The 72,089-nt window shown below is 41.0% G+C and overlaps 3 protein-coding genes across 6 annotated transcripts; all 3 read left to right on the top strand.

Annotated features, from left to right (window-relative positions):
- Positions 1–13,757: 13,757 nt before the first annotated feature.
- Positions 13,758–19,043, top strand: LOC139811055 (uncharacterized). The gene is made up of 2 exons (XM_071775125.1): positions 13,758–15,012; positions 15,259–19,043. The coding sequence occupies exons 1-2, from the start codon at positions 13,758–13,760 to the stop codon at positions 19,041–19,043; spliced, it is 5,040 nt and encodes a 1,679-aa protein (XP_071631226.1).
- Positions 19,044–32,528: 13,485 nt separating this feature from the next.
- LOC139812371 (uncharacterized) lies at positions 32,529–52,630 on the top strand. Of its 4 annotated transcripts, XM_071777152.1 has the most exons (5): positions 32,531–33,059; positions 37,346–41,012; positions 41,906–42,071; positions 42,309–42,437; positions 42,529–52,630. In XM_071777152.1, exon 5 carries the CDS (start codon positions 50,440–50,442, stop codon positions 51,856–51,858), a length of 1,419 nt encoding a protein of 472 aa, XP_071633253.1. In that variant the 5' UTR covers positions 32,531–33,059; positions 37,346–41,012; positions 41,906–42,071; positions 42,309–42,437; positions 42,529–50,439; the 3' UTR covers positions 51,859–52,630. The 4 variants fall into 4 exon arrangements, with proteins under 4 accessions (XP_071633270.1, XP_071633253.1, XP_071633245.1 ...); XM_071777144.1 differs by having other exon boundaries at positions 42,309–52,630; XM_071777160.1 differs by having other exon boundaries at positions 32,541–33,059; positions 33,129–41,012; positions 42,309–52,630.
- Positions 52,631–52,721: 91 nt separating this feature from the next.
- On the top strand, positions 52,722–64,093 carry LOC139812407 (uncharacterized). The gene has a single exon (XM_071777203.1). The coding sequence runs from the start codon at positions 55,098–55,100 to the stop codon at positions 55,740–55,742; it is 645 nt and encodes a 214-aa protein (XP_071633304.1). The 5' UTR covers positions 52,722–55,097; the 3' UTR covers positions 55,743–64,093.
- Positions 64,094–72,089: the final 7,996 nt, after the last annotated feature.

The following is a 72,089-nucleotide window of genomic DNA, read 5'->3' as shown; positions in this document are numbered from 1 at the left end:
AAACACTAAGACACGACGAAAACTACAACGAATCACACGGTGACTGTCGGCCGCGTACGATTTTTCGGGCAGGGCGATCCCACATTACTCTGTTGGCCGGGCCCTCCGTCAGTCTTCCATTTAATAATTACTTACTCGGTAATACTCATCTGCACAAACGCGATGCTACAAAATGCTTCGCGACACAGTACGCGATTCTCTAAGCATGCTTCCCGCGACTCTACGCGGCTCTCGGGAGGGCCCCGGCCGTCAGAACGATCTTACGTGTACTCAAACGTGAGTTACGAGGTGCTCGAGTAGTGGCCTTCCAAATTCCACAAGCTCGGCTGCCGGTCCTCTCGGGATGTCGTCCCTCGCCACGCCGACACGACAGTGACGATCCTCTAGCCCGACGGGATCACGTCGGGCCCGCGCCTGCGCGCGCCGTGCTTGCAAGCCCTCCTTGCCGATCAGCCCTATGCGAGCCGAGCGCCTCCCGCTTCCGTCGGCGCCCCTCGTAGATTCCTCGCTCGCCGGCGGCAGGTTTGAAAAGCCTATTCTCGAGTCCGGCTGACCGGGCCGCGACTCTGGTGCCGGTGTACGACGGCCAGGCTGGCCAGGCCATGGCTCCGTCGACCGGTAGGCAATGCTCCGTGGCGATCTCCCTCCTTCGCGATTCGGCAGGCTTCATCCCGGCGAACATCGGGGCTGATGCGCTCGCCCTGCGAGACGCTCCAAGCAACGTCGGCATATGGGCCCAATTGTGACCCGCCCGCCGGCCAACTCCTACGTAGAACGCCTCCCGTAAACTCCCACGGCGCGACTCAAGTCGTTACAATTTCCTCCTGGCCTGGACAGGGGACGTGACTATGTCACGTCACAAGGCTTATGTGTTGTAGACAAAAAAAAACAAAAAATAAGAGCGCACCTCCACGTAACTCTGACAACAATCGTAGCAACAGCAATAGCAGCAGCAGCAGCAGCAGCAGCAGCAGCAGCAGCAGCAGTAGCAGTTCTAGCAGTAGTGACAACAGCGATGACAACAGTGACTGATTTGTGATTTTCCCCTTTTTCCCTCTTTTTTCCCCTTTTTCTATATCGGTAGAATATATATATTCTACCTATATAGAAATTTAATCGCGGTATATCGTATATATAACCGCGCATAATCCACGAGAAACCGTACATAAACGCATTATTTGTCACAGTATAACTAGTATGGGTTGGGTGGGACCAATCAGAGGATTTTTGTATGCGTGGTAGTGCAACGTCGGTGTGACGCCACCGGACTCTAATAGCATGTTCGATTTGCTGACTCGACCCGACTCCGAGTCGAAAAAGTACGATCAAAAGTACGATTTGAAACACGATTTACTCGCAGGTGGACACGCACCTTAAAACTGTCGAGAATATCTCTCGAGAGTTATTCTGACACTGTCCATTTGAGAGTAATTTTTCTGACATTGTATTCTCGCAAGCATCTCGCGAGAATCCGGAGAGTATTCTTTCGGAGAGTTCTCTCAAAACCCAAAACCACTTACGTATTTTTTTAGTCGATGTCTGAGAGTGGTGACATCATAATATCGCGTAAACGAAAAAACTTGCGGCTGCTATAGTGGCTAGCATTATTTTAAAAAGGAAAAGGGTGTTAAATAACAACAAAAAGACTTTCTGGGTCAAGCAATGAATTGATCGCAGGTGTACATTCGGTGCCGGATCTGCTCTAATTAGAGAGCTTAAGATTGAAGACTCCCAAAAAACAATTAAAAGTTTCCACAAACTTGCAAATTGTGAAGTGGAATACAGAGTGCGATATTATTATTTAATTTTCAGTTTGCGAAATACCTTGATGTTAGATTTTTACATGTAAATATTTAATAATTTTATTTTCTTTTTTTTTAATGTACTTAATTCGCGATGTAAAAATGTATTTAATTTCAGCACTGTAACTAAAACGTGCAAAGTATGTAAAACTAAAGTGTAACTAATTATTGACCAAGTAATTAGAAAATGTATTAAAAATATTCTTATCTAATTCTTTAAATTATGAATTTTTTTCGCACTTTATTCGCAGAACATAAAAATTTAAAAATTTTTTTATTTCTGTCACAGTAGTATTCTACAATAGTTTATGATTTCCGCATTATTCAATAAGTTCCTTTGTGTCATCAAAGAAACAAACTTTTGCCATCTCGGTTTTTACTCTCAACATACGAACAGCGTTCGAGCTTGGCGAGCTGATCTCCGAGAGTAAAATAACGTCGTGTCGATTTGCGAGTAGGTCTTGAAAAGTTCGCTCGCCGAGAGCTGCGATTCATTCTCCGTTATGGTGCGTCTCCACCTGCGAGTAAGAACTCTCGAGAGCAAAAAGAAAGAGAGAGAGAGAGAAATACTCTCGAGAGTCTCTCTCTCTCTCTCTTTCTTTTTGCTCTCGAGAGTTCTTACTCGCAGGTGGAGACGTACCATTAGGTACTCTCCAGGAATATGTCCATTTGCGAGAATCAATCTCGAGAGCTACTCTCGAGAGTTTTACTCGCAGGTGGACACGCACCATTAAAGTTATTCTAACATAAACAAAAGTTAAAGTAAAGCTTGGTAAACCTTGTAAACTTTAACATGCAAAATAATTAAATTTACTAAAATTAAATGTTTCTATTACACATAATTCAAGCTAAACTAATTAATATTATCTAAAGCGTAAGACGCTACGGCAATGCCTATGCAATACGTGTGCTACCTGTTACTACGTTTACGCGAGCGCGTTACTTCTGTAGTAACTTACGATAATTCACTCGTTTACGCGGAGTAAATTATTGTAAGTTACTACAAAATCCCGTTTACGCGAAAGAAAATCCCGTTTACGCGAAGGAATTATCGTAAGTTTAGTATGGGCTGGCTCTAATACTTTTTCGCCGCAGTGTATAACATCTGTCGCTCGACGTTCGCCGCGCCGCGCCGCGCCCCGCTCGCCGCTCGTCTCTCGATCCCCACCACTCGCCGCGCGCCGGGCACCGTGCCAGCCCAGCCAGCCGCCGAGGCCCGCCTCTATCGCTCCTTGTGCGCTCATTCGCTCAGACGTTTTATTTAATAACTCGTTAACTATTGCGAATTTTGCAAAATGGTACGAGACTTTTCTTTTTAGTTTGACCCAATCTACCCCCCCTATTCGGGTGGTTACTTTTATATCGAACACCCTGTATATATATATATACAATATTTATGTATATAATATATTTCACTCGCACTTTGTCTATTACCCCATATAAGATAACTTTGAACTAACCTCTTAGTGCGACATGCGTGATAAAAATTAAGAAATTTTTCAAGTGTAAAAAAATATATACATATATGCATATACTGACTTACCTGAATGCATGATGATGATTCCTTCGTACGTTGATTTTTGCCAATAAAAATGCACTTTTTCTCCAGAGATTGCAGGGTTATCTTCGTCGTAAATGACATCAGTATCATCCACGATACAATAAGAGTCGTCTTCATCACAATTTATAAGATACATTTTAGTCTTTAGTTTCAATCACAAGTACGTTACAAATTAATACAACAAGATTAAACAAATGTATCAAACCGCAACTGTTCACAGACGCACAGACGCTATCTTAACACGAGGCTGCAGTCAACTGCACGAGACCACGAATGACGCACCATATTATGCCCGCCAATTATAGACGAGCAGCTCATCTGTGATTGGCTGACATCCGATCCGCGATCCGTAATCCCAATCCGATCCGTGTCCGCGATACGTAGTGTGACACGGGCTTTAGAATATGCAGCCCAGTAAATTATACGCTATGATGTGCATACGTGGAAGGTTAGATTTTGTATCGATACACGCAAACGATCAATCTCAAACAAGTGTGGATAACCCGAAATAACCCAATTTATAATATATTGTAATTAATATTTTCATATTTACAATATATTTATTGGATTAAATATATATAAACTAATCCAATTATTTGTAATTCATCATCTAATTAATTAAATAGTGTGAGAAAATTGATCCAAAGAATCACACACTATTCTTTTTTATTTGAGACGTGTTGAACGCGCATAGAATATTTGTAACGTTTTCTAAGTACGAATAAATGTGTAAGTATATATGATGTACCTATATGTACATATATTGTATATATATACGTAAGAGAGTAAAAAATGCAAAAAGCGACTATAAATGTATTTTTTACGTTCACTCCTTTAAAGCTTTCTGTAAAAAAGTAATTAATTTTTTTTGTATAAAAATTTCACTCTAAATTTGAAAATTTTTATGGCAATGTTGAATGCACTGACATATAATTATTTTTACATTTGCTTCTTTAAATGTCTGTTTTAAATTACGTAAAAAATTTGCTAACAATATTGTAGACAAAAAATGTTGATTATCAAAATAATCTTTGTAGGGTAATATTATTATTATTACAAATCTCATTCGAGATATGTCGTCTGACGAGATTTCATCTGGCGATCTGCAATCGCCAGTTACCTACTAAGAAAAGATACAAACTTTGGAAAGAAGATTTCACAGCTCCGGTATGTATAATATATATGCATAACTCTGCAATATCATATATTGTAGCTGTATATAATTACGGTAATCTTCAGTAATTTCTGATAAACTTCAACGTAAGAGAAAATTTGTTCTTCACAATTAATTTATATAATTTTGATTTTTTAGTGGTTATTTTTTTCTAATTCCCTTTATATTGATATATATAGTATTATTTTCAAATTATTTCCTCAATTAAAAGTTGAAAAATTATAATACAAAAAATTACTGGAATTTAATTGTGTAAGAGAATATGATAAATGTGGAAATATTCAAAAATTTATATCTTAAAAACTTATATTTGAGTATAGAAAATATTAAACATGACCAATTTAATTTCTTATTTAATTTTCAACGTTCGCTATTTCTAAATTAACTTATTGTACTTCGTCCATTTTAAGGCTATATATATTAATTATATTCTGTTTTTAGGTTCCATTAAGGACGTTATCCAGGTGGCGTCGGAATACATCGCTTTGTAAAGAAGTGAATAAAAATAATAATAAAGAAATTCTCGATAACAGTAACATCTTAGGTGAGGGCACTGCTGATCATAGTACAATCGACAATGATAGTGTCAATGAACGCTGCGATTTGAGCAATCAGGATGAAAATGTAAATAGAGATGATAATGTAAAATCTTTTTATGATATCAGTAGTTTATCAAGTGATTCGAGTGGTAATGAAAGTATAAATATATATAGTAACGGTGATTTTGACGAAAACTGTGAATTAAGTTCTAATTGTAGCAATAATATAAACAATAATGATGCAAGTGGTATTGAATCGAATGATTATTATAGTAATGATGATAATGATGACAGTAAGTTTGATCATATGTTATACAAAAATAACACAATGTCAGTTGACCAAGGTGTTCTCGAGCTAATGAATTTTTATGTTAATCATAAACTTACAAAAGCTGCCTTGAAAGAGATGTTAAGAATAGTATGTAATATGCTTCCTAGAGACAACCAAATGCCAAGGACAGTGTTTAAACTTTTTCAATACGTTAAGAATATTGCGCCTCCATGTAATGTTAATAAACATTTTTATTGTAAAAAATGTTTACATTACATCGGTTGTATTAACGATAAAAATTTTAAATGTTCCTCATGCAATGCTAACAAAAATGATATTTCATTTTTTTTCGAATTCGACATTCATGACCAAGTGAAGTATATGTTCGAAAACAGAAATCTTGCCACCAAATTAAAATCTGCACCTACTTTATTACGTGATGAAAATATCATATCTGACATAACTGATGGATCTGAATATATTCGGGTGAATTCTCGCGATAACAGCCATAAATATGATTTAACATTAATATTAAATACAGACGGGCTATCTTTGGTAAAAAGTGCAAAAAGCCATTGTTGGCCGTTGATGTTTACCATTGCAGAACTCCCAGAGCATCTTAGGGAATCATTCATAGTAACTGTAGGTTTATGGTATGATGATTGTAAACCATCGATGAATACTTTCCTTCGGCCGTTCTGTTTAAAATTAAAAAAATATTTTGAAGATGGCATTCATTGGGTTGATCACACAACAGGAGAAAATATTACATCTAGAATTGTTGCTCCTTTGATCATTGCTGATGCTCCAGCTAGAGCCCAAATTCAAAATATTTTAAATTTTAATGGTTATTACGGTTGTAATATGTGTGAAATAAGAACTGAACAATGTCAACGCGTAGTAAGAAAAAAAGCTGTCGTATATAGCCTTTGAAGGACAACGTAACATTAAGAACTGGAGCAAGAATGGAACAGCAAGCAGGAACGAGTACTTAAGTCAAACAAAATCCACATCAAAGGTGTAAAGAGATATTCTGTAATTTCCTGTCTGCCTCTCGTTGACCTTGGAACATGTGTTTTACCAGAGTTTATGCATTCGGTACTTCTTGGAGTAGTAAAACACTTTATTACTATATGGCTAAAGAGAAGCGGCCCTTGGAATATTAAACAATTCACTAAAGAAATTGATACTTTTTTGGTTAATATTCGACCTCTTCAGTCATTTAGTCGATTACCAAGACCAATATCTGACTTTCAATTTTACAAAGCATCAGAATATTATAACTGGATTTTATTTTATTCTCTTCCAGCATTGGTTAATTATTTACCGGATAAATATTTCCAACATTGGAAGCTTATAGTCATTGCTCTATATACCTTGCTACAAGAACGTATCACAATAATTGATCTTCAACAAGCGGACGAATTAATAAAATTATTTAGAAAAGGAATACCGACGCTTTACAGTGACAGAGACTTAACGTACAATGCTCATCAGCTTGCACATCTTGTACTGTCGGTTAAACGATGGGGTCCTTTATGGGCTACGTCAGCTTTTCCGTTCGAAAATTATAATGGATTTATAGCCAATTGCGTCCACGGTAGTAAACACATGGGTCAAGAAATTGTTAATATTTTAACTATTGCCCAAGGTGTTCAAATATTGAAGAACCGTGTGACTGATGAACATGATACCACTGTAGAAGATCATGAATTAAAAAAATATCAGTTTTTAGGTAAAAATGTAACTGTTAAATTGAATGACGTTGAACGTCAATTATTATTATCTGAAGGTCTACACTCAATGGATGATGTAAAAGTATACACTCGAGCGAAAATTAATGGAGAAATTTATACTTCAAACTCATATAAAATCACTAAAACAAATAGTTACACAGTACAAATAAAGATGCTTAATAACTCTTGTATTTATGGCGAGATCCGATTTTTCTTTAAAATTCAAAATAAATTGTGCTTCATAATTCAGTGCTTTTCTGTTAAATGTACAAAAATGTTTTATCAAAACAAAACGAAAGCAAAAGTGAAGCATATCATACCCGCACAGAAAAATAACAAATTTCTCTTAATCAAATTGGAAAGCATCAAATCAATAATTCAAGTTTTAAAAGTCGGTGAATACATATGCAAAAGACCAAATTTATTTAGAAAAATTTGGTAAACATAATTATATATAATCATAAGTTTTTACTGTACAATATATGCATTAGCTGAATAAAGCCAAAATACATGAAAATAAATTATATTCTTTATAAAACACTATATACCCATGGTTATTAGTATATATAATTATGAATTTTACTAATAATATTAATTGTTAAATATTACGCTGGAAGTTTGCCAAGTTCCATACGCACACATTACCTGCAGTATTATTTTATAATATTACTGAATTATATAATATTATGTAACAAATTTTTGAATTTAATATTTGTAATATATAAAAACGATTACAATAAATGTTTAAATTTAGGATTATAAATATCTGCAGCATATATGATGACTTGCGAATCTATATCTATACAGATATAGTGCTATATCTGGTTATACATAGGACAAGATTAGTAACATTAATATATCTGGCTATATATGACTTCATATATAGTTGTATATAATGCTATATCTAGTTATATGTAGGGTGCACTACTCATATATCATTATATCTGGCTTCACATACATTTATATACGATTAGATATGGTGCTATATCTGGTTGTACATAGGACAAGATTAGTCACATTAATATATCTGGCTATATATGACTGCATATATAGTTGTATATAATACTATATCTAGTTATATGTCGGGTGCAGTACTCATATATCATCATATCTAGCTTCACATACATTTATATACAATTAGATATGGTGCTATATCTGGTTGTATATAGCGCCAGATTAGTCACATTAATATATCTGGCTATATATGACTGCATATATAGTTGTATATAATACTATATCTAGTTATATGTCGGGTGCAGTACTCATATATCATCATATCTAGCTTCACATACATTTATATACGATTAGATATGGTGCTATATCTGGTTGTATATAACGCCAGATTAGTCACATTAATATATCTGGCTATATATGACTGCATATATAGTTGTATATAATACTATATCTAGTTATATGTAGAGTGCACTACTCACATATCATTATATCTGGCTTCACATAAAATTATATACATTTATATACAAGTAGATATGGTGCTATATCTGGTTGTATGTGGGACCACTGATTGCACATGTGGCCATGTATAATTAGATATGACCCCACATAAAAACATATATAATTATATATAATTATATATATACCAGATATAATTATATATGATTATATCTAATCATTTTTTCCCGGGAAGAGATAAGGAAAAGAACAGGAGTTGCCGACGTGGTTGAACGAGCAAGTAGACAAAAGTGGCAATGGGCGGGACATGTTGCGAGAAGCAACACCAAATGGACCAAGGTCCTGATGCAATGGAGACCAAGAGAGTCCAAAAGAAGCATTGGCCGACCACAAACGAGATGGCGAGATGACATCCAACGCCACGCAGGAAAGAGGTGGATGCAGACAGCACAGGAGAGAAAGACATGGAAGGAAATGGAAGAGACCTATGTCCAGGAGTGGATGAAAACAGACTGGAGAAGAAGAAAAAGCAAGGATCTGCAAAACATTTTTATTTTTTATTTTTTAATTATTCACGAAATTAGCAATAACAACAAATACATAAAAATTAATAATATTTAAGTAAAAGTAAATTATACATTTCTCACAAAAATTGAAGAAACACTAAATTTATCTTTAAAAATAGGCAAAATTCGAGCAGCTGTAACTTTGTTAAAAATGAATAAAATTTAAATTTCAAGCTTAAAACCTCTACTTTCGAAAGGTTACTATTATTCGTCCAATTTTTATTATGTCTAGACATAATTTTAGTTCAGCGAATTTTTATTATGTCATGACATAATTTTAATTCTGCCGCTAGGGAATTCTTAAATCGATTCTTATGAATCAAGCTTGAATTCGATGTCTAGGTGTCCCAGGTTGTCGATAACGAAATCCACATAGTGCGCTCCATACTTTTCGGTGTCCAGGTGTATTAATACCTTGAATTCGATGTCCACGTGTTCCAGGTTGCCGATGACGGGTTCCAGATAGTGCGCTCCATAGTTTTCAATGTTCAGGTGTAATAATACGTTGAATTCGATGTCTAGGTGTCTCACGTTGCCGATAACAAGGTCCACATAATGCGCTCCGTAGTTTTCATTGTCTACGTGTATTAATACCTCGAATTCGATATCTACGTGTCCTTGCATTCAGATTTAAAGTTATTAATACACCTAAACACCAAAAACTACAAAGCGCACTATGTGAACCTCGTCATCGGCAACCTGGAACACGTAAACATCGAATTCGAGGTATTATTACACCTAGACACCGAAAACTACGGAGCGCGCTATCTGGACCTCGTCATCAGCAACCTGGGACACCTAGACAACAATTTCAAGGTATTAATACACGTAGACACCAAAAACTACGGAGCGCACTATGTGGACCTCGTCATCGGCAACCTGGGACACCTAGACATCAAATTCAAAGTATTAATACACGTAGACACCGAAAACTACGGAGCTCACTATCTAGACATCGTCATCGGCAACCTGGGACACCTAGACATCGCATTCAACGTATTATTACACCTGGACACCGAAAACTACGAAGCGCACTATGTGGACCTCGTCATCGGCAACCTGGAACACCTAGACATCGAATTCAACGTACGATTACACCTGGACATCGAAAACTATGAAGCGCACTATCTGGATCCCGTCATCGGCAACCTGGGACACGTGGACATCGAATTCAAGGTATTAATACACGCAGACACCGAAAACTACGGAGCGCACTATGTGGACCTCGTCATCGGCAACCTGGGACACGTAGACATCGAATTCAACGTATTATTACACCTGGACACCGAAAACTATAAAGCGCACTATCTGGACCTCGTCATCGGCAACCTGGGATACCTAGACATCGAATTCAAGCTTGATTCATAAGAATTGACTTAAAAATTCCCTAGCGGCACTTTCTGCTAAGCGTAGAGAACCTTCCTTTCCGGCAGCGGTGGTAATACGATGTAATAAGAATACGAAATCTCTCCAGATAAACATGAAGCAATTGACTCAATATATATTATATATATACCTAATTTACCTAAATAGAAATCTTCTTCCTGACCGATAAGTCTATCGACCTAATTTCGAAATACGCGCGCGATATCGAAACTGGCGATACCTGCGCCGCCAGCGTCGAAAAAGTGAAAGTGACATTTCTCTAATAATCATAATAATATTGAGACGTCGGCGTTAGGAGAAGTATCTTAAAATAAAATTTTTCACATTTTGACTTTGCGTCGCAATATCTCCGCTCGTAGGGCACGTAGCGGAATATTATGAGAAAACCCCCCCCCCCCCTAATTGGACCCCAAGCTATCGATCAAGCCTACTTAGAACTTGATCCGTTCACTCGTTACCGAGATCTCAACATCTCGGGTACTCGCAACCCGTCGCGTCGCGTAAAAGAGTCACGGTCGGTCTCGCTCCGCGTGTACTTGGCACGAGACACTACCGTGTCTCTTGATTACGCACTGATTACGCGTTGATACACTCATTGCCAATTTCACGTTTGTTTTATTAATATTCTACAGTATCTTTTTTTGAAAACAATTTATTCTCTACGTTCTCAAACACAGTAATAGCATTAAGATGATAAGAAAGAAAATGTAGAGGAAAATGTACAGTTTATTTTGACAGTTCGTAAATATTAGTTCATAAATTTTACTTACATTACCGGTATCAGTTGCGTCTAGTGAGAGATTATTTTCGAAATTAAAAATAACGTCCCGCAAATAAAATATTTTTTTTTCAAAATTCTTTTAGAATTATTAGTTATAACCCTCATTTATTAATTATCTTTCTCTTTATCTTTATAACCTTTTATTATAACCCTATACTTATCTGCACTGGCGAATGTTACTGGATAACTCGGACGTCACAATCACTTTCTCACCGAAACCTACCATGATAAATATTATTCTAAGCGCGATTTGTCGGCTTCAAAACGTCGGCAGAATTCAAAAGGCAGAAAATGATCTAGTTTTCGCCGGCGACAAAACGTCCAGTTGATAACGCGAAGAAAATACTCAGGTTTGTTACCAATTGTAATCTCTCTGCTTACATTACCGGATAATCTAAGCTGCCTCAGGAGTTTAGATAATTCTAACCAATAACAGTTAAAGAAATCTCCCCAAAAGTGCCCCTCTATTCGATCACGATCGAATAGCAGCGCGGCAAATTCGCCCAACATTAAAATAAAACTCCGTGTTCAGCCGGGATACATCATTATTCTTTCTTTCATTTTGTAGTCAGTTATTTTCAATTATAACTATAGTGCATCTGCAAGCGGGCATTATCCGTTAAACGCGTTACGTTTCCTATGTATTTAAATTAGTTTAAATAATTATAATCACATATAAATTTAAGTCACAATTAGTCGTGCGCTTTCTTTGAAAAAATTCTAAAAAAACAGACCGTTAAAACGGCCGTCAGCAAACGGCTCCCTCCATAATTTCGTTTAGATGAAGGTTTTTCCATTGGGGTTCGATCCTTGCTTTAGAATCCCCTTCAATCTACAATTAATAGTAAAGAAAATAAACGGAAGAGAGTATCAGTTATCTAAAAAAAAACTTGAATAAATTCCAATTTTTCTCAGTGGAATTAAAGGGTGATTCTACTGTAATGGGTCAAAAAATCGATTTTTTTGCATAAATAAATAGTATAAGGTTTCAAGAATATATTCCCAAAGCGTTATCGTCGAATTCGTAAAATTGACGAAACAACAGCTCCTTTTAGTGAGGCGCGCGGAGGATCGATACGCAGCAGGCGGTACAGAATCCGTACCTGCCTCGCAGTTTAGACGGTAAACCTAACTTTATCTGCTTAGATTCTCAACAATAGGATTTCGTATAAATCTGCAATTGTGTTAAGTATATTTTTGTGTGTATGTATGTGTGTATTGTGTGTGCAAAACAAAGCGGAGCTCCGTACCTTGGAAAGCACCAAAAAAGCTCGAACGGCCAAGAAGATGATAAAAACTGCTAAATAAGAATTTTTCGAGGAAGAAGAAGTAATTTTATATGAGCCCGGAATAGCGGATTGACCATTATTTAACTGTAAGTATCGTGGAAACATCAAAAACTTTATTTCTTTATTCAACTGCGACTCTTTTAACCCGCCATATTAAATCCGCCATTTCGAATTTTAAAAATCTGATATCAAATTTGGATTCAGTGACCTCAAAAACCTTTATACTGAAATTCTCATGCATTTCTACGTGCTTTTTTGGCTGACAGCAAAAAAATAAACTTTAAACGCGTTGTTCGAGATTCAGTTACCGCTGCGCCGTCCGATCAGATGGCAGCATCGATCGGGTAACGACGCTCGATCACCGCGGCAGCTTGCGCCCGCACGGGCGCGCTCATCGCCAACGTCTTCCTCGCGATCGAATTCAATTGTGCTAATGGCCGCGCGGTGACAAGTCGTGTTACGTGTATTCTGTACGTTTCGACAAGTGACTTCGGGTAATCGTGCACATCGCAGTGCCCACGCTGCTTAGACTTCTCATTTAAACTGTGATATAGACCGCTCATTAACTCTGGTGCCTCAACACGACGACTCAGGCTCACACGTTCGCGAGTGCCGACCGCCACGTGTCTCACCGGCTCACGGGCGACTCACCACACAAGGAGGGCAATTCATATAATTGTCGCTCGTCTTCAACGATCATACACAGACGTCTCATTTATACACCGCTCATCGATTCTCAGGTCAGATTGTAACAATTTCGATATATTAAAGACGGCTCGGACTGTGGTCTGAGTTACACAAAAAATAAAGTGCATATTTCAGTTAACACCTTCCACGCGCGTCCTTCTCATCCCGCTTCCATCGCCGGGATTAATCAGCGATTTCGCGAACATTTGGTCCTTCGAGCCGGATGCGTGGAAATTAAAATGTGTAACTCAGACTCAGATCATGTGAACAGAGCATGCCCTTCACGATATGCCACATGGACATTATCGCGCGCTTTCGCGAGTGAAGGACAGACATTCTCACGCGCGCTCGCGAGTGTTACGAAAACATGGTCACGCGCTCCCGCGAGTGTAAACAGACATTTTCGCGTGCTCAATATATGACATTGTAGACTCTCGATTCGCGTAGTGTTGTCCTAACGCGTTTCTCGAACGTTCTCGCCTCTTGCAGTGTTTCTCATACGTGTCTCGACGATTCTCAGGTCTCTCATCGGGCGCAGCTCATTGACGTCTCATCATGCCGGATCCCGCCAAAGCCGCGACGGGCGGCAAGACGCCGCCATTGCTCGCGCTGCCGGACGACAAGCGCACTTCAGATCGCCAGGCCTCACCGGTGCGTTTGTCTGCTGAACTCACCTTAAAGGTGAAGACTCAAATGAACCGCATCGCGACAGTGCGGAAAATCGGCGCGACGTTACCATCGTCTGTAGAGGACACGTCTGTGGATGAGATTCTACAGATCTCTATTCAACTCGAGGAGGTGCACAAGGCGTTCCTCAAGGAACACGCCTATTTCGAGGTCTCATGGCCGGCGGCGCTCATCGATCATGAATATTTCTCCAACGACGCCTTCGCCGTGGAGGCGGAGGAGTGCATGACGGCTCGTCGCGCTCTGGCAAAGCTCAAGGGCGCATTGGCGGAAAAGATCGCTCCGACGACGGCTCCGGTAGCGGCTCAGCCCGCACAATCTCAGCAGAGATTGCCGGACATCAGCATCCCGTCCTTCAAGGGCGTGTACGAGGCATGGCCTACATATCGCGATCTCTTCAAGGCAGTGATTTATGACAGCCAACGGCTCACAGACGTGGAGAAACTCCACTATCTGCGGCTCTCACTAGAAGGCCCACCTGCCCAGCTCATTTCCGGATTGCCTCTCACCGCCGACTCGCTCAAACCATCATGGGAAATGCTCGTCGATCGCTACGAGAATAAGCGACTGCTCATTCAGTCATATCTGGACCAGCTCTTCGCCAGCTCAACACCGGTGCAAAAGAACGCCGCGGCACTGGACAAGCTGCTCAATACGTTCAAGGAGGGCATCAAAGGCCTACAATCCTTGGGCGTCTCGCAGGATCTGGGCGACTGCGTCTTGGTGTACCAGTTGTCCAGGCAGCTGGATCGCCAAACCAAAGAGCAGTGGGAGACGTCGTTGGGCGTCGCGCGCGAGTACCCGCGATTTGAGAAACTCGAACAGTTCCTCACAACGCGAGCTAGGGCACTCGAGAGAATCGAGTCAACGGCCAGCTCAGGAAGCTCGACAGGGGCTGCTCCAGCAACGCGGCGCTCCTCGACGGCTCATCATGTGGCAGCTCAACCGGCACGCACCACTACATCAGACGGCTCAACGGAGTACCCGTGCGACTGCTGTAACGGCACGCACTTCGTGGTGACGTGCCCCAAGTTCAGGGAACTTTCACCGGGCGATCGACAGAAGCTGGTCATCTCAAGGAGGCTGTGCTTCAACTGCCTCGGCCGTCACAACGTTCGCTCATGCAAGAGCTCACGGGGGTGCAAGAAGTGCACCTACCGATATCATACGATGCTGCATGAGGCACATCATAGCGACTCATCTTTGAAGCCAACCACCAGCTCAGCCGCAGCCCCTCAATAGGACAACGGTGCAATCGTCGCTCACTCATCCTTGGCCCGCTCATCACACTCAACATTACTCGCTACGGCCCTGGCTCAGATCAGCTCATCGGTTAATACTCAGCACGTACGGCTTCTCATTGATACAGGTTCTGAACTTACCTTTGTCTCAGAATCGCTCATTCGTCAGCTCAACATACCTCGTCATCATTCTGTCATTCTCATCACCGGAATTGGTGGCGGAAAGTCCACGCAAACTCGAGGAGTTGCATTCCTCAAGCTCCGCTCACCTCGCTCACGGTCAGACGTCACCATTCAGGCTCACATTTTGCAGACGTTAACAAACATCCTGCCATCATTCAACGCTGCACCACAGGAATGGCCGCACCTCACCAAGTTAGCCTTGGCTGATCCAGATTTTCTGACACCACGGCCAGTGGATATTATCATTGGAGCTGACTCATACGGGCAGATCATCAAGCCCAACATCATCAAACGGGATACATTGATGCCAATTGCGCAGCTCTCAATCTTTGGATGGCTCGTTCTCGGGCCTGTCGACACATCATCATCGGCACCTGCTGCAGTGCATCATGCATCGATTCAGGAGAGGGAAGATGCTCTCGACGAGTTACTGTCGAGATTTTGGACACAGGAAGAAGTGCCTGCGAGCAATCACCCTGAGCTTACTCCTGACGAGCAGCGATGCGAAGAACATTTCAAGAGTACTGTCTCACGGGACTCAACAGGTCGATACACAGTTCGACTCCCACTAAAATCATCACCTGATACTCTTGGCAACTCGTACCTCACTGCACATCGATGTTTGCAAAGCTTAAAAAGGAGACTCTCCCGAGATGACAACTATCGACGTCTATATCATCAATTTATGACAGAATATCGAGATCTCAACCACATGAAGAAAGCTTCACCCGTTTCCAGTCAACAAACGCAATATTATTTGCCACATCACGGAGTGCTCAAACCAGACAGTGCAACCACGAAATTACGTGTGGTATTCAATGGCTCGAGCGCATCCACATCAGGTCGCTCACTTAATGATATCATGCACACGGGAGCCAAGTTGCATTTAGACGTCACCGATGTCTTGCTCTGGATTCGACAATTTCGACACCTAGTTGCCACGGACATCACCAAGATGTATAGACAGATCAACGTGCATGAAGATGACTGGAACTTACAACGGATTCTCTGGCTCGACGAACTGCTCAATGAAGTGGCATATTATCTAACCACGGTCACGTATGGCACCAAGGCTGCCCCGTTCTTGGCAGTACGAACGCTGCTGCAACTGGTGAAGGACGAAGGCCATAATTTTCCTCTTGCAGTGCCGTCCATCCTTCAAGGTCGATACGTCGACGACAGCTTTGGAGGCGCTGACACTGTCCAACAGTTAATCAAAATTGCATTGCAGCTGAAGAACTTGTGCATGGCGGGCGGTTTTCCCTTAGCCAAGTGGCACGCGACTCATCCAGACGTGCTCACTGCGGTTCAAGCAGAGAAAGACCAGGGCTCTCAAATTACATTTGACGATTGCGCAACCAAGATACTCGGATTACGATGGCTTCCTCAAGAAGATGCATTCGCATTCGCAACAAGGATCTCGTCGCACACCGATCATCTCACCAAACGCCTCGTTTTGTCTGAAGTGGCTCAGATATTCGATCCACTAGGCTTTGCATCACCAGTCGTGATCAAGGCGAAGATGCTCTTGCAGGAGCTTTGGCTTCACAAGCTCCAATGGGATGAACCACTGCCATCCCAGCTCTCATCACGGTGGCTCATCATCAGAAAGGAACTCACCAGCTTGCGCAAGATCTCAATACCTCGGTGGTATAACACATGGAGTACATCGACAGTGGAATTTCACGGCTTTTCTGATGCTTCTCAACTGGCAATGGCTGCAGTCGTATTTATCACCGTCCACGGCTCAAATGGCGCCACGATTTCATTGGTGTGCTCCAAAACAAAGGTAGCACCGCTCAAGCGGCTCACCATCCCGAGACTTGAACTCACCGCAGCACTGCTGCTCTCAAGACTCATGCAATACGTTCAAGCCACCTTGAAGTTGAACGTCACAGCAACTCACCTGTGGACGGACTCTGTTGTGACACTCACGTGGATCAAATCTCATGCATCGCGCTGGAAGGATTTCGTGAGAAATCGGGTCGCTCAAATTCAAGAGCTCACTGCGAACGCACATTGGAAATACGTACCAGGTACGTCCAACCCAGCCGACTGCGCCTCACGAGGACTAAGTACTGCTCAACTCCAAAGCCACTCATTATGGTGGACGGGACCACCGTGGATACTCACCCCTGAAGCTTGGCCATCTCAACCCGCGCTTTCGGACGAGTTGAGCGCGCATGAGGCTCGTCCTGGCAGTGCGCTACATGCGGCCGCATCTCAACCGGACTATCACTGGGACCTGATATATAGGTACTCAACTCTCAACAAGTTATTGAAAATAACAGCTCTTTGTTTCAGATTCATATCGCTTCTGGGAAAGCGCCGACGCAGGCCACTCGACTTGCACTCAGCTTTGGAGGAGGCCAGATGCTTCTGGATTAAGGCTACTCAAGCGGCATACTTCACGCACGAGATCAAAATGCTCACGGCCAACTCGAAACTACCAACGGCTCACGCATTCAGTCGATTGACTGCGTATATAGACGCTCAAGGGATCATCCGAGTTGGCGGCCGCCTCACCCACTCAGCACTAGCTCAAGACAGTAAACATCAGGCGATTTTGCCTCGCCACTCCCGGCTCTCAACCTTGATCATTTCACACGCCCATCTGCGTACCCTGCATGGAGGAACACAGCTGACATTGGCTCATGTCAGACAAAGTTACTGGATCATCGGCGGACGGGCTCCGGTGAAGTCTCATATTTTGCGGTGTGTCGTGTGTGCTCGGCAGAGGGGGATCCGTGCTCATCAACTGATGGGCCAACTACCTCTCTCTCGAGTTACGCCGTCACGTCCGTTTACCCACACCGGAGTTGACTATGCCGGACCGCTCACCATCAAAACATGGAAAGGACGAGGTGCGAAATCATACAAAGGATGGATCTGTGTGTTCGTCTGCTTCTCCACCTCCGCAATTCACCTCGAAGTAGTCAGTGACTACTCATCAGAAGGATTCATCGCAGCCTTCCGAAGATTCTCAGCGAGAAGGGGAATTGCTCAGACCATATATTCGGACTGTGGGACAACATTCATTGGAGCAGACGCTGCGCTCAAGAAAATGTTCCTCCAGAGTTCACAAGAACACCAACGAATCGCTCAAATTCTACAACAGGATCGCACCAGATGGGAGTTCAACCCACCAGGCGCTCCACACATGGGGGGCAAGTGGGAGGCGGTGGTGAAATCCGTCAAGTTTCATCTGAGACGGACTATCGGGGAGACTCTACTCACGACGGAAGAACTCACGACGTTGCTTACGCAAATCGAGGCCATTCTCAACTCGCGGCCTTTAGAACCGCTGAGTGACGACCCGGAAGACGTCTCAGCGCTCACACCAGGTCATTTCCTCATTGGAGGTCCACTCACTACCATACCCGAGCCATCTCTGATTGACCTAGCAACCTCACGACTATCTCGATGGCAGCTCATCCAGCAGCGTGTTCAACATTTTTGGGCACAATGGTCGGCTCATTATCTGCAACGCCAGCAGGCGATATCGAAGTGGCATCATCCCAACAACAATATCAAGGTGGGGTCCATCGTGCTGCTCACCGACAAACGATCTCCACCGTGCAAATGGCCACTCGCCAGAGTAACAGCTTTGCACCCCGGCAAGGACGGACTCACCAGGGTGGTTACCCTCAAGACGGCCACCACGACGCTTACTCGGCCAAGCGCCAAGCTTGCCGTATTACCCATCAATCAGCTAACGGATCAAGAGTAAGGAATCATCAACAAGATTGCTGATGGCGGGCGGAATGTTCGAGATTCAGTTACCGCTGCGCCGTCCGATCAGATGGCAGCATCGATCGGGTAACGACGCTCGATCACCGCGGCAGCTTGCGCCCGCACGGGCGCGCTCATCGCCAACGTCTTCCTCGCGATCGAATTCAATTGTGCTAATGGCCGCGCGGTGACAAGTCGTGTTACGTGTATTCTGTACGTTTCGACAAGTGACTTCGGGTAATCGTGCACATCGCAGTGCCCACGCTGCTTAGACTTCTCATTTAAACTGTGATATAGACCGCTCATTAACTCTGGTGCCTCAACACGACGACTCAGGCTCACACGTTCGCGAGTGCCGACCGCCACGTGTCTCACCGGCTCACGGGCGACTCACCACACAAGGAGGGCAATTCATATAATTGTCGCTCGTCTTCAACGATCATACACAGACGTCTCATTTATACACCGCTCATCGATTCTCAGGTCAGATTGTAACAATTTCGATATATTAAAGACGGCTCGGACTGTGGTCTGAGTTACACAAAAAATAAAGTGCATATTTCAGTTAACACCTTCCACGCGCGTCCTTCTCATCCCGCTTCCATCGCCGGGATTAATCAGCGATTTCGCGAACACGCGTTTTTCTCAAAACTACTTTTTCCAACTTGGTGTGCATAACTCAAAAAGTAATCAATCAAATAACTTTCGCCACGCACGATTCGATTCCTTACAATTTTCTCCAAGGATTATACTTACCGCTACATTTTATTGTTTATTTATAACATTTTTATCAACAATAGAAGATTGATTTTTTGATAAAAAAAATTTCACTTTTCTTACGATTGTTGTAACTTCTTCAATTTTTCATATTTTTATTTGCAAATAGGTATAATCCCCGCGTAATTGTTTAAGCTTTAAGGAAAATTTTTGTTTTTTGCTTTCAGATAACTCAGCTCGTTGCTACTTTGCACACCGATAATCGTTGCGCTACCGACATTGTGCCACAAAATTGTACGCCAGCACAATAAAAATTAATAAAATTGAAAAAAAAAATTTTTTTTCTTTTTTAAGAATGCCTCTTTATATCACAAAAAAATTAATCCAATATCACTTATAGTTTTCTTAAATAAAATTCCTAAAAAATCATTATTTTTCGCCCGGCTACAGTAGAATCCCCAATCATGTTCACTCTTCCAAAAATGACACCTTTGTTGTTTGTAAAAGAGTGAATAATGAGAGTGAAAATTTAAATATATTTCGGAAAAGATAGATTTATAATACCAAAGGCAAGATCGCTTGGCTCAACCACAACCGTGACATCGACGAAGTTAAGCCTCAATTCCGATAGTAAATTGTAGTCTTTTATGGAAAGAGGGGGCAGCAAAACAAAATATCATCTATATACTTAAATAACAAAATAAAGTGAAAGAATAACAAGTTATCCTTCCTCTATGTTTTGCAGTACGATGTTGGTAACAACTGGAGATATACCAAAGATTTGTTTGTATATGCGCTGTATCCTTTTCTATGGCCGGTATTCATAGCCAGATCTTATTTCAAGACCGTCTTAAGTAATGTCTTAAGTTGCTGCTTATACGGTCATTTGATTGGTTGGACGGAGTTTTAAGACTGCCTTTGACCAGACTTAAGACAATCTTAAATATAAGATCCAACTGTGAATACCGACCTATGAAGTGGACCGATTTTCACGTGGTATGCGCAGCATACACGTGGCATGCCCATATTATAATGTCAATGACCTAGGAAAAATATCACCAGTAAAAAGTAGTTAGGTAGTAAGAATAATCCATACTCAAAGAAAAATTTCTATTAAATAATTATCTTTTACTCCAATTTTTGTTTAATACAATTGCACATACAAATATTTGACGCTTCCATGAGCTCCACGTTCATATTCAATATTGCCAATATAGTACTGCAAGACACAGAGAAAGAGGCGATTAACTTTAAAACGACGTTATTTCTCGCGAACTAGCTCGCCGGGATTCAGAGTTCGAGAGTACCTCCAGACACGTATGTGTTATTAACAATAATTACAATAGATAATTTATTATGCGCAATATATTTATACATAAGAAAAAGTATCGCGTGAGAGGCGCGATATTCGGCGTGTATACAGTCCCTGGCCATATTATTATTAGACGTATTTTAATATTTTACACTTCATTGACTTCCTAGCACCAGCTTTATGATATCACTTATCTATCATTATTATAATCCAATTATGTTAATCGAATTATGTTAAAAATCTATTGTTCTGTAGAAGATAGTCATTTGTTTTTGACGTATTTCACTTGATCGTAATCGGATGCTTTTCGTAACCATGAGGGCGGCACGAAATACGTTTAGTATTCGCGGTAAGACGGGTGGTTGGTCAGTGCACTTGATAGCCTCAAAAACGCTCGCCAGAGATAACAAACCCTCCACCACCGTACAACGGTGTCACACGATAGGATCGGTCGGTGTCGATTGCTGAGACTACGATAAAAACAGAGAAAATCTAATCCTATTTTCTTATCGATTCGAAGCTAGTATCTGGAATAGGTTCGGGTCGTATCAATTACCGAGAGCGCTCAGCGGAACTGGAAAACTATAGAGATGTAAGTATATTAGAGTGTGCACTGGCGCAAGGCAAGAAAGGTAATTATCAAGGCAGATCTTCTCATAGAATTTGTATGACAAAGACAACTGTAGGTGACTCTCACTAATATGCGCATAAGTCTTGTACAACAGAGAAAAACAAAAATCCCCCAATCCATCATCTATTTATCTCTAAATCATTTTCCGTCCACGGGCATAGCATGGCAGTGCACTCTCCAGTATACTTATATCTCAGTGCTGAGAACACTCTACACCGCTGGGTTTTCGACTCTCTTAAGTAAATACGGGATACGATTTCAGTGGAAAATAAGATCTCAAGATACTGATTTGTCACTAAATCTGATTGCTTTTAAAAACTATGGCCTTTTAATATCCCTTTGGAGAGTAGGAATGCCTCTGCGAGCAGAGAGAATCAAGGGAGAGTGGAGCAAATTCACCAAAAGGCCGCTATTTTCAGATACTGTAGAGCGTACACGGACATGATCTTCGCTTTGGTATGCGTTGCCAATACATCCCCTCCACATGCTTACAGTATGCTGTTCTTATAAGTTGACCTGAAAATGGCGGAATCAATCAGAATAAAGAACACTATCCGCTCCACTCTCCCTTGATTCTTTGTGAATGTCAGAGCGCGCAGTCGTAACAGTACAGAATTATGGTCTCCGGCGCCGCGACATCGCTCGGCGGCGCTTGATCGTTTACAAAGCCGGCGTTTTAAACGGGACCGGCGTTTATTCAGCCTTTCGAGGCTTTTCAAGGAGTGTATCGCCTTTTCTCGTCCAGCGTTCAACCAGGCGACCTCCAGCTAATGGTCGCCGGGAACTACGCATTTTCGATGTGCATCGTTATATCACCCGTTTTCTCCCGGTCGGCAATGCTCGAACTTAAAAGCATATTTTACATCTTTTGGCACGTACAGAACCGGCTATTATTGAAACGGATGTGCCAACGTTTATCCCCGACGCGAGCCTTATAGAAGAAGTGCGGATAATACGAAATAATTGGGTAATATGGAATACCACAATGGGTGCTTTCCAGCAACGTAACACAGTCATACATTGTATGACATAATGTTACATAGTGTCGACTTATAGTTGAAACGATTAGTTTTTTTACTTCACCGACAGAGTGCAGGGCAGTCACTTTGTCACTTACATAACTTTTTCACAAGAGACACACAAAACAACGACACAGTCGAACACAGCGGAAAGCACTGAATCATACACACTGTGTTACACAGTGTCGCCTGTGTGCAATGCTGGAAAGTAACCAATATCTAACCTATTAAGTGTTGCAATCTAGCGGCAGCAGTAAAATTATTAGCTGTTGGATCCTTAATCAAACGTACAAAACGGCAGCATAGTACGAGATATCGTGTAGTACTGCATACAATTTAAGATTTTCTGTGTATCGCTACTTACGTAAGGTAAGTATATAATTTTACAGTCAATCTACTAACTTCACAGATTCTTAGTCGCTTTTTGTTACATGCAAAACTTGTAAGATAAAATTTTAATGTAGTCTATTTAGCAAGTGTCATATAGTATACATTAGAATCCCTAGAAGTAAAAGTCTGGCCAATGTTCAGTTTAATACAAAATATGTATATACACACCTTCTATCACACTTGTACTACAGGTGTAGTAGTAATAGTTTGAATGTGTTTGTACTTTTCTTTTACACACGTTACTGCATTTCATCACTGATTGGTGCCGCCATTGCGTATCAAGCCAATCAAAAGTTGGACCACAATCGTCCAGTCTCTTACTTCTAAGGACTCCAGCGTACATTTCCATACGATAATAAGATAAAAATGGCGATGTCGAGTAATGTGGAATAGTCTATATTACCCGTTACTTTTTATAAGTAATGTATTGTATATACCCTATTATTTCTTTCTATCAGGATGCGAAAGAAAAGGTGATTGTTAAAAGACGTAAACATATTATAAAGAAAAGTTTTACACACACAGGTATAATAAATACTTAGCATTACAACTCAAAGAAAACTGAGTTCAGTTATCTTTAACAGTTGTCGAGTTATCTTAAAAAAAAGTTTTGGGTATTCCATATTGCTCGCACTTCTTCTACTGGCTAGATACATGAGCCGCAAAATATGGGACATCGACAATCGTCCCAAGCTCAATTGGTAGCGGCGGTAGTGGCTTCATTACCCTATCTGATTTTAGGATCGGTCTTTCTTGCTTTGATGAATTGGTCATCTTCTTCAGACGGTGATGGTGTGAGTAGACACGCTTGCTTCTGCCAGTTAGCCGCGTCTGATCGTTTTATGATCATGCCTATCTTCGACACCGATTTCGGTTTCTCCGATTTTAGCGGAGCGGTTGGAGCGACTAGCGGTGGTGAGTCTGCTCTGGTTCAAAAATACCATGCTCAACGTTCGTCAATAGCGAGAACGGTAACTTTCCGTCGTCACGCGGCAGATTTTCGGTGTCGCAGGTTGACTCAAATGATCACTAGTAACGAACTTGAAAGCAGGTGACGGTAGAGTTCGTCCCGCATGGTTACTGCTTTGTTGATGCATTGTTATTCCTTGACTGAATTGTAAATTATTTACGGCGCAATGACGTCGACATCGATCGTTCATGTCAGGCTGCTGATCGGTACGGGCGCTTTTTAAGTCTTTTTTATGAACATGCCGACTCCTCAGGTTTGTGATCATCAGTGAGATTATTTGAATTGGATCTTAAACGCGGGCCGATAAATTTCGAGGCCAATTTAGTATTAAAAGCTGCTTCTTTACCGGAAAGCGGATGATCATGTCTCCAAACTTGGTCATCGATCTTTGGTCTCCAATCCCAGTAACGTATATTGTAGTGGCATTCCTGGCAATATGAAAGGCTCATGCCTTTATGCATACTAATTCATATGCGTTTTCGAGCTTTCGGCGTAGTTCGGTTAGCATGTAGACTTGTCTAGCTGGTTCAATAGATCGGCAAAGTTTCCGTCCATAATTTAAATACATAGATATGTAACCCATTATGTCGTGCAATGAGTATTAAATGCGAATTTTAATTCCGCAAAGTGCTTGTCTCATTTGCGATGTCTTCGTATTGAGAGATCATAATCTAAATGGTTTGTTTAACCGGGTTACACTGGAGAGCGTATACCGGCGTGAATCGGTATTGGATTCTGAGGTCTCAAAGTATTTAGGTATATCGATTAATTTCGCGGCTTTTAGCTGAGTGCTGTTGTCCGACAAGATTTCTTTAAGATTATCCATGTCGGAGTACAACGGCCTCGGTGAGACTGCAAAGGATATTCGTTATCGTGGCGCCCTCATCTCCACTCACTTGGTGAAACGGTCCTGTATGTTTAATAACCACATGTGGATTGCATGTGGATTGCAACCCTTGCTGGATTGCGAAAGCAGTCCCACAATGGAGACCTGTTACCAAAGTCATTCGACGGTTAGATAGAGTATTCCCGATTTACTTTGTCCGGCCTTGTGCGTTAAAAAAGTTTGGACAGTTTCAGACGTAACACGCGATTTCTCGGAACATGCCATTAATAGTTGTTTCATGCTCGGCTGGAGATTCCGCGGAACGCGATTATGCCGGAACCACTCAGATAGAGCGCGAAACTAAGAGAGTGTTGCAGATAAGAACAACTTCCGTGAACTGGAATGAATCGTACCTGGGACTCGACGTTGAACATCCTTGTCACTTAACACTGTCGAAATTCGATTCGATCGGAAATCTTGAGTCGTCTGTTGTCTGCCGCAAACGCGAGACGGAAATCTTGACGAGCATCGAATAGATGCTCTTGCGACGGAGATCTTGCGGTCGAGCGGCGGATATCTTGATCACGAGACAGACGACGATCGCGAACGCGATGCGAAAACAGTGATCGGAGGCGGGCTCACCTAGTGAACAGGAAGATCACTCTTGACGGTGGCGGTTTAGCGCCCTTGGCGAATCAGAGTCTGGAGTCGTGCTTCTTCCAGTGGAGCGGGGAGAACGCACGAGTAATCACCCGTGCGACTTAAGGAACGTTTCGGGTGCCTTCACCACAAAGCACTTTTGACGAACTATTTGGCGGCGATGCCGCGCACTAGTCGGTGGAGAAACCACGCACACAAACTGTACAGGCAGTAACCTATCTATAATAGCTGGGTTCCGTGGCCGGTACCTTTGTTTAATGAGTACCTCCGTTTTTACGCGAATGACATATTTAATCCTGTCTGTCGGTCCTCAGAGGAAAGTCCTGGAACTGGGCGAGCTCCTCGCATAAGATCCGCTTCGGCGTGGCCAGCGCTAGCCTGACCAGATGCAAATGTGGCGTGTCTCGGTATAACATTATCGGCAGTAGCGGCATGGCATACCATGTTCTGGTCCACAAATCGAAAATTACCAGCATTTCGTTATCCAGCATGGGCAGTATCTGGGACCTGTAATAGTTTATCCTAGAATGAGGAGACGTGACAAAACTCTGGATCGAAGTGCTCATCCCGTCCGCCAGGTGCACTTGGCCAAAAGTTTCTCTTACAGAAAAATCCAACAGCTGGAGTTGACGGGCGTTGACGACTAGATGCGATCTCGGTATATTTTTACTGGTTGGACAAGGGTGCGGCCGCTTTCTCCCCGTCCCGAGCGGCATTTCCCAGCAACGGGTGGCATTCCTTGTTCAGTCTTCCATCCTTGCCACATTGTGAACAAAACTTACGTGGGATGCGCTGACAATCGAAACGAGTGTGCCCTTGTTGCTTATAAATATTGCCAGCAATACTTATTGCAATTGTAAGTGACGGCAGCGGTCGGAATTGGTTTCAGCGTAGCCCGCTGAGTTTTGCACTGTTGTTCAATGTGCATAGCAAAGCTTTTTTTCAATAACTTGGGAAATCTGCGTAGTAGCTACGGTTCAGTTTTTAATTCGTCAAGTCTTTATAAAAAAAAGCAAGACGGAATCTGTTGGATCTTTTTAATCAAAAGGATAGCTCCACTTGCGAAACTGGTTCATAATTTTTTCGTATGATTCTTCGAGTGACGCAATTTCAGGTGGTTGCACCAGGATGGTTAGTGCACTGGGTGCCGCACTCTTGGTACACGGCGCTCGGAACATGTTCAGGTTTTGGAACATAAACGTGCTCATAGGACGGCTCAGATCATCCAATGCCCATTCGATTTCAATGCCGAAAATTTCTAATTTGATAATGAGCTCAGCCAATATATCTTCTGTCTTGATATCCTTTAATTAAACCGCTTCAGTGTCTCTCGGTACAGACCAGTTTCTGCTCAGACGCGAACAAACTCGTCAGAATTCAGGTTCCAAAAGGTAGATCCAGAGACACGTAGACGTTGGTATCAGTAATTACAATAAGTGATTTATTACGCGTAATACATTTACATAAGAAAGAGTGTCGCGGAAGAAACGCGGATGTACGGTGTGTAACAATCATGCTCTAGCGGTAGTTGTCGTGTGTTTCACGTGGCGGTCCTTTGACGCGCATGGCGCAGATCTTAGTGTTGATCTCTCGGTCTGTGCTATCGCGTGTACTAAATATACAAGGTATTAGTTGATATTCGATAGATAATCGCAGAAGAGATGCAAGGATAGTTCAGTCCACACCTTGCCCCCATTGCAGATTTGATGTTAAATAGTCCCCCGGTGGGTAAGAATGACGTACGGATCGGTGGTCATGGCGATGTATGAGCCGCGAGCGCTAGTATTTCCGCGTTTTGAGCGAGTCTCGGATGCGTTCCGTGACCACGAGGGCAGCACGAAATACGTTCGACGTTTGTTATGATAAAACGGGTGATCGATTAGTGCGCTTGATAGCTGTGACCACGAATGCACGCCAAAGACAGAAACTTCTCCACCACTATACAACGGTGTCGCACGGTAGGATCGGTCGAAGTCGATTGCTGAGAATGCTCGACAGAGACAGGAAACACTCCAATCCTGTTTTCTTATCTACTCGGAGCTAGTATCTGGAATAGGTTCGGGTCGTGTCGATTGCCGAGAACGGTCGGCGGAATACTCAGACGAAGAATACTCTACCCCGATGGTATTTTATTCTCTGGATTGGATACAGGATGTGAGTTCAGCGGAAGGTCGGATGAGATCTAGCTACTAGCCAGTAAACCTGATTGCTATCGAAAACTACGGTCTTTTATACGCCCTCGAACTGCCGGATCCCGATGCCTTCACCGGCAAATGCGAGATGCCAGGGCACGCGATCGAAACGGTACGGAATTATGGTCCCTGGCGCCGCAATCTCGCTCGGCGGCACTCCCTCGTTTCCGTTCGAAGCGACGAGCAGAGACCGGCGTTCGGTCAATCTTTCACGACTTTTCAATGCGCGGAGGGTTTTAAAAATAAAGTGGGCGCCTTTTTCACGCCTTTTCTTGTCCGGCAGTTATTCAGTCAGGCTGTATCCGGCTGATAGTTGCCGAAAATGATGCATTTTCGGAATGCATCGTTACAACTTGTCACAAATCCTTTACTTTACCTTTTTATTTTAAATATGTAGATAATAGTTTTTTGTTGCCTCACCTGAACAATTTAACATTCTCGAGATCTGTAATTTATTCTATAATAGACTACATTTGACTATCAAAATTGAAGTTAATAATCGTCTTAACTTCTTCGATGTCATGATTATGATATTTAAATTTTCACTCTCGTCTTCTTTCTTACAATGTGTCATTTTTTTACTAGTGGACAAGATTTTATTTATTTTACCCTTCGGTTCTACTACAAGGACCTGGAATTTATTATTCAAATTCTTTTATACATAGCGAGTATTCTCTTCCGTTTATATTTCTACTTTTAATTGTAGATTTAACAGGAGCATTTTTATGGCAAGAAGAAAAATGCTAAACGAGAAACAAAAAATTCCTTACTGTCCCTTATGTAAAAACCATTTCTACAAAATTCTTTGAAGTAGTTAGAAAACATAATTCCTAAATAACTCTTCTTCCCATTTTTTTTAAATGTATTGAAAGTGGATAAGACAAACTTGATTTGATGTCTCACAGTGACGTAATGTACAAAATTTCTTGCAAAGATTGTGAGCAATATGTGTGGGACAAACAAAAATGCAACTTAAAACCAGAGTGAAAAAACACCATACTGATGTAAAAAAATTGTTACGCCCCGCGAACTCCACAATTTCCTTTTTCTGCGAAAATCTGGTAGCGATCTAGAATATCCTTTTAAATAAAATTTGTTGTATATACATAATTAATTATATAATAAAGTTAATACATAATCAAGTACTTTGCTAATTGCTTTGATCTATCTACTTTAGTATTAAGAATTATACACAGAATTCTCTTTTTAGAAAAATTTGTTTTAGTAGAATTTTTTAGGGGTTTTTTTGTATTTATCTGTTTCAGGATTCCTTTTATTAGAAATTTGCTGAAAGCTTTTAAAGAACTCTTTTTAGATCTTTCATTGGACATATTTTTTAAGTTTTCTTATGTACTTGAAGAAAAACGCGACGGCCATTTCATTATAATTATGTTAATGTTCATTTAATTTTGCACAGTTATATTATTCGGTATAAATGTAACATTTAAAAAATGTAAAAAAATAAATTTTAAAAATCTTGTAATATTTAATATATTCAACCTACAGTCGTCAATTATATTTAAACTACAGTCATCAATCATATCAATCCATCGATTGACATGTCGAAGTCATTGGATTATCATGCATAGATTAATTCGAGAAGGTGCTGCGGCATTTTTACGGCAGCATCTTATATAACAGCAGTAAAAACCATCACAAAAAAAACTTAAGCAGTAAACAAGTTGACCGGTAACTATCTTAAGTTTTCGAGAATAGTTGACTGATTAATCAATTTGCTTACTGCTTAAGTCTTACTGCTTAAGTTTCTTATCTATATGCCACGGCCATTATACGTCAGGAGAAATGTTACGTCCTGCGGACTCCATAATTTCCTTCTTTCATAGGAACCTAATAGAATTATCTTTGGAATAAGAATCGAGTTATAATTAAAAAATAAAGGTTGTCGAGCATTATTAATATTTATTTTATAATCGTGAAATCATGAGAGATAACCTTGTCAGACCTAAAAAGTCAAACAAAATAAAGTCCATCTACTTGTAAATTCTGCTACCGCCGGTCAATAATCGGCACCGCCGTATGTCAAAGATTTCCCAAACAAAATTCCTGAAAAATAATTCAATCCAGATAATAAAAGATACTGTCCAAATAAACGCAAGACAATAGAGACTTTCATCTGTTCACACTATCACCTATTTTGAAACTTAACGTTTCAATCCAAAATATAAACATTTTTTTATCAATCAATAACGAAAGTCACCATCGGAAAAACAAGATGAATCACTAGAAAATGAACACATCCCATGACAAAGTCCATTCCTCGAACCTTATATAAACCACGACAGCGAGACATCATGCACAGTTCAAAAATAATCATCGCCAGTCTCGATGCGCCTCGTTGTTTTTTTTCTGCTCAATCAAACTAAATTCTGTACGCGTCAAGTGCTACCACAAAGTTACCGTGCCGACAGAAACCACTACCAAGACCACTCAAGAACCGCGGACGAACCTCGGGCGGGAACGTCTCGGGAACCCAGTTGTCCGGTGAAGATCACAACAATGAAACAAAACAAACAATCTAAATCGCAACTGTAAGTCCTAGCGACTTTACGCACGCACTAAGTGTTTGGATGTGAATTAACAGATAAAATATTGCCCTTGTCTATAAAATGATTGGAAGAGTTGAGATTAAAGGTTTTAAGGTCATTGTTACATTACGATATTGTTGACGGTGTCAATCGTGCTGTGGTCTATTAGTTGTTGATTGCGTTTGATATTGATAATCTTCGATTGTCATTTAACAACAGGCAGCCTCTTGAATTTTCTATGACTGTCTATGACGGTTCCATAACGATCATACGGGGCCATCAGTACCACCCGTCAATTAAGCGTCGTATCACCCTGGCGCGTAGATCCAACGAGTCTTCACTACCAGGCGCAAAGAGAGGCCGTATTCATTCTCCGAACAAGGGGCAGGAAACGCCGACTACCTCTTTTGCATATAAAGGTGCTGCCCGAATAGAAGGTAGAGATTTTATTTAATAAATCAAATCAAAGTTAAAAGACGATTAAAAATCAAATTAAAAAAAAAAACATAAACCTAAAGAAACCTTTCTCTCTGTGTATGTATAAAGCAAATATAATGGCTAACACAAAATTCAGCATACACCAATTCCTAAAAAATAATATGATGTTAGTCTCCATACTAGCTATTATTCTTATATACTGAAAGTGTATAAACAACTCCCAGACCATTTTGGATATTGAACTCTGTATATATATACATATAGCAGAACTAACTCAAAGTTAAAAGACGATTAAAAATCAAATTAAAAAAAAAACATAAACCTAAAGAAACCTTTCTCTCTATGTATGTATAAAGCAAATATAATGGCTAACACAAAATTCAGCATACACCAATTCCTAAAAAATAATATGATGTTAGTCTCCATACTAGCTATTATTCTTATATACTGAAAGTGTATAAACAACTCCCAGACCATTTTGGATATTGAACTCTGTATATATATACATATAGCAGAACTAACTCAAAGTTAAAAGACGATTAAAAATCAAATTTAAAAAAAAACATAAACCTAAAGAAACCTTTCTCTCTGTGTATGTATAAAGCAAATATAATGGCTAACACAAAATTCAGCATACACCAATTCCTAAAAAATAATATGATGTTAGTCTCCATACTAGCTATTATTCTTATATACTGAAAGTGTATAAACAACTCCCAGACCATTTTGGATATTGAACTCTGTATATATATATACATATAGCAGAACTAACCCTAGAAAAAAAAGTATATGGGGCATTCCATGCCAAGACTGCGTCTACAGCCAGATAAACGCGAGTTTTTATGTAAAGAAGTAACCTACCTTGGTCACGTCATATCTGAAGCAGAAATGAAACCTGATCTGAAAAAGATTGAGGCCGTTCAACACTTACCTCGACCAAAAAACGCGAAAAATATCAAACAATTCTTAAACTTAGCAGAATATAACCGCAAATTATTACGAATTTCTCTAAAATTTGCGAAACCACTCACTAATCTGTTAAAGAATGACGCTATTTTTGCATGAAAACCGGAACACGAGAATGCCTTCGTATACTTGTAAAAGGTGCTATGCTCCAGATCATGACTTTTGTCTATTCCATACTCTAATAATAAACAGACTATGCTGTAATACACGTGAAATGCCATCTTATGCGATAGTTACTGCTGTGAGTGTTTTAAAATACGACTTAGTTAAAAAATCGGTGTCTAGACCGAACATAGGTATATATATATATCAATTTAACAAAACTAGAACGGTGTTTCAAAAACGAAAAATATTCGACACGCAGTTCATTGACAATAAGTTGACATAAGTTATTTAATTTTACTAAATTCCGGCTCCATTCTCCAATACGCCGATTTTACTAACCGTTTATTGTCACGATCGACGCCTCAAATACTGATTGGAGGAATTCTAAAAGGTCGAAGACTAATAGCCCTAATAAAAGAAGGATAATCAAAAAACTGGATGAGTTACTGGAAGAAGCGATGGCTTGCACTCTCAAAATTCAGTTTAAAACGGTGTATAATACAATAACTTCGAGTTGCGATCTGAAAAAGTAAAGTTGTGTAATTTTCTTTAAATACAGAACAAGAGAATAATTTGGAATTAGTGCAAAAGATGGAAGCAACTGCGCGATTGCTACGTAAAAGCCAAACATAAAAGACAGAGTACATTCCAAGCGGATCAGCTGCAAATTGCTCCATGTTTGAAATAACCGCGTACTGTGAAATCGCGAGGAGAGGCAGAGCGCCATTGTATCAACCACTATGTCGATAAATCAATTCTACAGCGACTCGTGGCGTTGTAACCAAGCGGCGCTTGGCGTTGTCTCCAACGCGCACTTCCGATTTTCCGCGATGTGGCCGGAGAAGACGAAGAGACGATCGTTTCTCAGCGCGTCGGTTTTCGCCATTCTTTCTCGAAAGTTCGGGCCGGTCACACGTTTATAATTTCGAGTCGAGTCCGTTGATTGAGTTATAAAATTGTAAAGCAATTGTTTACAATTACTGTCAAACGTTGTCTGACCGACACCTCAAGGCTGTTGACGACCCTCTACATCCTCTGAATCAAATACAGAGCTCATACAAGGATCTCTTTCTTCACGACAACGTGTCATGACCAGCATCTGCGGTCGAACAGGAGAGTTTGTGATGTCGACACTGACATCACAAGTCAATGAAAGCCAAGTTTGTAATGCCGACGCTGACATCACAAATCCGTGAGAGCCAACTCTCTGTCTGTTCCGAGAACAGTTCAACTTTCAATAAGGTATTTCAGTAATGTTTCTATGAAACCAGAGATGTGAGTTTGAGAAGTAACTATATCTCTTGGTTGCAGAAACATCGCTCATAACGAGCTCATACGATTCATAACAGTTCAACTTTCAATAACCCAGTGAACACAATGCAACATGTAACGTACAGGTTAGTTGTAATTTCCTACTCAACAATATAAATGCAATGTAACACGTGTGTTATATTGTTGAGTAGGAAATTACAACTAACCTGTACGTTACATGTTGCATTGTGTTCACTGGGAAGAAACATCGTTCATAACGAACTCATACGATTCATGCGCATGACATCGATCTCATCCAGATCTTCTGAGAACATTCAGTTCTCTTATGTACGAACAGAGATTGCGAGAACAGACGGTTCTCATCCTTATGACTTTCATTATTGTGACAGAAACTCAGTCATTATCAATTTTAATGATATTCGTATTGTATTGCGTTGATTTCACATTTCTTTGGCGACCTTTCGAGTTCCAAAATACCGTTCGTATTTTTTCATATCTTCTTACTTGTAAGTATAAGATTAATCAACGCGATTAATTACTATGCATAACGATGCATCAGCGTGAATCATGTAATCAATTGTAATTGATACGTGTATGTTCTGATGTGTAATGATGCATCTGCGTGAATCATGTAATCAAATGTATTTGATATGTGCATGGTTTAATGTATGATAAATACTGTGATGTTAGCTCAATCTATCGATGATTGAATATCCTTTAGATTACGATTACACTTCTTTTAAAAATCACTATAACATTCTTGCGTTATAATTTAATGACTTGACATTCAGATTAATGTACTCCATATGAATATTAACTTAAAATGATATTATTCTTGATTTCTTTAATTAGAATTCATTTATAGTTAGTCCAGTCAATGTAGGAAAACACTTGGAAATTTCTCCTCGAAGAGTAAACTTTTTTGGAAAGTGTTCTTTTGGGTTTCAGAAAACATGTCCCAAAAGTTTACCAACGTAAACCCTGTGCTAAATGTTTTATTTAACAAAAAATACCGAAAAAATCGATTTTTTTAGTATAACTAAAAAAACATTAATTTTATGAAAAAATAAACCATGCCAATCGAAAGAGGAGAACATTTTACTAAAGAAACATATCTAAAGTTTTCTTAATATTAATATGTGTAGGAGTAATAATTTTTTAATTAACGCTTCAAAGTGCGTCGATGCCGTCCCGTGTGAAGCCGCCTACACAGTACGCGGGCGTGCGCGCACTTTTTAAAAAGAGTTGTAACTTTTGATTGGATCGATAGAATCAAATTTTACAAAAAGCATTCGAAAGTAGACGTAATTTACTAATTTTCAAGTGGTTTAGAAAAATTGAGAAAGTATTTTGAGTATATTTAAATCGAATTTGAAGAGAGGCGATGTGAAATTTTTGACTTATTTTACTAATATCATTGCCATTTATTTAAATTTGCAGATTTTCACTTCTAAATTAAAGCATTATATTCTTAAAATATGTGCTGATAACATGCAATAAGTGAAAAAAATTACAAAAATTTATTTTTTAAAAGTTGGGACCTCAAAGTTGATGGTTTTCTTGAAATTTCGTTATTTCAAAATTGATCAACAAGTTTGACTGCAGATATTATTGCTTAGGAAATAGATATTGAAATTTAATAACAGGGTTTTTTAAAGCTGAAAATATGTACTTTAAGATGATACATGTTTTATTTGAAAAACAAAATATTAAGCAGGTGTATTTTTCAAAAAAGTACATAAAAATAAATGTCGAACCAGAAAATATGAAAATTTCTCTATTTTCAAAGTCGAAAAAGTAATAGAAAAACATTTTTTTTTTGAGAAAATAACTTATGGGATGTTGTAGCTTGGGTCTTAAACTTTAAGACTGTATATGGGAAATATTTTTTTGAACTTTTATTTTAGTGGCTACACGCAATTTAGTAAAAAAAGTCGTATTTACTGTCGTTTGTACTGTTGTTCGGGGTAATCTTAGAAACTATTGGACCGATTTTGAAAGTATTGTATATGAAGTAAGGGTAGAATTTCCCGTGGAGTGCTATAGGGTGTATAGTTTTTCGTTACCGATCTTCTGGAAACCGGTTTTTCTAATTTCTTCAATTTTTTGGGAAATAATTGACGGAATCTCACAGAATTATATATGAAACAGGGGTAGAATTTTCCGGGAAGTGATATGAAGTGTATAATTTTTCGTTACCGATCTTTTTTGGAACCGGTATTTTTCCAACTTTTCGGGAAATAATTGACCAAATCTTAAAAAATTGTATATAAAACAGGGGTAGAATTTCCTGGGGAGTGCTATAAACTGTATAGGATTTTTCGGCTCGCGCGCGGAGAATCGCAGCGTGCGAGTAAGCGGGTGCTCGCTGCAAACAAATGCTACGCTGTCTCCATCCTTTTTCTAACATTGGCCGCGTTCAGCAGACACAACTGTTGAGTTCGTCTTATCAACACTATGCGTTGATTGGTTGGTTCTAAAAGTAAGAGCCAATCACGTTCGACTGCTACTCAGCGGCTTAGTCTGCTGAACGCGCCCATTCTTTTGTTTTAAGAATCGTTCACATATATTTTTGAGTTTAACAAAAGGAAATCAGTTTGCGAAGCGCCTTCCCACAGAACAGTCTCCGTAATTGTTGGAAGTGCTTTTTACCCGCCTTTTTGAGTCGCCATTTTATAATGTTGAAAATTTTACTTCAGATTCGTATTCAGCAACCTTGAAAACACATTACCTATGAATTTCATATAATTATACATTTAACATTTTTAAAATTATAATCAGTTTTTCACATTTTTCTTAAAAAAATCGGTTTTTTCGTTTTTTTCCAAAAATAAGTAAGAGCACATGAAATAAATAGGTAAACTTTTCCATTTAATGGTAGAAAAACACTTTTCAAAAGGTTTCAAGTGAATTCATTCTTCGAGAACAAATTTCCAAATAACGCATGGTTTTCGCCTACGTTGCCTGAACTAAGTTTATTTCATAGTCCTTCGAGTTTAACAAGTTTTCATCTTTAATAATGTTTAATGGAATTGAGTGATATGCAGAATGATTCTGCATATCACTGCTGCTTGATTTACGCCCTTGCAGCTGAATAGGGTTAAGCCATTATAATTTCAGATTAGATCCTATATCTCAAATGTGATTCATGTTTATATTGAGTTGAATGTTTATTCATATGACAATATGTATCATAACTTTGTGCTGCATACCATGCGCACCTTTGTATGAACCAACTGTTCTATTATAATTATATAATTGACATATACTAAATCTCCCTCATTAAGTATCGCTCTCTCACCCCACCTTATACACACATCTACGTAGCTCGTACACTCCAAAATTCCGAAAATAGGGTTTGTATAACCAGATGAAGTTTCTTGACGACTAGACACCAAGCTAGACACAGTATCCCTTCATATGATATGTGCCACGTTATGCTTAACCATTTCGTAAGCGCATTACGTAAAAAAAAGTATTACAAGTAGGGTACACAATCCTCACAATAGAGTATTTAATAAAAAACAGAAAAAACAATTTGCCCAAAACTTACTGAAAAACTTCAGTTAACCTATATTTTGGACTAAGCACGAAAAATCTGCGAAAGATCTGTCTATCCAGTTTGCTAGCCAAACTAAATTGAAATAGCCCGAAAAATGGAATAAAACCGAGCTTGCTAGTATAAACTGGTGTGACGTCACGCATTCTTTCCAAAATTTCCTTCAAAATTGATCATTTATTAATTGTCTTTCATTTTAAAACATTTGCCTCTGTCTCGATCTTAATTCTATTTATCTATAAAGGAATCAAGTAACTCGGACGTCGCAATCGCCTTCTGCCGAAACTTACCATACAATAGATAGTAATTTAAGCACAACTCGGCAGCGTCGGAAATATCGGCAGAAATCAAAGAACAGAAAAAGATCTGGTTTCATCTTCGGCAACGAAGCGTCCAACTGATAACGCGAGAAAAATACTCAGGTTACCAGTCGCAAATATTTGCCGAATGATCTAAGTGTCCTCGGAATCCTCTGCAAGTTAGATAATTTTAACCAATGACAGCTGGAGAAACCTCCCAAAATTGCCCCTCTATTCGCCTACCAACAAATCGCAACACAGCAAATTCGGCTAGCGTTCAAAGTTGCCATATAAAAACCGCGTACTCAGCCGGAACAATTAATTATTTTTCTAATCCTTCAAGTTTTATTCTCGATCGTACTTTCAATCGTTCTTTCAATCCATCATACTAATTTCAGTGGGCCTGTTTCCTGAGATTGCCTGAGAACTGCGCCGGCTGACTTGCTAGACTTGACGAATAGTCATTGACGATTTCACGAGGGGATTTCTCCTACAAGGAAACCAGCATAGCGATAGTAAACTAAACATACGTTATTAATATATCTGAGCGAAAAATAAAATTGTAATCCCTCTTTAATTCCCAAAATTTGTGAAGATTGTATATCAGATTAATTACTAAATTCAAACACAAGTGTTATAAATCCAATCCAACCATCAATTTACCTTTTCCGTCGCATGCGTACTTAATTAAAATAAACACTATACAAAGCTAGTAAACTCAATAATAGTTCATGACTTTTTGGACATTTTCTCGAATTACCTTATTATTACTTTCCTTCAATTCCCGTAAATCACAGCCGGTTTCCGGCTATCAAATAAATAAATATATGAAATAAATAAGGTGTTTCCAAGTTATTTCTGCTTAATAAACTGTTGTACCCTACAGAATAAGATATTTACTCCCCATCCTTTCCACGCACCGTTCTAATAACGACACCTCTCGCCAGTCCTGGGATATAATCGGTGTGTGCAGACTTCCCCGAAATAATAAAAGAAAAGGCTTCTTTTCAATACGCCGAGGTAGTGCTAAAAGGAGAAAATAACTATGTTATATCGTGGTTGGCATCATCTCTAATTTTTATTCAAACCGTGACGTAACACTGGCTTACAACCTTTTTAAGGCGGAATTCAGAACTCTTTTTACGCACATTCCCGAGCTATGAATTTCAATAAAATAAATGTAAATAAATTTTTCGATAATTTATCTATAATCATGGACCGATTTCACTACGAATCTCAGAATACATACAATGTTGAGACTGGAATAACGACCGTCTAGAGAGCTAGCAAAGAAAAGTAAGATCCCACATCACATTATAGAAAAAAGAAAAAACACTCGACACAACTCGGACGATAACATCGACGTTACACCGGGTTTTCGGATGATATATCAAATTACAGCAGATGATGATTTAAACAGATTTTATGATATTAATAATATTCATAGATAAGAAAAATTAGAGTTAGGTTTGCGATTAGGGTTCTAAAAAAGCAGGAAAAATATATTTTGTGAAAAAAACCACGGAAAAAAACCGGGTTTTTTCTTTAAAAAAAAACGGAAAAATATAATTTTTAGCCGTAATTGCGTTTGAATTGGTGGCGCGAGCCGCGCGAGGCAACACGAAGCGCTGGGATGCACAAGTGCCGCTCCTAGCGGTGAAACACACACAAAGGGTCTGTTCTTTTCAGCTGCACTGCAGAACAGACCCAATGTGAAGCTCGCGCATTGCAAGAAACAAACAACAATACGCCGGGAAGGCACCGCAAGGCGGCTAGAAGTTGAGAAGCCGGAATTTATTGAGGTTTTCACAAGAATTACGTAAGTTTCACCCTTTAATTATGATGTATTGAAACATTGTGTTGTGGAGAAACTTTTATTGTTTATTTACGGTTGTATGCCCGTTATAAAGTTGTAACAGTCCACATACATGACAAATTGCTAGGTTAGGTGACTAATGTGACAATTCTATTTTTCAGAATTTAATTATGGGCCCGAAGAAAGACAAGGTGTGGCTAGAGTTTAAAATCATCGAAGGACAATGTGATGGCACAGGGAAGAAAAAGAAGACTGTATTATGCAAATACTGCAATATGTATCTTATTCATTTCCGAATGCAACGAGGATAAATGGTTGGCATTTGGCATAGCAGTGCTCAATCTGTCCGGAAGATATTAAACAGAGAGCTATTGATTCACTAAAAAAGGCATCAAAAAATAAGAAAAGGAAACATAGTAAGAGTGACAGAAGTGACATTATTATTATTGATGACCCTCAAGCAGAAAGTGACAAGCACTCTGGTACTTCATCTTCATCTAATGGGAACCAAGTAGTATCTCATAAACACTCAGTAATGTCAAGCCAAAGTTCTATAATCTCATTTATAGAAAAGACTCCTTTAGAAAAGAAAAAAAAATTGACGAGCTCTTGGCACGGGCCATGTGTGTAACTTCAGCACCTCTCACTATGTTTAGCAATCCCTACTGGCAAGCAGCTTTTCATGAACTTAGATTTAGTTATTCTCTTCCTACTTCTTTTGAGTTTGGAACGCCTTTACTTAATGCAGAATACAGCAGGGTTATGACAAGTGCTTCAAATAAACTGAAGTCAGCAGTGTGCCTTGATGTGTGGTTTGATGACTGATGGGTGGTCTAACGTTAGGGCTGAGGGTATTGTAAATTTCTTAATATCAACTCCTGCTATAGTTTTTATAAAAAATATTAACCCTGGCCAGAAAAAGGAAAATTTTGCTTTTATTAGTAAAGAACTAATCCAAGTTATTGAAGACTGTGAGACTAACTATGATATTAACCCCAAAAAATTTTTCGTCTTGATAACAGACAATGCTGCAATAATGAAAGCAGCTTGGTATTTAGTTTTAGAGAAATTTCCTCATATATGCGCAGTTGCTTGTAGTGCTCATTCTCTTAATTTGCTGTTAAATGACATCATGAAGCAACCATCTCTGTCATCATTTTAGAAACAAGTAAAAAGTGTGATTAAAACTGTAAAGAAAAAAACAGTTGTGTTGGCTACTTTTCAGAGCAAACAAGCTGATCAAGGCATAAAATCAAGGCATAACTCTGAAACTTCCACCCAAGACTCGTTGGTGTTATATTGTGATATGTTTAGAATCACTACTATAGTTAATAAGTCTGCGTTACAACAAACTGTGATATGTGAACAACTGAAAGATTGTATTCCTAGATATGTCCGATCTAATGTTTTAGATGATGAAGAGTTTTGGGACACGGTCAAGATTGTACATGACTTTTTAGCTTCTTTGCATACTGCAATCAAAAAAGTTGAGGGCGATACAGCTATATTGTCACTTGTCCCAGAAGTAACTTCCAATGTGCGTAAAAGTACGCAAGATTTATTGCCATCTACTCCACTTGATCATAATGAACAAGAAGCTGTACAAAAAGCAATTACAGAAAGATTGTATCACTGCAATTTAGAGGTCCATTTTGCAGCAAATTTACTTGACCCTCGTTTTAAGAGGAAAAAATTGAACAGTTTCGAAATTCATTCAGCAATGGATTTCATAAGTAAACAATGTATACATCTTGGTCTCGATAAAGCTTCCTTGATGGCAGACCTTGCTGCTTATAGAACTGGTACAAGGTTTTACCACAGGGAATATTTATGGGAATCAGCGGATTTACTTCAGAGCCTACTGTGTGGTGGGGAGGCTTATGTGCAACCCAACCATTGAAACCCCTGGCTTCTCGTTTACTTTCTATCCCTCCTACATAGGCTGGCTGTGAAAGAAACTGGTCCATTCAAGGCTCTATTCATACCAAAAAAAGGAATAGACTTAAGAATGAGAGGGTAGAAAAGCTCAAAGCTATTAATTAAGTTCAGTACGCCGTTTAGTACGCTGCAAATGCATTGTTGCCTAAAAAAGTTAAGAACTTAAATCCAAATGTGGAAAGTGCTAGTGATGTTTCTTTGGACGAGGAGCATAGGAATTTGAATTTGGAGCTTCCACTATCAAAGAGTGATTGGTCAGATTCAGACTCAGAGACCTCAGAGTATACGTCTGATGACTGATAACTCAGTGGGTAAGATTCCCGTAAATATTCCCACTGATTATGATAGTAAAAACCAAATGTCGCTGGTTATTAAAGTATAAATTTTGTATATTAAAAATAATGTTTGAAATCATGCAACATCACCACAGAAAATCTCGTAATTTTCAGGAAGTAAATGTAAAGTCATCGCAACTCATATGCATTTTAGCAATCAAAAGGATAAAATATCCAACGCGGTATCGCAATCGCTTTTCAAGCAGCCTCGTCAACATTAAATTCCTCGACGTTAATGTTCAGCATTATAGCATGGATCTTTCTATCGCTCGCGTTCTGGAAAGTTCGCTAATTGCTTGCAAACATAGCCTCAGCTGACAGAGGGCACAAACAAAGTCAAGCCACCACTCTCACACAATAGAAAGATTCATGCTACAAACAAAGCGAGCGCAAATATGTAACAATCTTCTCGGGTCGTCACTTGAAACGGTGACGTAGGCCGCCGGTGGCCAATCACCTCCCCGAAATTATCGGCAATTAGCCTGGAGGGAGGCTCGTCTCCGAAACGATAAAAGACCGCCGCTGCGCCGCGGAAGAGCTTATCCGCTTTTCGGCTTTACGCTCGCTTATCGCCTCGCAATTTTCTACACGACCGCTGTGCTACACCGCTTTACCGCTACTTTGTGCGCGCTTGCTTTCGCCGTCTTGCCACGCGGACGCTTGTGCTCGCTATCGCTTGCGGCTTTTTCCTGAAAGGGAACCAGTGTACATACTTGTAGATATTCAGAAATATAGACATTGTTAAACTTTATTTTTCGTGTCACGTGCTGTGTCTTTCTTGTGGTCGTCTTCCACCTCGCGCTATCTCGCGCCACCGCGCGCTCTTGAACAAATAATAATAATAAAACAAGGAAAATGTAAAATTACAGGTACACAAGAATTCACAATTGGGCTTGTCTACCTGCCGAAGGACAAAATTATATATTTTACTGTCATCCGGCAGAACAAAAAATAAAAGAGTCTGAGAGATTGCAGAAGTAGTACAAGCAAATGTTGAATAAAAGAGTGGACGAAAAAACTGTATTCGATTATAAGGTTAGTAGAAAAATGCATTTCGTGGATTTTTAAAGTAGTTTCTTTTGTTTCCGTTGTGTCGCGATATCGTATCGGTGTCAAACGAGACTTAAATTAATGTGTGCGGTAAAGCTAGACATTTTTTGTTACATTTATAGCACTAAACATAGGATTTGCAGACATTTTTTTTACATGCACTTTTTGCGCATGCATTTTTCTATTTTGAGACAGAAATACAAATGAAACTTTTGTATGCAGGACATCTTAGAACAAGCCATGGAAGATAGTTGGCTTTCGACGCCATATTTTGATGGCGATTTTTTACCAAGAGAGGCAGAAAACATTATTTAAAAAGAGAAAGAAAATAAAAGTAAAGCGGAAGCAGCGGTAAGTTGTAGAAGATAAATGTCCTTATTTGCACGCAATAATCGTCCTTCTCGTCTCATGTATTTATGTCCTCGGCTTTGTATCTCCTCAGATATCGAAGAAATAACATAGTTAAGTGGACCAGTACCCCAGTACTCAGTATTGCCAAAGTTATATATGATGCTATTGATAGTATTGATGTCTAAGTCACAAGAGTATTATTTTTATTTTGTTAACCATATGTATGTAATGCATACGTATTTTCAAAGTTTGTGACAAGTATTGTTTCTTTTGTTTATTTCATCAATATTTTATTATTTTTACTATAAGAAATAAATAGTTGAAGTCAACTTCTAAGTCTGTTCTATGTTCTGTTGTTTTACACATGTTATAACTACCTATTTTTACCTTTAATTAATCGTTCTCAGGATAATGATAGACTCTACAATAGTCTAGTCTGCTGAACTCAAATGCAAAAATTAAATCTTGATAAGACAAAATACATTAAACCAAAAATCTACAAAAAAAAAATTTATATTTTTTAAATCGGAAAAATTGGCAAGAAAAAAAGCCAGAAAAAAACTTTTTTTTTATTTTTCATGTTTTTTTCGCGCTCTTTAAAACCCTATTTGCGATTGATGGAAAAAAGTAATACCATGAAAACAATATATAAAGGACAAAATAAGACATTTGAGACTAGTAGCAAAAATAAAATTGCAGTATATTTTCCCAAAGCAGATGACACTATAACAGACAGTAAATACTCATATCCTAGGGCTGCTGTGCATACTGCTAGAATATTATCTCAAGAAATATTCAAAAAGAAGATGGCATCAGCATTAGGTTTGAGTATTGGATGGGAAGCTCTTATACAGGAAACAAATTTATAGAAATGTTTATTATTACTAACTATTAAGTATTAAATTCTGTGTTTGTATTTTCATTCATTAATATGTAACTTCAAGCTTGCGTTGCGACAGAGCGTTAATGTAAGGGCGCCATAATGCGTTTTCATGCGCGCGCGCGATTATATGTGCGTAACACATCTTTTGTCTTCGCTCGGTGTCTCTTCCCGCGCGTTTATCCCGCTCATTCTTCCAGTATCACTTTCACGTACCGCCACGTTTATTTTATACATCGTTTCATATAAGTATCAGTTCTTTTCTTTCGCTGTTAAATAAAAATGATCAATACGGTTAATAATCTTTTCGTTATTCCTTCACTATATACAAAGATATCCTCCTGGAATTCTCCTAGGAAAAATAATCTCAATACTAACAAATGATGATCAGATTTTACAAGGTGTAAAAAATATGAAAAAAGGTGATTTATCCATTTTCTGTTTAGTGACAATACCAAGAGTTAGACCACACAAGTAATTAAAACTAAATAAATCTAAATCTTTGATATTTCTAATATTTAACATGATTAATGATTTGGTCATAAGCTTAAACAAAAAAAACCAATTGGAAATGAATACATCTTTTACAGCCGTGCAGTATCAAAATTAACAAATCTAAATATAATGATTGATAATCTTGAAATAGATCAGAAAGCAATAACTTGTGCATTAAAAGTTTGTATTTTAAACATTAAACGTAAAGGAGCTGCTCCACCGTATGTTATGATAAGAGACATGTTTATTGTTTGTAAAGAAATTTCAACCAATCCAGAAAAATTCAGGGAACATAATCAAACTACCTATTTGCTTAGGCGACTAAAAGCGACCTTCCAGACGACGAATTACCAAGAGACGGGGCATACGTGATCGGGTTTTTGTCAGCTTTTTCTAGTCCATAACTATAAACCCGGCGACACGACGCGCCAAAGAGACCTTAATCTCAGACAGAGTTTGATAAAGATCTTTATTGCATCAAGCGAGCTTTCTAAAATTGCTCGTATAATGTTTCCGACAAACAGGAACAAGCCCTAAGACGTGCCTGTAAATACACGTGGCGGAGGTTTCTGTTTGCATTGAACCTACAATTAAGATTGAGAGGTATGCATCATCTGTTAACACAAAAACAAGATCGCGAGATAAATAAAGGACTCAGAGCCTAATAAAAAAAAATCGGCGATAATCGAAAAAACAAGATGAGTCACTGAAAGAAGCGATGGGTTGCACCCCCAAAAAGACAGTAGGGGCCTTACGAGAAGACTCATCAATAAACAGCCGTAAAAATCAATAACCGTATCTAACTCCCCAGGATAAGCAAAAACTCAAAAATCCACCTCTTGGGTAAGAAACATCCCGCCAACAAAAAATCCTCTAAACAAAAATTAGACACATCCCACAACAAAATCCACCCCTTCCATTCCTAAAATCTTTCTAAATAAACCCCGACATTGCGGCACTCGCCCTCAAGCTTCTCAGTCTTTTCAAGGCTCTCAAGCTTTAGTCTTACTCTCCAAGCTTCAGCCCACTACTCTGTCTTCAAGTATCAGAATCTCTCAAGCTTTAGTTGCAATTCGGAATCAAACTCTGTGCTCAAGATCGAATGGCATCCACAGAAGCTCCCCTCTAACTCATCCGAGCCTAGGCACACAAGGCACGAGTGCTCAACAAGTCATCAAGTAGTAAATCCCGTATTTCTTCTCCTTTTCCGGATTATCGTTCCCCTTTCTATCCCTTTATTTTAAAAGTGGTCTATCAACTATCGGATCCCCGGGAGTTTATTAAGTATAACGAGTTTATTATCATCGCGGGTTTGGATCGATCGGCGTAGGCATTGGATTCACGGCGGTCGTTGGCGTTGTCGCGGGTCTGGCTGACTTGTCGGCTTTTGACTCCCGGCGTCTTCGTCGCGAACTCGGTCGGTTCGCTGTCACCTTAAGCTCGTAATGATTTCCTTTTTTTATATACTTCCGAGCGGGTCTAAAGAAAATCGATCACTGCATAAATAAAATTATTTTAGTGGACCCGAAAGTTCCACTCCCTCGAAGACGGAATCTCCGCACGATCCTCGAACAAAAAAGGCATCGGAACCAGCAAGCGCAAAGAAATCTAAAAAAATTAGTATCAGAGTTCCTCCGTTAAGAACGGGAGAACGCCGGTCTTCCGCGACTCGGAACTCCATCGCCTCCACCCGCTCAGCCGGAGGAACCACCTTCCCCACCTCTTCACCTTCAACCACCTCTTAACTCGCCTTCTCTACCCGTTTCCTACCGCGTGGTTCCCGGTACCCCGATTCCTCGCCCCTGCTCGAACCCTACTATTCTCCGGTTCATTTCGGAGAAGTTCCCGATTCCCCATCCGACAAAGTCTTGAGACGTCAAGTCCAACGCGTCAAAAGACAACATCTTCGCCAGCAGCATTCCTTCAAAAATATTATCCTGTCGCGAAAAACTCGGCGCGGGAGGAGATTTCGCGATCTTTCGCGAGAACCAGGGCGTCGAAAACCACCGACATCCCGTCGTCGTCGTCTTCGGCGAAAAAGCAACAACGATCAACGCGGAAAGACTTGTCGTTCCTTCAAAAATATTATCCCGTCGCGAAAAAAACGTCGCGCGAGCCTCCGCGTCGTGCGCCGGCGGCGGAACAGCCGGATCGTCCGCCTTCGCCAAGAACCAGAGAAAGAACTCCGTGCACGAAGGAAGCCGGAGAAGAAAGAAAAGGCGAACGACGACGACGAAAGTATCCACGTAAACATTGCCAAAGAAAATAGAGCGGAAATGCATGGAAGTCGCAGCAGCAGCAGCAGCAGCAGCAGCAGCGGCGACGACAACTCGCTGCGACTGACAGCGATTTGACGGACCAAGCGGTAACGGCCTCGTCGCTACGTCGGACATTGATTCTATCGTTATGTGCTGTCGCACGATAGAACCCTTTAAATGCAACTGTTTTGCAAAAATTTACGCCAAACCCAAAATCCAACAATGCCTAAATACCAAACTTATTAAGTATTTATCAAAAAGATCGTTGTTCCCAAACGCGCGATTGCCCCCCCGACGACGACGACGATAGCGCGACAGTACCACCACCCCTAGCGTTTCCCAAGGAAAGCTCATGCCACCGAAAAGTGGTACGAGTTCCACTTGGGAGTGATCGACGATCACGAATTACATATCTTGTTCCAAATCGCCGACGAGAGCGAGTTCTTCCAGGAAATGCCGGAGGACGGTCGCTTGCCGGCTATCACGGCGGCGTTTGTGATGCTCGTCGTGGCGCGAGCCGCTCAAAAACTCGACCCTTCGTGCGAAACGGCCAAGACCGGCCTGAGATACTTACAATTCGACGTAAACCGGTTCTATAGCGTCATGCAAAAAGACTTCGCGCGATTTTCCACGTTAATGTCGCAAGAATTGGCGACGATAAATTTCGCCAGACTATGCTGGATAAAAATAGCGCGTGTTACGTGTTTCAACATGGCATGCACCTAAGGAAAACAGTCGCGCAGAAAATCCATTCCATCGTCGACGTGAATCATCCACACGTCGACGTTGTACAGATACACCGAGCCGACAACGTAGCGCTCGACGACGGCACGAACGACGCCGTAATGGTAAAACTTGACGGCAGCGGCGATGACTCGCTTTCGTCGCTCTTCAGAGGATCCATCAAACTTGGCGGTAAATTGGAGAGATACCGCACGGGTTTCACTCCCGAGTATTTCTGGTATTATCTGTTATTGTCCTGTACTGTAAAGTAATCGCTAACTAAATTTACGCTACACGAGTTTGTAGTTTTTGACATTTTTTAATTTTTTAATACAGAGACTTCATAATTTTGGTATCTCAACATCTCCATGGCAAAACAAAGAACAGAATTACGAGCTTCATGTTTTCGCTACAAGAGTTTGTAGTATTTGACATTTTTTGATTTTTTAATACAAAGACTTCATAATTTTGGTATCTCAACATCTCCATGGCAAAACAAAGAACAGAATTACGAGCTTCATGTTTTAAATATTGATTGGAATGAGGAGGCGTCGGTCAAATATAATTATATTAGTACGTAATTGTATTAGTATTTAATGTATTACGGATACATGGCGCACCACGCGTCCCCGACGGTATCAAACCACTTGATAAGCCAAGTATACAAGTATACAATACGGCCACTAAAATGGCGCGCCCTTTCGACTCCGGGTTCCTCACGGCGTACGCGGTGTGCCGCGGTTTCGTGGACGGCTGAAAAACCGTGCGGCGTCTCGGATACGAGGCGCAACAATACTTGCGCGACATCGTCCAATACGCCACTAACTATGTACAGCGCCACCAGACCGCGCGCATAGAGGAGGTCCTAACGTTCGACGCGCTCCGCCTTTAAAATGAAGGAACGACGATAGCCAGAGCCCTGCAGACTTACAAAGTCTTTCAATCGAACCTGGAAATAATAACGACCCAGCTCATTCGGCGCGGCATCCTGTACAGAATGCACAATTGGACGCGTCATTTTGAAAAACATATACAGGATGATGTGCGTTTTTTAAGGAAACTTGTCATCGACAGACAGTTATTGGACACTATGTCCTGGCCCGCTATTGGTGAGCCAAATAATACGCGCGGAGTTTCGTACTTTGTATTTCATACACGGCGACAACGCGACGTTCAATTTTGCCACCAACCCAGATAGCCAAACGTGCAGAAGCACAGAAACGGCAAGCCTTGTCGGATTTGTTTGCTGGTCCTGTGCCGTACCTAGTGCAATACGCGTCGCACATAGAAAATCATATGTTTAAAAACTATGATTTTAGTAATGCAATTTGCTCGTATATATATTAACATTGTCCTATTAGTAATATTATTCCAAATTGTTACTGAAATTAAAGTTTTGACGAAGAACATTGCATCAAGACTATCAATTAAGATTGATGTCGGCACAACTATTCAATATAATGACGGATAATAAATTCGACATATGCACAACATAGAGGTTATAACTATTACCTATATAATATTATTTAAATAATTTTAATAAATGAGAAGTCAGGGCAGTAAGGGCCAGACGCCGATCCTGGGGCGTAAATTCAATAGAATTTATTATTCCTCTTCACATTCCAAACAGCATTCGATACGTTTCGGCTCAATTTTGAGCCATCTTCAGCCGTTACAATAAATAGAGCTTTCTCACTTCCCTAAATGATTTTAGTAATAAAACTAATTGTTTCATATATATAATTATATTATATTAACATATTATTCGGTCAGTGTTATTATCCCAAATTGTTACTAACGAGTTTTGACGAACATTGCATCAAAACTACAATATAGAAAAAGCCTCTAATATAGGAGAGAGAGGCGCCAAAAAGTCACGTAACAAACGTTCTCTGATTGGCTACTGGCATATATCACGCAGTGAGGTTCTTCAGTGAAAGCTAGCATAGAGTGCAGCACCATATCAAAATTGGTAGTATTCCGCGCGAGTTTCAAACACTAATTGTTAACATATGGGAAAAATCAGTATTGTAATAAAAATATTATGACTGTATGTCAATCGATAATGTTTGTTCGCATTCATTAATTGAAATAACTCTGTTACAATTTGGTTCGCCGGGTAAAGAGTATATTAGACATAATAACCTATATTGACGATTTATTTTACCGATCTTGTAAATCCTTCTTTTTCCCCGTTACTTTTGCTCCCCGAGAACGGAGATCTTTTTTTAATTTTTCCACAAACCACTTTGCGTATTTTTCGCCACTCATTATTATCACAATTCTTTTTTATCCTTTCGCTGCTTTGAAATTTGCGCCGTTAGCTACCAGGCACAGTGGCTCCCCTGTGCGGGAACAAAAGTTAGTGAAGAACCTCGTTCACATAACTTATAGAGTCCCGAATTTTATGATTGGTTGATATCAAGCTGAATCAGTGTCACGTGACCTGTTGGCACCACTTGGCGCCACTCTCTCCTCGAGGCGAGACTCTCTAATTCGCTCTCATGAAGCAACTGCATTGCATGCACGAGCAACTGCGCGAGTTTCGATTTTAACGTGCAGGATTGAGACTTTAAAAGATTATACCTTTCAAGAAGTTTTCTGTTAACAGGTAAGAGGCAACACTAAAATATATTAATATATTTATATTTTATGCATTTCAATAAATATTTTATATTATAACCTAAAATATATAATCGCTTGATTGTCGCAAAACAATTCATGCGCATTGTCAATTTTCCTCTCTTCGACAAACTCATGCATGCAGTTAGATTTTATATTATATATTCAAAAGAAAAACATTTCCGTACGATGTGCACAATATTTGCGTATTTGACTCGATAAATTTGTATAATTGCGATTTTTGCCTGTGCATCACAGCTTATCACCTGCAGATTATATATGTTTCTCTCAGCTCTTTTTGATCTATTCTTGAATAATATTATTACGCAAGAAACTGTTCTTTTGTAGTCTACAAACTGATGATAAACAATTAATATATTGTAAACCAGAAATGCATGAGATAAGGTATTTTTATACTCATAAAGAAAGCTATATATTTTTCGTCTATCTAAAAACTTTAAAAATATAATAACTTAATAAATATAATAACGTTAATGTCTCTATATTTTGTTCCAGATTTGACGATGTTATTTTGATTAATTCCTCCGCGATTGACATCTGCAATATAAATATCATCAATATAATGAAACATCTTAAACAGTCCGTTATACATACTAATTATTGTAGTCGTCGTGCTTTTCGCCACATTTCTTCTCGTCAACGTCAGTGAATTGCAGCTGAATTGAGACGCAATCGCATTGAGGCATCAAACAATTTATTACGCAGTTATCGTAATAATAAAATACTTGAACTTAGGGATACTGCCGATCATCTTGTTTCAACTGATAATTTAGCGATTAGCGAACAGCCAGGTAATTCCAATTTAGTGTTCGAATCTCATAATGTGGTAAATTCAGAATGTTTAAGTGAGAGTGAACAAAACTTTTCAGATGCTAGTATAACCTATGTTAGTGACAGCGATGAAGACAGCGAAGGTGAGGATAGTGTAGAGTATATATCTACGTTCACAGAAAAACTTGCAACATGTTTCATAAAGACTGATATTAACCACGTACAAGGGAATATGATTCTAAACACGTTGCGCTCTCACAACTGTCTCTCATATCTCCCGAAGGACGTAAGAACTCTATTGAAAACTCCTCGCATGTCCGTCAAGTTAAGAAACGTTCCTCCTGGAGAATATCTTCATACAGCTGGAATAACCAACAGTCTTCGGAACGTTCCACGAGCCGTGATTCCTGAATGTTTAGAAATAGACTTTAGTACCGATGGTGCTACCTTGGACAAGTCCGGTCAAATCCAAATTTGGCCGATCCAATGTAGAATTGCCAACATTTCTAATAGTAGACCAGAAATTGTTGGTATCTATCGGGGAAAACGTAAACCTCTTAGTGCTGTTGAATTCTTTCAAGATTTTGTTGTCGAAGTAAATACAGTGATCTCAGATGGGGGAATAATGTTTGAAGGTAGTAGATTGCCCATTGCCCTCAGATGCTTCATAGCCGATGCTCCAGCTCGGGCATTTGTTCTGAACCACAAAGGTCACACATCTTTCCATCCATGTTCAAAATGTAAAATGTCCGGTGAATTTCATGAACGACGACCTGTTTTTCTTGGAATTGATAATGTTGCTCGCACAGATAAAGAATATGCTGAACAACGGGACAAAGATCATAAGCAAGGAGACACTCCGCTATCACACCTTCCAATCGGTATGGTCAGGCAGGTGCCTTATGAAAGCATGCATTTGCTATATATTGGTATAGGGAAAAAGTTAATGTCAGCGTGGGTAAGCGGTCAGTATTCAATTTCGAGTAGACTTCCAAGTTCCAAAGTGGCTGAAATTTCAGCAAGGCTTATTTATCTGGTCCAGTATTATCCGAGAGACTTTAATCGACCACCAAGACCGATTGAAGAGTATCCAAATTATAAAGCAACCGAAATTCTACACTTTCTTCTTTATACTGGGCCAGTAATTTTGAATGGTGTTTTGCCGGATGAATTACATCAACACTTCTTGCTTCTGCACACAGCATTGCGCTGTTTATCTTCTGCTTCGCTGACTAAAGAACAGTTAAGGGTTGCAGATCTCGCTTTACGTTTGTATGTAAGAAAGTGTCCAACATATTATGGAATATCTTTTATGTCGTTTAATGTTCATGGACTTCTACACGTTGTAGAAGATGTTAAGATTTTAGGTCCTCTTGAGTTATATTCTGCCCTCGCATATAAAAATAACATGCGTATTTTCAGAAGATATTGCAAAAAACCTCACCTTCCTTTGCAACAGATTGCGCGCAGGAAGGCTGAAGAGTCAAACTGCCATGATAGAAATTTAAACAGAAAATCACTTCGAGACCACCAAACTAGCAAATTAGTGACTGTTCGTAAAAAACACAACACTGGTCCAATTCCAAAAGAACTTTCTGGTGCACAGCAGTATTCCGAGTTACAGACACAGAAATTTACATTAGGTCTTTAAATTCACAATCATTGTTGCATGTTGAAAGACGGTTCTATTTGTATTATTGTAAATATTCTGACATTTCAAAGAACCTATTACTTGGTTGTTAAAAAATTTCGTCGTATTGATCCTTTTTACGACGTTGGAATTTCATCAACTTCTGTAGGGGTTTTCAAGTGTTCGATGTTGAGTCTCGAAACTTTTGCTGTGCCTACGAGTGCAATCAAAGTAAAATTCTACCAAATGCCTTACTGGCGAAGTGGCAATACTGATGAAGATTTCAGTAGTTCCGATGAAACATCAGGTGAACGTAATGATGAATTCATCATTATGACTTTAATATAATTATTCGAATGGTTTGTTGTAAATTTTTTTCTTATTTTCGAATTTGTTTCCATACTTCGTTATTAATATAATATTTTGAATATTACACATAAATAATATTTAAATACATTGAGAATCAGTTACATTTGAATCAATGCGATTGTATTATACATAACATAAACAATAACACTCTTCGACCAACCAACTCCAACTCATAATACTGAATAAGTTTACGTTAAATGTGAGTCACAAAGTTTCATATTCTACTTTATTATATATGTACAAGAAATGTCATAGAAAAGTTATTTTATTGAATACTGTAAAATATTTTTATTTATAAGATCCTTTAGGAAACTCACCATTCGGTCTGAAAAACATGGAATACAGAGCCATGCGTACATAATGAATATCTACTCTCTGCGAGAAGACTTGACGATCTTGTCGACACGACACACAATAATATGAAAGGTCTTGCAAGAAGAGGCATGTCGTAGGTCAACACACCGGCGAGGATTATAACAAAGCACGATTTGACACCGTCACAATATTGCATGTACCGGGTGGTAAAAAATTATATGTCATGGCTTTGACAGATGATTCTCCAGATCGAGATCGGTAAAGATCTGAAAAAAGTTGCATCCGCAAAATTGATCTTGACCTTGAAATTTAAGGTCAAACTTTTTTATTGACTTAAAAAATTCTGCTCATCAAGAGGAACAAAAGTCTTAAAGAGACCATAGGTCGCAAATAAACTCTTCAACCCAAAAGAAAACCATAAAGTTGAAAAAATTGGGATATGTGATTTTGTCGCGAATATTGATAAAAGAAGTTTTGTTTTTCTCTATCGACAAACTGACAAATCAATTCATGCTTTTCTTTTCCCTCAGGAACAAAGAAAACTCATGTCCCGCTACCGACATGAGCAGTCTATGTTAATGTGTGTGTGTGTGTGTGTGTCACGCAGAGATCAGGACCCCGCGGTTCGTCACTTCCACGGTATTTAATGACTCCAAACCCTCTCTGTCGTGTGTGTGTGTGTAAATATTTCTCTTGGAAAAATAATTTTATTTATTATATTATTGGATTAATTTTCGCAGAAATAGAACCACATCACCTCTTTTCCAGAGGAATAAACTTGGCGTTCAAAATATTCTGCACATTGTTTTAAACTTCCAAGATTTCAAAATTATCGTACAACAACTAACACAGTAATTACGAGAATAATGTGTAGAAAGCGCAACAATTTACTGCTTAAGTTTTTCTATGTGCCAAGGCCCTTAGGCGCGATAGGGCCAGCCGCCACATATATTAATATAATTGATATAAATGATAAATCGATTTAAACCATAGACATATTAACATAGACTGCTTATGTTGGTAGCGGAACATGAGTTTTCTCTGTTCCTGAGGGAAAAGAAAAGCATGAATTGATTTGTCAGTTTGTCGATAGAGAAAGACAGAACTTCTTTTATCAATATTCGCGACAAAATCACATATCCCAATTTTTTCAACTTTATGATTTTCTTTTGGGTTGAAGGGTTTATTTGCGACCTATGGTCTCTTTAAGACTTTTGTTCCTCTTGATGAGCAGAATTTTTTAAGCCAATAAAAAAGTTTGACCTTAAATTTCAAGGTCAAGATCAATTTTGCGGATGCAACTTTTTTCAGATCTTTACCGATCTCGATCTGGAGAATCATCTGTCAAAGCCATGACATATAATTTTTTACCACCCGGTACCAATAGTAAAACCCCGATTTGCCAACAACCAAAATTCATGAGCATGGATTACAATTTGATCAAAACCGTGACATATGCATGATGCAAAAAATCCGTGTCATTTTGAGACGGTGTCAAATCGTGCTTTGTTATAATCCTCGCCGGTGTGTTGACCTACGACATGCCTCTTCTTGCAAGACCTTTCATATCATTGCTGTGCATGTGTCGTGTCGATAAAGATCGTCAAGTTTTCTCGCAGAGAGTATTCATTATGTATACATGGCTCTGTATTCCACGTTTTTTAGACCGAATAGTGAGTTTCCTAAGGGATCTTTTTAATATCTCAACATTAATTGAACAAATTTACAGATATGGATCAATTGGTTTATGTTTCTGATACTTTGAATCAGTAAACTCACCATACGGTACGGAGAACGTGTAACTTAATTTCTGTAACTACCGCTGAAGATGGCTCAAAACTGAGCCGAAACGTACGGATCGATGTAATGTATCAAAACGACGAATAAATCACTTATTTCTGATATTACGCATTGTGATCTGCGTCTGACCCTCATAGCCTTCTCCTATTTTAATCTCGAGGGTCCTCATATTACTTTATTTATTATTTTGACTTTTCTTCGATAAAATTTTATTATGTTCTTTGAAGGAGTATAAATTCTTCTTTCGAGTACATAGTACATGATAAAGACTCTTTCTAAAATTTGTACATTTTAAGACTATTATCAAGAAAATATTCTTTCTTAAAGACAACCGTTACTTACTAAAAAAAAAAGTAAATTGAGTAATCGCTTTTTTAAACAGCACAATTGATATTTTCCTGTATGCATGTACATACACACGTATGTACATACGTACGCACAAAAAAATGTTCTATGTTGTTAGAAAATTTTATTTCTATTTAAAAAAAGAAGAGGAACTATCATCGTTTAGGACAGGGGCCCTGCGTTACGCGCCGCTCGTGCGTAATCATCGCCGCTTGTAGTAAACAACTGCCCGCGCGCCGACCGCGGGGCGGCCGCATCTCGCCGCGCGCTTGGATTTGGCGGAGGGCGGGCTAATACGGCGATTTTTAATCATTAATAACTCGTCAACTATTGCGAAAATTGCAAAATGGTACATGACTTTTCGACTCAGTTTGGCTCGCTCTATCCAAATATGAGAAAAGTACCAAGAATTCAGGGGCACCCTGTATAATATGTATATTTATATGTATGGCTCTGTGATCATATTATATTTTCTCAGATTGGACAGAATGAAACGACGAGCAAGCAGGAATACAAATCAGCCAGCGCGTTTTGCAGATATGGTCCCATTTGATGAGTTCACTTCATCTGAGAACGAGCCACCTATTAGCCGAAGGCGTTTATTGGCCGACTCAGGACCTATTAAGGATGATATTCAACAACTCAAATCATCATTGGCTGGTCGTTCTTTCTTAAAACGACCGAAACAGAAACATATTCAAAACACCCTTACGTCAAAACAGTCATTGTCACAACCTTTACTAAAAGTTAATTCTTCCTCACATTGTAAATTTCCTTTGACCAAGTCAGTTTCACATAACAACCGTTCTCAGACTCCACATTCACCACTTGACCGCACTGATCATGTAGATTCTGACAGGAATTGTTCTCAGACTTCACATTCACCACTTGACCGCACTGCCCATGTAGATTCTCACAGGAATCGTTCTCAGACTCCAAATTCATTACCTGACCGCACTGCCCAAATAGATTCCCACAGGAACCATTCTCCGACTTCACATTTATCACCTGATCGAACTGTCGATATAGATTCTCACAAAAATCGTTCTCAGACTCCACATTCATCACTTGACTGAACTGATCATATAGATTCTCACAGGAATCGTTCTCAGACATATATATATATATATATATATATTATATATTGTCACGACTTTTTGCACTCCCGGACCGCTCCGGGACGTGTGCCGGATCAAAAGGACTTAGGAGAGCGGGATGGTTGGCCTCTCCAGTGATTTCCTCGCACCTCCGATACTCCACGAAATGTTCCGAATGTTGGGCGCCAGACGCGTACATTCGCGTCCACGAAATCGCGAAAACCTAAACGAGACGCCAAACGAAGTGTGGAGGTGCGTGGAATCGGCTAGCTTGACCTAATCACAGGCGGGGTTAATGAAGGGCAGCGCGATATTCGGCGGGGTGACACGTTAAATTCATGCTCAGTCAGATAACAAAGAAAGTAACATTTATTGAGTACTGGTTGTCGAGAAAATAACAACGTTTATCCATCCGGCTTCGATCAAACACAAGATAAATTCAATAAATAAATCAAGAATAGCCGGTGGCGGGGTGTCGGAATTCATCTAACAGAAATAATATTAATGCGGACGCGAGACACCCACGGAGTATTAATTGAGTCTCTAATAAACACGCTGAAGGCGCTATTCTCAAACAATTAATAATTCGAGTCGAAAACCGTACGAAAACTCTGTCGCAATGATATCTTAACCTACGCGAGTGATTCTGCTCGGGCGCAACGGGGAGGCGCCGAGTCATTTAACCAGGCAAAGAATACGATAACTAACGCAAAATACTGGATTAATGCGGTTCTCCAATGAGGCGGAATACCGGTCAACGCGAAATACTAGAGTCGCGATATCGCTAATAACCACGGAACGCCATGAAGAACTACGCAAGTAACATCTAAACGCACGAAACGTGTGCACGCCGGTAATTTCTTAACGCGAGTACAAGTCTAACAGAATTAATCAATCGGCGGGAACGACATTCGACCGCAATTAACAATGCCATCGACGTCCCAACGCAAAATTCGAGGTGGTCGCGAGCAGGGACGCCATAGGACGTAACGCAAGTAATACCAGACGCAAAGTTTCTCAACGCAAGAGCACAATTATCAACCCGTAATAACGAGATCCGAACACAAATCGATACGCTAACACCGACGCTCGAACACAAGAATTTCCCGACGCAAAGAAACGGTAACGCAATTCACGAAGTACCGGCCCGTATGCGGCCGTACACCAAGGTCGCGAGGACAACGCAATATACTCGCGATATCGAACTCATTAACGCCTATCGCGACCTCCAGGGATTCGCCATAACGCTTGTACCACGGTTCCGCGGCCACGATACCATCCCGAGGCCCTCCGCTCTCGTTATCGATCGCGAAATTACACTCGATCTTAACATGCGTTATCCCGAGCAAGAGCGTGCACCGGAGGGCGGTGTCGTGGCTTTACATATCGCGATTTACGGGCGACCTCACCGGTGATACGCCTCCTCCTGGGCTCCTCGCCGTCACCTTCCACCAACGATCCTCGATCCGCCAGACAAAACTCGAAATACCCGACTCGGGGTGGCTATCGCGTATCTTAACGTATTATCTCGCCGACGGACGACCAGAGAGTAAAACGCTAAACCCGCTCGATTGCGGAATCGATACGGTACCCCTTCCTGAGGGGCGCGCGAGCCAATCGGGTGCGAGCTTGCAAGCCCGCGGTGTCCCGGCGCAGTGCTGTCGATACGAGATCCTTCGGGGGCAGGCAACGGTCCCTCGGCGGCGTGCGACTCCTCAAATTTTTGTCCTTAGCGGCGGACGGAACTTCGCTCGTGCCGGTGTGCCTCCGGTTTGACCCTGGGGCGGTGGCCAGCCACCCCGTGGGTCGGTGTTTTGTGGAGATCATTTGCTGAAGCCGGGTGTTTACCCAAGCGCTTGGGGCCCCGCTATCGGCGGCCTCGTCCGTCGCTGCCGCACGTGCCGCCCGCCTGCCGCGTTGCTTTCGCCAGCCCGCGATCTCTGCTGCTTCCGCGTTTGCCACCCCTCCTTGGTTATCGATCGTCCTTGATTTTCTTCGCCAAATACTCCCTCGAAGGTTTGCCGTGGTGTGGGTGAGGTGCCGCGCGTATTACATTGCATAAAAAAAACAAAAGAAGGTAATCAGAATGCGGAAACGCGATTAAATACGACCCCTGGAGATCTCGTCGTTGCCTCCCTGGTCCGTCCCTGGGCGCGAAATTCCGCGCCTTGTGACGGCGGCGGGGCGCCGCGACGGTGCGGCGAGCCGCAACGTCACAATATATATATATATATATATATATATATATATTATTTATTGTGGCGGTCTCCCGACCACACAATCCAAACGGTACGCGCGCCGCGCGCGCGCCAACCGATCACCGCCGAGCGCGTGGGCCAGACTGCGGCCCGCAAAGCTATACGAGAGGGCCGCCAACAGGTGGCAGACTTTCTCGCGTTTCATTTCCAGTCAGGTCAGAATAAAAGGCCACACGGCGACGGCCTAGGCAGCTTTCGACTGCTCTCAGGCTCACAGCCAAGACCAGGAGAAGTCTTTTGGGATAAGAGATCTAGCTACATCTCGACGTCACCTTGCCGCCGCCGAAGCTACGGCCACCGAGACGAGCTGCGCCACTTCGCTTGCCGCCACCGAGACACCCTCAGCGGCCCCTGGACTACCGTCCAGGCCACCCGTGGAAGCTCGTCCCGCTCCAGCTCTCGCCGGTGCGACTGACTCGTCCTCCACGCACACTCATCTCAACGTGGGACGTGAGAGTCCGGCGCTACACTTCTCCTCGACTGTCGTGGACGGTGCCTCCACTCCTGTCGCCTCTGCCGCCATCACCTACCAAGCGGGCACATCAGGGAACGCAGACCATCCCTCCGGCGCGCGTGCACCGAGGCGTGCAACACCAGCCTCCACGCGACACTCAGGAGGTACAAACCGACCAGGAGTGGAAGGTCACCTCCTCACAAGGGACGCAGACCGACGAGCCCCCGGCACTAGCGTCGGAGTCCACACAGACCGAGGAGACGGAGCAGTCCCATACTCCACCGGGGACACCGCCGGCTTGGCGGAAATACAGCTCCTTCCGGAGGACTAAAACGCAGCCGAGCGTCATCTGGCGTGAGCACCTCCGAGAGTAGGAGACGAAGAAACCAATCGGCCCTTCTCAGGGCCACCGCACAAGAAGAACCCAAACGGCCCTTTTCAGGGCCACCTCCACGGCCCTTCTCAGGGCCTCCTTCAGCACACTGACACACCAACATATGTAACATAGGACAATAGAATAAACGACCTATTTATTATACATCTGTCTCTCAGCTCACTCGACAATCCTTCTCACGCTGCGGCATCTCCTCTGCAAAGGGCACGCGACGCCCAAGCGAAAGTGGCATAGCGGCCACAAATTGGTGACCCCGACGTCGGAGAGGAAGACCAATGTCAACAGCGAACAACACCGTCGAGATAAAGAGCGACGACGAGTACAAAGATATGGAGAAAATCAACGCGAAGAGATTGTCAATTCGACTTCCCCCTTTTTGGCCGGAGGAACCCGAGCTTTGGTTCGCGCAGCTAGAGGGCCAATTCGCCCTATGCGAGATCAAAGAAGACGATGCCAAGTACGCATACGTCATCTCGCGGATCCAGCCGAAACAAGCCAAGGAAATCAAAGATATCATCACGCATCCCCCGGCAGAGCATAAATACGAGGCAATCAAGAAGGCGCTGATCCAGAGGCTCACGGACTCACAGGGGCAACGGATCAGGCAGCTACTAGAGCACGAGGAGCTAGGAGACAGGAAGCCATCGCAATTTCTCCGGCACTTATCGACACTAGCCGGGACCGTCTCGAGTGAACTCCTACGAACGCTCTGGTTAGGGCGACTACCCCCACAAACACAAGCTATCTTGGCTACACGAACGGAAGATAGACTGGAAGATGTAGCTGACCAGGCTGACCGAATACACGAGGTCAACAGCAAGGCGCTCGTCCTGGCGACAACCGCGCCAACGCCCACAAGCACAACCGCAAACACAGACGAGGCACAAGGGGATGCGCTGAGCAAACAAATAGCAGCACTCACTCTGCAAGTGGAAAAGATGGTCAAATCCATCCAAGCACAAGGCAGAAACCGTCAGAGAAATCGCAGTCGAAGTCGCCAACGCAGCAAGACACCCCGCCGAGACGGAGTGTGCTACTACCACCGCCGTTTCGGAGCGGAGGCACAGAAGTGTACTCAACCGTGCACATTCAAGGCGGAAAACAAGGAGGGCAGTCATTGAAGGCGGCCAATGACAACAACCCCGGATCCCGCCGCCTGTACGTCACAGACCGCACGACCCAGAAAAGATACCTCATAGATACCGGATCAGATGTCAGCGTATTTCCCTACATCAGTACTCAGGGAGAAAGAAAAGCAGGAGTTTATCAACTCTTTGCGGCGAACGGATCCGTAATAGAAACATACGGATTCACCACTCTGCAATCAGACTTCGGATTGAGAAGAGCGCACCCATGGCAATTCATCGTCGCAGACATAACAGTACCAATAATCGGGTCAGACTTCTTGTCGTACTATCACCTGCTACCGGACGTTAGAAATAAGAAGCTAATCGACGGGCAGACAGGACTCGCGGCGCCTGGATCCACTGGCACGAGCAAGCTGACATCAATAAAAACACTGAGGATAGAAACGGGATATCATGATATCCTGGCCAAGTATCCAGGAATCATGAACCCCAGCACCAAGACCAAGATTGGAAAGCACGGCATCACACATCACATTAAAACAACGAAAGGTCAACCAGAGGCCTGTCGTCCACGCCGACTGGCTCCGGACAAACTCCAAGCGGCCAAAACAGAGTTCAACCTCCTACTACAAGAAAAGATAATAAGGCCTTCAAAAAGCCCGTGGGCATCACCACTCCACATGGTACGAAAGGAAACGGCACATAGCGAGCCTGCGGAGACTACCGCGGAGTAAACGCAAGGACAGAGCCCGACAGGTACCCAGTACCTCATATTGAAGATTTTGCGCAAACTTTCCACGGGAAGCGGATCTTCAGTACATTGGACCTTGTACGGGCGTACAACCAAATACCCGTAAACCCGGACGACATACCAAAAACGGCGATTACTACGCCCTTTGGCTTATTCGAGTTCCTATACATGCCATTTGGACTTCGCAACGCAGCACAGACGTTCCAGAGGTTCATAGACGAAATACTGAGGGGCCTCAACTTCTGTTATGCCTACATTGATGACATCATCGTAGCATCCAACACGGAAGAAGAACACAAAAACCACCTACGCCAATTGTTCGAAAAATTAGAACAGTACGGAATAAAAGTCAATCCTGCAAAATGCATATTCGGCGTGAAGCAAGTAAAATTCCTGGGATACCTGATATCAACCGAAGGTACCACACCTCTACCAGAGAAAGTAGAGGCAATCCGGAAATTCTCCAAACCTCAGACCATAAAGCAGCTACGACGATTCTTGGGCACGATAAACTTTTACCGCCGTTTCATTCCAGGCGCAGCAAAGGATCAGGCCCTGTTGAATGAGATGCTCAAGGGACCTCGGATAAAAGGCAAAATACCAGTCCCATGGACAGCGGAAACGGAGAGGGCTTTCCAGAGCTGCAAGGATAGTCTATCTCGAGCTACCGTACTGGCACACCCGGACCCGAGAGCAGAACTAGCAGTAACAACGGACGCCTCAGAGATGGCAATAGGAGCAGTAATGCAGCAGAGGACGAACGAGGGATGGCAGCCACTCGCGTTCCTGAGTAAAAAGCTCAACCGCGCACAGACAAAGTACAGCCCGTACGATCGCGAGCTCCTAGGGATATACACGGCGATAAAACACTTCAGGCACATGCTCGAAGAAAGGAACTTCGTGGTATACACCGACCACAAGCCTTTGACATACGCCCTCAACCAGGATCCTCTACGAAGCTCACCACGGCAGACACGACACCTCGAATATATTGCACAGTTCACCACGGACATATGACATGTGTCAGGAAAAGACAATGTCGTAGCCGACGCATTATCGAGGGTGGATGCAGTACACCAGGCCATCGACTTCGAAGCACTGGCCAGATCACAGAAGAAAGAACCAGAAACGAAAAAGCTAAAAGAGAACAGCAAATCATTGCGGCTCACAGAGATCCCCGTCCCAGGAAGCAAAGCAACCATACTATGCGACACGTCCACGCCAACAGCCCGACCTTACGTGACAAAGCCATACAGACAGCAGGTCTTTCAATCCCTGCATGGCTTGTCGCACCCAGGAACGAAGGCAACGGCTAGGATGGTAGCAGAGCGTTACATGTGGCCTGGGATCCAGAAAGATTGCAAGCAGTGGGCACAGGCATGCACCCATTGCTAGAGATCTAAGATCAAAAGACACAACAACTCGCCAGTTGGAAACTTCAGAACTCCGACGAGGAGATTCGAACACATACACGTCGACCTGGTGGGGCCTCTCCCAATGTCAAAAGGATACAAGTATTGCCTAACTATCATCGACCAATTCACACGTTGGCCGGAAGCAATCCCGGTGCCCGACATAACGGCAGAAACAGTAGCCGAACACATATTTAGAGAATGGATAGCGAGATACGGCACTCCAACCAGGATAACAACGGACCAAGGACGCCAGTTCGAAGCAGACCTCTTTCGAAGATTAACACGCTTGACTGGGTCCAATTACATCCGAACAACAGCCTACCACCCAGCAGCTAACGGGATAGTAGAGAGATTCCATCGACAAATGAAAGCGGCTATAAAGTGCCATGAAACCACACACTGGACTGAAGTATTACCAGTAATACTAATGGGCATCAAAGCAGCGTGGAAGGAGGACCTAAACGCAACACCAGCGGAACTAGTGTTTGGAGAATCAATCCGCCTACCAGGACAATTCCTAAGCACGAAAGAGACAACAAGTAAAGCAGACACAGAAGACCTGATAACGAGATTGAAGCAAACAATAAATCAGCTAAGCCTGAAAATCAAACGTCATGGTCAGAGATCCACATTCGTCTTCAAGAACATGCAAACAACTCCAAGAGTGTTCCTAAGGCATGACGCGCCACATGGAGCATTACAACCTACGTATGACGGCCCATACGAAGTGGTAAACCAAGGTAAAAAAACCTTCAAACTAAAAATTAATGGTAGAACTATCAATGTTTCAATAGATCGCATCAAACCGGCCTACACCTTGGAGGAGGACAGCCACAGCCAAACAGCCAAGGAGGACAAAAACAAGACAGAGCGGAAGGATCAACCAACCGCAGAGATCAAAACCAGAGCCGGGAGGACATCAAGGCCTCCGGTCCGATTCAACCTCGCCTAACCGGGCTCACCCTCAACCAGGGGGGTCCTGTGGCAGTCTCCCGACCACACAATCGGAACGGTACGCGCGCCGCGCGCGCGCCAACCGATCACGCGCCGAGCGCGTGGGCCAGACTGCGGCCCGCGAAGCTATACGAGAGGGTCGCCAACAGGTGGCAGACTTTCTCGCGTTTCATTTCCAGTCAGGGCAGAATAAAAGGCCACACGGCGACGGCCTAGGCAGCTTTCGACTGCTCTCAGGCTCACAGCCAAGACCAGGAGAAGTCTTTTGAGATAAGAGATCTAGCTACATCTCGACGTCACCTTGCCGCCGCCGAAGCTACGGCCACCGAGACGAGCTGCGCCACTTCGCTTGCCGCCACCGAGACACCCTCAGCGGCCCCTGGACTACCGTCCAGGCCACCCGTGGAAGCTCGTCCCGCTCCAGCTCTCGCCGGTGCGACTGACTCGTCCTCCACGCACTCATCTCAACGTGGGACGTGAGAGTCCGGCGCTACACTTCTCCTCGACTGTCGTGGACGGTGCCTCCACTCCTGTCGCCTCTGCCGCCATCACCTACCGAGCGGGCACATCAGGGAACGCAGACCATCCCTCCGGCGCGCGTGCACCGAGGCGTGCAACACCAGCCTCCACGCGACACTCAGGAGGTACAAACCGACCAGGAGTGGGAGGTCCCTCACAAGAGACGCAGACCGACGAGCCCCCGGCACTAGCGTCGGAGTCCACACAGACCGAGGAGACGGAGCAGTCCCATACTCCACCGGGGACACCGCCGGCTTGGCGAAAATACAGCTCCTTCCGGAGGACTAAAACGCAGCCGAGCGTCATCTGGCGTGAGCGCCTCCGAGAGTAGGAGACGAAGAAACCAATCGGCCCTTCTCAGGGCCACCGCACAAGAAGAACCCAAACGGCCCTTTTCAGGGTCGCCTCCACAGCCCTTCTCAGGGCCTCCTTCAGCACACTGACACACCAACATATGTAACATAGGACAATAGAATAAACGACCTATTTATTACACATCTGTCTCTCAGCTCACTCGACAATCCTTCTCACGCTGCGGCATCTCCTCTGCGAAGGGCACGCGACGCCCAAGCGAAAGTGGCATAGCGGCCACATTTATGAAACATCATGTATATTTTTAAGATCCATAATTAAGGATGAAGTACGAAAAGTGATCAAGGCTGCTCTTGCACAAAATGGCAAGGTCCCGTGCAAGCAAATATGCCTTCCTCTTAAGACTGCAGAAGACATAAAAAAATTCGACAGACTGCCAAACGAAAAGTATGACAATGTTGTGAGTAAAAAACATTTATGCAATTATATATATATTTAATGATGTAATAATAACTTAGGCTATTACTTTTTCCATTCTTTGCTCTTATGGAATATGCTGTTTCGTATAGAATGAGACTCAAATTTTAAAATTGAATAATGTATAATATTTATAAACATATTCCCTCGTGAGCAACATTTATTCATAAAGCCTTTGTGAACACCAAAGAATTCATGTAACTTCGCTTCACAAATATTGAATTGATTATTTTCCTTTGAATGATACTATTCTGTAACAAAAACTAAATAAAACTACTTAAAAAAAAAACAACTTTTGAATGGCTCCTGAAGTAAAATAGATGTTATTGCATCCGGCAGTTCAATTTATGGATTATAAATTTGCATTTTGGAGATTAGATAGCTTCCCTCGCCCTAAACCGAGTTTAGCGAGTTAAACTTCGGTTAATGCTGTGGAACGGTACCTCAGTTATAAAAATCATTGAATAAGTATTATAATAAAGTTATTCTGTTTGATTATTGCAGGTAAAGTATCTTAGCCACGTTGGTGGATGGACAGCACGTAGCTGTGCCAATGCTATGTTAAAGGAAGCCGCAAATGACGAGGTCTTTCATAACTTCACTTTTACGGTGTTACGTCCTGTGGACTCCACGCGATTTCTTCCTTTCGTAGAATTAAAATCGTAAACAGTGGTTATCAATTGGCAAGCGGATGCAAGCCGTTGCTCATTAAAAGTAAAGAAACGTAACTAGAAACTTCCCGTTGACTCGAACCCAATAAATTAAACAAGTAATGGATTTGTTGTGATCCAAGTGGTCCCAATAATTCCACGAAGCAGGGCAACGGAAATTCAGTTACGATAGCGGGCAACGAAAATTCAATTGAAACGCGCGATAACGGGAGGCATGGGTCACCATAAATTAAAACGCCATGCGAGGGCTTTTCAAATCACGCGTCTAATTAGAAGTCGCGTCGTCACCCTGCCTCGATTTATCAAAACTTAGAGTTCACACGTGTCACCCGTTTAAGAACGCGGATTTGAACTCTGACCCACGCTTCCCAGTAAGCGATAAAGATAAAGCAGTAAAAAGAATATTAGCTTGGACCACCAAAGAATGGGGAAATATAATTCTAATAACAAACCCGCCAATAGATGACCACTAATTAGAAATTGTGTAACGAGATTTCGGTAACTCGGCACGAGATAGGCGGAAAACCGAAATCTACGTCACAAATAGGAACCAGACTCCACCAATCCTAATCATCCCCGGATTAAATCCGCCCCTTTCAATTCATATAAAAACCGCGACTCCGCGTACCTCAACGCACTTTTGCACTTGGCACTTGCTCTTGCACTTCGACTCAGTTTCTTTAAACTGCCACGCAGTCAGTCCGACAGTCTAGTCGCGAATCGGTTCAGTAAATTCTGTACCTCTTGTAAATTCTGTGCGTGTCTACCGCCAACCCAGGGTCCTGCCAACGACCTTCAGCACGCCTCGAACATCGAGATCCGCGAGTCGCAACCAACAGCGCCGTGCAACTTCTTTAATCCCAACATCCGCTCATACAAGAGCCCACCAAATAGTAAGTCCGCAATCTCACTCGCGATTTTTAAATCGGATCCTCGGGGTTCACAAATAACATATATATATATATATATATATATATATATATATATATTCTTTGCATATATATATATATATATATATATATATGTAAAAAATTTTCATTTCTCCTTTTTAACTTCCCAAACCGATTAGACATATATAATTTCTCACCCCTTACATAATAATTTTTAGTGACTAGCAGGAGTCGCAAGAGTTTAGCCCTGAAAATAAAGAAAAGATACGTACGTAGCAGGCGAGCTCGCGTCGTTGAGCGACAGCTCCTCCAGGCGCATCGAGAACATTTTAACCGCCACCATCTTCCACAATTTTCCCTTCCCCCGCGTTCACTCGCGTATAAAATTTTTTCCGACATCCCCGATTCCTCTCTCTGTTCCGGACCGTCCTATTCCCCGGTTCCTTCCGAGGAACTTAACCAGTTCCCCTATCCGGAGCTCCCACACTCCCCCATCCCTTTTTACCTACGCGACGATTACCGCGAGAGAACACCCTTTCCACGCTCTCCACCTCGAGCGTGGAGATCATTCCCGAAGTTATTTTAATAGATTGATTTTAGTAATAGAATAAAACACATAATAATTAATTAAAAATAAAAATGTTAACATAGAAATACAAGTATAACCACCTTTCACACACACACACGCACTCGTGACGTACACCCTTCTTTTTCTTTGTGTTTTTTTTTTTTTTTTTTTATTATAAATGTACTAACCGGGCAGGAGATCATATTAAATGTCGAAGCATCACCTCAGTAATCCTGTCCGATGACCTCCGAACCAATGTAACACCCGCGTATTCTCCATACACATATACACACACCACACTAGATCTGTACCATTTGCGTTTTGTTTTTATGTTTTTCTATATACATATAAATGTAACTGGCTCATTAATTTTCATCATTTATAATGAATTATTGTAATGTTTTTAATTTCTCAAATTAATGTCTAATTATTTAATTTAACACCTCGTCACCAATCTCCCCCGCTCGCAAAATCGTACACGGTCCGATCCCAGGTAATAGGGATTGCATAATCCTTGACCTAAAACAGGACCGACGATCGCACGGCTCGCAGTAGGCGTAATAGCGTCCTTTCGGACGTTGACCCTCGACTGGAGCCTTCCCAAAAGTGCGTTCGACTCGAGGCACGCGTTTACTCGCGCGACCCGAGATAACCTTTAAGAATTCGGTTACGTCCTTCCTTACCCCGTCCCCTCTGGGTAGCCTTTCCTTCGCTTCCCAGTTTTCCTTTTCACTGAGACTCCCGGGGTTTGGACGTAACAACGGGTTACAAAGGAAAGAATGTTTTTAAAGATTTACGTTTTGCAAAAGCTTGTGAAGGTATTTTTCTTCTATACTATTATACTATATATATTTCTGCTGCAAATCTCTACAGGTTTATATCCAAATTTATCATGAGAACATTCATATATATAGGCATCACTTATAGAAAATTCGAATATTCTCTATAGAAACCTACAAAGATTTGCAGCAGACAAATTTACATTTTTGTGTATTGATTTATATTATTTATGTCCGTACAGAAGCAATGGCGGCAAATCAAAATTTTACATTAACGCAAACCGTATTCAAAGAGGCTATCACTGAAGCGTTGAGGTCTTCAAAGCAACGATTCCGAAATCGACAAGATGTGCTTGAAAATAATAGCGGGAACAGCCGTGATGGTAGCGATGAAACTGATGATAATGCCTCAAATAGCGAGAACGAATTAGTTTATAATTAGTATTAATAACATTGTGATATCTAATGCGTCTTTAGAGGGTATCAGTCTCCAAGCATTCTCGTTATCGAAATTTTGCAATCTTGCCAAATTGTCCTTACCGCGGGACATATTACCCAAAACAATAGTCTTTAACTCAATGACACTTGCGATTTGCGATATAATTCTTTAGTAGAATGAGCAGAACAGCGCGATTAATAAATTATAATATTTTTATTTAATAACACTAAGAAAACCGTTGATATATTCCACCGGCAAAGAAATTTGTATTGGCGTATGTATTTGATTTTATTATTACGTGATATAAAAGTGTTTTATTACACAATAAAGAAAAAATATATATATCTATTTTTAAATATGTTTGTCTCTCTTATAATTTAAACTCTATAGTTATATATAGTTTCTTTCCATGCCATTATTATTACACAAATCCAGCAAAGCTTGCCAATGCTGTGTCGACAAATCGTGTCGCTATGTGTCGGCAGAGCATGCTCCACACATGCACCTCACATGCCGACTCAACTGTTGCAAATATGCCGACACGCCTATGCGCAGATGTGAATGCGTTATGCTAGTACAGTGCCGACAGTTTGCTATCTGGGAAACAACATTTGTTCGAGGGCAAGAGCGAACTGGCGTCCGTCAATAGTACAACAGGTCTTGTACAATTAAGACCGTTGGTCGACGAAGAAGACGATTACATCTATCCCGTTTACACCAACAAACTAAGAGTCATTAAGCACGCCTGTAGCCCTATTCTGTAACTCTAATGACAGTATCGGTATCGTTATATCGTCGTTGCGCAGCTTTTTTTCCATATAATATACCTGCGCAACGACATCATAACGATAACGACACTGTCGTTAAGAGTTACAGAATAGGGGTACTGGTACGTGGCAAACATGACCTGGCAGCATTATTACGAGACCGAGGAGCGAGCTCACGGCGACGTTAACAGGAATTAAGCCTTTAAGGTACCTAATTATGTTATACGTCACGTGGGCATACGGCAAGATGGCGTCCGCGGATATAGATATCGCCGCCGCGCGACGCTTGGAACAAATTTCCGCGGCCAACCGCAAACTCATCCGCGAAACGTACGCGTGTCACGAAAACGCGTTCACGTTCGAACGCTTCCTGGAACGTTACAAAAAGCTCAGCAATCGTCAACGCGACGCCGTGCGCGTCTCGAGAACAATTAGCGCCGGCGACTTATGCCGAGCGATTTTCATACAACCGAGTACACCTTTCGCGACAATTGCACATATGTGCATCTGCGTGCACGACCAAACCGAGTTCTTCGAATATACGCAAGGATATATATATATATATATATATATATATATATATATATATAGACGCAAACGTGCAGATATTTCCAGCTAAAGTAATAAACTCTAAGAGCCACGACAATGAATGGCTTGTCGTAGAGAAAGCAAACCCCATTTTTTCTGTGAGAACGCTGTGCGAACTATTAAGCAAAATCAGAAAAAAGAAACGCAAAATAATTGATCGCTATCCAAGATTATCGACCACAGACCGCCGCCGACAATCGTTGCGTAGTAAGACAGTCGACGAAGACAACGACGAATCGCCGTCTAATAGGTCGCCTGGATCGTGTAGGTCGTCGTCGGCATCGTCGTCGACGTCTTCTGAAACACCTGTAATACGATCAAACAAACAACGGGGCATTTTACCATTGCTGCGCGAACGCGCGCCATCGCCCGTTCATCAACAAACACCTATAGAAGCGCAATTGACACCGAACGCGCAAGCACAACGGCGTCGAATGCGAAGGCGACCGATTAAACGACGTCGCGAGCCAACACCGGGACAAAATCGCAAAACGCCGAAAAAGACATGTCCACCAGCAGCAACAGCAGCAGCAACAGCAGCTCCGACACCCCGACAAATACTTTTGGCGCCCTCTATCTCTGGTATTTGTTGAGTCACCGCAAAAGCGCATATACGAAAATTGTAGAGAATTGAGTCCTCTACAAGTTTTATTTAAACATTTTTTTGATAAAACCAACAAGGGGCAATATAATTTTCAATAAAAATGTTCAAATTGACGGCACTTTTTTTGTCGAAACTTTTTTTCCTTGACAGCCAACAATTAAAAAATTGTTCAAACAAAAGTTGTAGCAAATATTTTTCCCTACAAAACAAAAAAATAAAAAAAAATCCGACCAATAGGAGCCGAAATATCCAAACTTACCCCTATTTTCAGGATGGCCGCCGATGCACAGAGAAATTTTGTTAGAACTTTGTGAATTTGGGCATCTCCTGACCCTCACCTTCAAAAAATTGGCTTGTCAATCCGTTTTGTAGATATTCGGTGTTTTTCGAGCTAATTTTACTGGCCTAAAAGGGATAAGACAGTACAAGACGAATAATGGAAAGAAGCTGTTACATTGACAAATATATTGAAATTTTATATCCCGCCAGAGGAGTACATAAGATACATATAATTGTAAACTGAAAATATTTTTTAAATTAACCATAATTTTTTAATTTTACAGTGGACATGTCTGGACAACGAACCCGTACGTGAGGTGTGGATAGCGAATATGGTGAGAGTTCGGATTCTTCGCGGTTAAGTACGTATAAATGATATTTTCGTATATTTAACAGTTTTTTAAATTTTTTATATATAATCTGTTTTCAGTCCTATATATATCGCAGCGATATAAGAATCTGCGGGTTTCTCAACTTAGAACACCAGCGGTGGGTCCGTTATTTCAGGACAATTGACCAGGAGCGAAATAATGAAATATGGGAGTTGAGCGGCGATGTAAATATCTTTAATCTACGTCGATTATATAATAAAGAATGGGAGAAAAAAAAAATCTGGTAACCTCAAATCCCCGCCGGAAGCAGTTCTAACTAAAAATTATATTTTATTTAAAAAAAATCATTCCTTACATGAAAAAAATGGTTAAATAAATTTTTTAAATAAAATAAAGTTTAAATTATTTTTCTTTCCCATTTCTACGCCACTTCATTAAATTCTATGCCGATAAAAGATAAAATCAGTGAGGTTACTCTTAATCTAGACATTTACCGAATAAATATTAAATTACGAATTAAAAGTAGAAATAATTTAGTTCCTTAAAGACAAATTAAGGAAAAATTATGAAGCTTTGAACGAACATTTTTCGAAGGAATTATTTAGCTGCGAGTGCTCTCATTTCTGTTCAGCTGTTCAACCGACGTCAGGCAGACGAAATCGAACGAGAGGATATTAATTAAAGATTTCCAAAATTGTACCAAAAAATCGATGAAAACACGATTGGTGAGGTTCATATCAAATTTTCAATCGAAGAAAAGAAGGCAGCTCAAAAATACATGCGATTCACAATCCGGGAAAAGATATTAAACTATACAGTACCGGTATTATTGCACAAGAAACTTTTAGTGTGCTTAGAATTCCTTTTAAAGAACAGACATTCGGCAAACGTAAATAAAAAATGTGCAAGTAGAAACTTGTACATTGCTTCCTCACAGTTTTTAAGTGAGCAAGTAGAAACTTGCACATTGCTTCCTTATAGTTTTTAAGTGTGCAAGTAGAAACCTGCATATTGCTTCCTTTATGAGGAAGCCTGTTTTTGTATGCATAATTATTAGTAGATATTTATTAATTTGGCTTCCTCATAGAGGAAGCAATGCAGGTTTCTACTTGCACATTTAAAAACTATAAGGAAGCAATGTACAAGTTTCTACTTGCACATTTAAAAACTATGAGGAAGCAATGTGCAAGTTTCTATTTGCACACTAAAAAACTATGAGGAAGCAATGTGCAAGTTTCTACTTGCACACTTAAAAACTATAAGAAAGCAATGTGCACACAAGTTTCTACTTTCACACTTTTTTTATGGATAGAGTATCATTAAAGATAGATTGGTGTTGAATTTGGCAATGATCGGTGAAGGGGTTACCAATTTTTGCCTAAAAAATGTACAAATCATACACGTAATCTTATATATAAGGTATCATTAAAGGGAGGTTGTTTCGAATTTGGCGAAGATTAGTGAAAGGGTTACCGATTTCTGCCTAAAAAATGTATAGGGTAGACCGAGGCAAATCGGATTACTAATTAGCACGATAAAATTGCTCGTTTAAAATAAAATACTAACAAAAATTGTCTTACAATTTATATTAATCCAATTCGCCTCAATCTACCCTAAGTTATTTGATGTGTGGATAGCCAATCTTCAAAACCGATCCTCAAAAAATTTAAATTCGACGTTTTCGAACATAAGCAACACATTGGCATCAAAAACTCAAAAAACAATTTTTACTTCGGTCTTTTCTACCCCTATTTCATATATAATTCTTTTAAATTCGGTTGATTAGA

This window comes from Temnothorax longispinosus, chromosome 1 (assembly GCF_030848805.1).
Source record: "Temnothorax longispinosus isolate EJ_2023e chromosome 1, Tlon_JGU_v1, whole genome shotgun sequence".
Classification (NCBI taxonomy): domain Eukaryota; kingdom Metazoa; phylum Arthropoda; class Insecta; order Hymenoptera; family Formicidae; genus Temnothorax; species Temnothorax longispinosus.
This window is presented reverse-complemented; position numbering and strand designations above follow the sequence as displayed.

What these genes read in the sequence shown, in the direction of transcription:
- LOC139812407 (XM_071777203.1), top strand. Translation starts at nt 55,098, where the DNA reads ATGTATATTTATATGTATGGCTCTGTGATCATATTATATTTTCTCAGA.
- LOC139811055 (XM_071775125.1), top strand. Translation starts at nt 13,758, where the DNA reads ATGCCGGATCCCGCCAAAGCCGCGACGGGCGGCAAGACGCCGCCATTG. An exon ending in CCGTCACAACGTTCGCTCAT is followed by an intron (nt 15,013 to 15,258) that starts GCAAGAGCTCAC and finishes TCATTGATACAG; the next exon opens with GTTCTGAACTTACCTTTGTC.
- LOC139812371 (XM_071777169.1), top strand. Translation starts at nt 50,440, where the DNA reads ATGATTCTAAACACGTTGCGCTCTCACAACTGTCTCTCATATCTCCCG.